Raw genomic sequence first — 72,089 nt, 5'->3', positions numbered from 1 at the left:
CTCATATCTCTCCCAAAACAGTTTACTTATGTGTCAAAACCAAACTTCTTTCTCATGTAAGTAGTCAGTGCCCCCAAAATGCATCATCCCTGTGGCATTCTGTGAGCACTGCAAGTCAAAATGCTTAGATGTTTTGTCACTATGGCAGAGACGTATAAAACCGAAGAAAAGGACTTTACAGTAAGAGCAGCCTCCAAAGTTTGACATCACACACACTGCACTCATATTGCCAAGGAAATTGTAACCATTTTTATTCACATATAGCCTACATAAAGTAACTCAAGATTATGTACTGTAAAAACAAAATGTATAGGCCTACAGTTCTCTGTACATGTACATGTATGAAATCCGCCTATTCCACCACGCATCCGCACTCCTCCTCCTCTTCTTCTTCTTCCTCCTCTTCCTCTTCCTTGAGCAGGGAGTTGCTCATGATAATTCTCTTGGCCAGGTACCTCCATGTTTATACAGCAAAAGGTACAGGCCCTAGCCAAGCTCTATATATACGCGTTTGGCAGCATTCACAATCATAGACAGCACCAGTCAGGTAGCTAAACAGCTGATTGATTGGTCATCTGAGATGTAGGAACTCCTCCTTCGTTAGTCAAGTTCTAATTTCACCTGACTGTCAATTACTGTCATGAATTTATGAAATGCTGCAAGAAATTCATATGGTTTTCATGGTATTAGCCTTCAGTATGTTGACTAATTTTGACAGTTGAACAGACTATTGTGCATATGATGATTTACACAGTGAAATCATGCTGACATGTTTTGGAGAGAGCAACCATTATGCCCTCTACACACTGTGCGATTTTAGCAGTCTTATAAGACTGTTGCATGACACACTATGCGACGTGGAATTTACAATCTTTGCTACGACGTCAAGTTTGACGTGTGCAGACTGTACGATGATCGTTCTACTGAATCGCAGGTCGCCCGCTCCCCCCCCCCTCCCTCCCTCCCTCTCTCCCTCTCTCCCTCTCTCCCTCTTCACACACAGACACAAGTCACCGGCACCAGTGGAGCAGTACCGCCAGTTGTCCGTTATTTAAAAATGAAATCACGGCCTGTACTAGAGAACATCACAGCAGTACCGTCACGTAATGAGAGCACATCTAAACGAGGAGTCACCTCTCCCGGCGTAAACATGTCAATATTCTCCGGTAGGCGACCGCTTCTCATCATAGTCCGCACATGGGTTTTTTTTGTTTTTTTTTTGGACAGAGTTTCACCATGAGTTTCACACACAACTTTTCTGATGGCTGTATGAGTCTGTCCATGTTCCTCCTCTTTCTGCGACAGTAAAAAGGAATAAACTACACCTCTCCAGACATGACAGGATAGGCTATTCGTTTTTTAATTTAATGACTATTTACTCGAAAATCAGTGCTCGTCCCTGTCACCTGCGCCACTGATAGACGTCCATCAGCTGATTAGTAGACGTAGGTCGTAGCAGTTTTCTGACACTGTCAGAATTTAATCGCAGGTCGTCTTTGGTCGCAAGACGCTGACAACGGCCGTCGTAGAGCCTGTCTCACTGTGCGACGTAAGACGGCCGATTTAGAGCTACGACCAAAGATTTCGCCACGATTCTCCTACGATCCGCCGTCTTTCGTCTGCGACGGCCAAAATCGCACAGTGTGTACAGGGCATTAGACTGAGAATCAACTAATCAGCTTAGATCAGCAAGATCTATTCATTTGGAAAATGTGCTAAATGTATGCTCATTGTGCTAACTCTAGGGTACTTGTACATAACCATTTGCAAAGATGCACTAAGACACTTGAGACATGTACTAAGACATTTGCAATTTGATGAAATCAATGAGAAATGCCATTCTGTTGTGAACATTTGCAAGGTGGTTTGGAGATTTGTCCATGTTATTTTGAGAATGTAATTTCTGTTTCAAGAATTGAGCCAAACCAATAGAGAAAAACTGTAAAGTCTGTCAGGTCTGCAGCTTCAGGTCTGGGTAAGCCATGCTTTGTTGGCAGTGTTTTGTGTGTATCTGTGCGTGTGTGTGTTTGTGTGTGTGCGTGGCAAATTAACTTCTGTCTCTCTCCATTTAGTCTGAGGCCTAAACACACATGACAGCCCCTCACTGTTGCTGCTGACCTCCACAGCCAGCAGCCTTCAGCCTTAAGCCCCCACCAGCAGGACGCCTCTTCTCAGCGCAGCAGGGAGGAGCAGCTACTGGAGCTGCAGTCACACACTTTTAATGGACAAACTGAGCTTGAAGGCCTGAAATTAGAAGTCTCTGTTGTCTTTTGCTCCAACTTTAGAACACAATGTGATCTAGTGTTTATGTGCCCAGAACAGGTGGAGCCGTCTGTCCTGATAAATGATGCAGATGACTGTCCTGACTGATCACAATTAGTAGAAGATTGTGCCCCAAATAACTGTTTTGCAATTGTATTTCAGATTTTTAAAAAAAACTCCACTTACACGCAGCCATCTCACACAAAGCACAAATTTATTTGTAGCTGTACACATCACTGAATCAATTTAACACATTTGCAAGCATTTAGTGTATTTTAACATCACCCAGATGTGTAGCATTGCAACACAATTGCACAGTAATTCAAATAAGAAATGGCTCTTTGTCCCTCTCATTAGAGGTGTTGCTTTGTGTGGAGTCTGTTATATTGTAGTTTAACCAGTGGTTTGGTGTTCGGTGTTTTTCATTATTGTAGTGTGACTGTATTTTAAATCACTAGTCCCGTCAATGTGTTCTCAAAGTTTTGTTTAAATTCAAACTTACAGTAATAACAGGATCCATATGAAAACACACACATAGATATAGTTATATGTACTCAGAGAGAGAGATAGATAGATAGATAGATAGATAGATAGATAGATAGATAGATAGATAGATAGATAGATAGATAGATAGATAGATAGATAGATAGATAGATAGATCTGTCCCCTTCTACTCTCCATATGGGTGCAATCATAGTGTATTGCCTAAAACTGTTCATAGCTGTTGAGGACTTGGATGAAGACTAAGCTGGCATCCATGGCTCATCTCCTGTGAGCAGTCCCCTGAAGACAATACAATGACAAACAGCCTAACAGAAGCACCACAAACAAACAGGTGTTACACATTACACTCTGTTAGCCAATGAGCCCCTTCAGAGCCGTGATGAAGTCAGACTGAATGGTTGGAGACGCTGCACAGGAGTAAATTTAGCTGCAGCTGAAGCATCAGAGACTTGTTATAAAGACAAAATGTGGACATAACATAGTGACCCACAATGAAAAAAAAACAGCTTGAGTCGTCCACTGTGATAGCTGTGTTGCTGTTGCAGCTTGCAGCCAGGTATGTGCACTTCAAATAGATTAAGCAGCATGATGGATGTTTCTAGACATAGTGGTTATGAGTTGCTCACAGGCAGTGAGCCTCCTGTGGACGGAGATATAAGTTAACAGCTCGCTGTCAAAAACCGGACAACAGGGAACTGAAAACTTAGGTATTCATAAAGCTGCTCAGAACAGCTGATCTAATCACCACTCATGTCATTCAAACAGTCACTGCAGGATGTCGATGTTCATCATCATCATCATCCTGCACACATTCAGACAGGCCTGAAAATGTAACAGTTAATCCTGTTAAACACTGATATCATGATATTGGTCTTGACATGTTTAGCAGCTAGCACACAGCTAAACATTGAGGAGAATTTAGCAACTTCCAGTGAGAGCCAAATGCTTTCTTCAGGAGATGGTGGAGACCCGAAGAGAGCAAAAGGAAGATTGAAAGTTGAACTTAAAGGTACAGTATGTAAGAAATCTAAAGCAACTGGCCGTAAAATCCTCCTAATATGTCACAGAGACTCAGGAATAATGTTCATATAACATGATGAACTCACCAACAACAATAGTACAGCCAGAGTATTCGCATTAAAAATCTTTTTTTGCAGACTGCAAATCATGTTTATGTTTTGAATTTACATGTTTACATGTTGCGCCACCTAGCCCTCTCTCCCAGTCACGGCGGCGTCAGTGGCATTTCAGCCTACGGTCTGGTCCACTGAGCTGCTGCTACGGCTGGGAGAAAAAACCAGATCACTGTGTTTTGAATTTGACTGCAGTAACCGTTTTTGGCCACATTCTTACATACTATACCTTTAACATTCATCACATGGTCAAAGAGACTGCAAATGAAGGTTAATGGAACGATCATAGTGGTCATAGTAACATAACTCATTATTAAATCAGTGTTATTACAACTCGTGCACAAAGTGGCCAAAATCAGCAGGTTTACAGTACACCTATACTATAGACTAAATAACCTAATGTCCAAAATCTCATCATCATTTTAACTGTCCAACAGCTCTGACAGAAATAACAGTAAACAATTGTTCACTTTGCTAGCTAATATACTATATTATGTTCGGTTGCTATTGATCTCATCGGGTCCATGCCTATGTTCCCACAGCCTTATGTTCCCACAGCCCTATGTTCCCACAGTTCTAAGATTTTTCTCAAAATTAGGCCCTATGTTCCCACTGGACTCTCTCTACCTATCTGGACTCTATCTATCTGGCCTGTTTAGCCTCTACCAGGTCTTTTTACTAAACTTAACCAACTCTTTTCTTCATTGCCTAAACCTAACCAATGGTGGGACCAAAGGGCTGTGGGAACATAGGGCCTAATTTTCAGTGACAACAAAAGTTAGAAATGTGGGAACATAAGGCTGTGGGAACATAGGAATGACCATGATCTCATCAGCAGGTTGAGTTTTTTTACTGTGATACCAGCTCAGTCTTCATTTGTGGAATGAAATTAGCTGACCACATAACTTTTTCTGCAGTTATAGTTGAAGAGCAGTGAGCACTCTTTCACTTTTCAACTCATTTCATGCACTCAAAGCTGAATACCATAGACGACACCACATCTTATGTTGCAAAATGAGATTTAGAGACTACGATGGTGGTAGAAGTTCATAATGCTCTCGTACAGATAAAATCCCTCTGTAAACATTCTCACTGGAGGTCATGTGCTATTGAAGGCGGGCCAAGGTCAAGTAAACACGCTAGCTGGATTGCTTCGGCTCCCCAAGTAGTCGTTGGCCACCTGCCGCTCGACTGCGCGGCTACTGGGCCTCTGGAACCATAATAGTGTTTCTGTTACTGACACTATGTAGGCAAAACACAATTAATTCCCACCACCCTGCTTACAATAAAGTGTTAAACATCATGCATGTGCCAACATATCATTTGTTAAATGCATTTGTGGCTGTTTGTTGCCTTTAAACTGTACATCTTTAGTATAAGGCAAGTTGCTCAGAGATGTCTCCCAATGGACACTATGGTACACGTGGTACTTACCTTTCCCACACTTATATACTCACACTCTCTCACACACACACACAGTCTCTCCAGCCTGGGCAGACACATCCATTAGACGGCACCGGAGCTGCTGCCTCTGAAAAGGGAGATTCCCAAAGTACAGTGTGAAATTAAAGCAGGTAATGTCAAAGGAATGTTTTACCATAACACGAGGCCTGTGGAAGGAGGTGATGACTCAGTGTGTATATTTCCCACAATGCACTGAGCCATTAAGATAGCCGAGTAACTTGACAGTGATGGACAAATTAAGGCATTAGTAGTTAAATGGGGAACATAGGCTCCATTGCACTGTAATTTGTCAAATATACAATTTTTGAAGCACTGAGACATTTTAGTTCTTCAGTTGAACCCCCTCAGACAAATTTATTTGAAATGCATCCTGTTGTTTAGTGATTTAGAGGCGGTGATGTTCCAGTCTTACGAGCCCAAGCACTTTGCCTGCCAGTTCTTAGAGATAAAAGGGAATCTTGTTCCCAGATCAATGAACCCTGACTATCTCTAACTTTTTGCCAGGGTCAAGGTGGTTGGCAGTCTGGACTCCCACACACAGCCAGCACACACACACACACACACACAGTTATTTGTGCTGGACACTCATAAAAGGGAAATCCTGGTATTTTCCAACCTTGGTCTTAAAAGCCATGCCAGCATTTGTAGATCCACAAACAGACACAACTTTTTTTTTTTTTTTTTTTTGCATTGCTTTACTTTAGCCTGCAAACGAGGTGAATAATAAAATTGGTGACATTTCGCATACAATAGCTTGAGAGTCCAAAATGATGAGAGCTTTTTTGGCTCTAACAAGCTTGTAAACTGACAGTTAGCAATGTTAGCTTGCATAGTTATAGCCCCATTTACAACCACTCTTTATTTAACGAAATAATGTATAATCCCATAAGACAAAATACACCATAACAATAGTGAGCTGTTGTCACTGGCCAACATTACAACAACTTTAATGTTGTTAGCAGTTACTATTATAGTTCCCCAGTTAGTCCTGTTTGTTTGAATCACCATGAGTCCAAATAAAGATGAGTGGGCTCTAACTCATTACGCACCAGTCAGCTAAACAAACTAGCTTCTTATCATGAGCATGTCTAGATTTTTCTAGTCAGTCATCAATGAGTCACGCTCTTTACAGGAAAGTTTTCTACCTCCGGTGATTGTGTGGACCAAAGGCAGCAGGAACACCATCTCCTCTACTGCTGCTCTGCTACCTTCTCCTCCATAGCTCCTGGTGTAGCCTGCAGCTCAAATAAAACCATTAAAGTGAAAAGCCTCAACATCAAAGTCACAATAATCCACTGTTTCCCCATTGCTACTGTAGCAGGTAGGCTACACACCTCAGTCAAACTTGCTGTATTCAGGTGACCAGGTACTGTAGCTGTTACCTTGACCTGGCCACAATAAAGTGAAAGAAATTCTGTTTAAAAGATACTGGGATTTATTTTTCAAAACTGCTGTAAACTGCAGGATTTGAGATTCAAAGTATTTCATTCAAGGCAATTCAGAGGCTCAACAGGTCATTGTCTGAATAGAGATCTCTGTGTGAGAGACTAGATTCTTGCTTACATATGATATATGGTCCATATCGTCCTATAAGTAGCCTCCTACTCAAGAGATCTTAAGGAATGGGCTCTGAAAGCCACAAGTATAAATAACTGTCTGAAGGCAGAACCCACAGACAGTCCTTTTTACACTATTCTCTACAGTATAAACAGCTTTTTTTTCATCCATGGGATGTGCCGGAGTAGCAGTTACACCTTTGCTTTTCTTGATAATTAAAAGTGGTGAAGGTTGAAACACTGGTGTGCTGTTCTCTAACACACAGCCCCTCAGACTTCAATGTTGAAAACGGTGTGTTGAGGGCACTATTCATTCAGTACTTTTCATGTTTTTCCTTTCCATGAACTATCAGCTCTACGTTTCTCTCCATCCTGTTGGCTGCTGCTTTCTGTATGCTGTCAGAGCCGTGGGCGTTGAGGACGGTGGACCAGCGTATGAATGCTGGGCTTTGTATGCTGGCACCTCTAGTGTTACCATTTAGGTGGAGGCATGAGAGGGGAAAAACATAGGGCTCTCCTCTCTACTCCCATATAAAACCCTTACTTTTAATAAGGAATTCCAGTCTGGTGCTTATGATTTTAAAAACCTAAATTAATTTTGTTGAGCTCATTCACATGAAAGCGCACAGGGGAGCTGGGAAAGTTATATTTTAAATAAAAAAGTAAGTTGTTATTTGAGGTACAAGCAGTAGCAGCAATTACATCTCGTTGGGCAAAGCCTCTTGCTTGGAGGGAAAATTTGCAGGAAGGCAGGCAGGGGAGGGTGGAGACCACTGAAAAGTCTTATTGGCAGTTCTATGAGGACCAATAACCAACTTTGCCACTAATCTTCAGTGTGCATATTCAGGTGGCAGTATCTGTTTCAGCTAAACAACCCACCTGGGCCATTTTTAAGTGAGGGTGAACTCCCGCGTGCCTCGCCAGATCAATACACGTCAGCTGGGACAAAGAGCGCCTTTTAGAAAACAAAAATTCCAAGTAGCGGGAATCCAAAAGCGAAACAGAGGTAGTGTGGTGTTTGCTTTGGATGAGGTTTCACTACTACACTGCTGCCTCTGCAGCTGAACCTGCTGCTAAAGGCAATGGGAGGTGTAGGTGGTGGTTTATAGGATGGTGTAGTCCTGCAAACACAAACATGCACACATAGAAAGAACCAACACTTTTAAACATACTTTTCTCTCCCTTTTTCATTCTTTCTCTTCCACACTTACTTACACCCACATAAAGAGGGGCTTTCTTCACTCAAGACTTTTGCTTTTTTAACTCTTACTCTCATTAAAGCTCCTGCTGCTGCTGCCTCTGTTGCCCAGCTCCCTGCTACGTCTCAGGTTGGTCCCAGTGCAGTCAAGCACACATTTGGCCCCAGAGGACCCTTAATTCTCGAGGCTGGACATGTCCTTCTAGGGAGTTTGTAGGAAAGACCAGCAGGGGTCTGAGATCGTTGCTGAGATCGCTTCAGATTAAATTTTGACATTTTAAAATGGGATTATACCAGATTATTTCACTTTTGTGACATTTTTGTAAGAGGATCATCTCTGTGAAATGTTTATTGATACAGTGAAGACTGTGTATTGTATGACATTAAAGGGATAGTTCACCCAAAATTCAAATTTCACTCATTATTTACTCACCCTCATGTCGACTAAGAGCTGTGAGAATTTAGTCCTCCGTGCCTTCTCTGAGTTACGGGGGGGTCCGCATAGCAGTATTTGTCCATTTAATGGTTGCCAATGGATACCAACTTTCTTCGTCCAAAAAGACACACCAAAAACATCCACATACCTCCATACTGCTCGTCTGTAATGTCCCTCTTGTATTGAAGCCCCAACATGAGAAATTGTTCCACCGGTCAGTGCAAATCACGCGAGATTTGCACTGACACAGGAAGAGCAGTGAACTGAGACACTGGGAGCTTCCGCTACAAACAAGCTTAAAATATAGACTTATTTAATTCTTTTCGGAACAATATCTCATGTCGGGGCTTCAATACAAGAGGGACATTACAGCCGACTATGGAGGTATTTGGATGTTTTTTTGTGTGTCTTTTTGGACGAAGAAAATTGGTATCCATTGACAACCATTATATGGACAAATACTGCTGCGCGGACCCCCCCCGTAAGTCAGAGAAGGCACGGAGGACTCTGAAACTTCTCACAGCTCTTAGTTGAGGGTGAGTAGATAATGAGTGAAATTTGAATTTTGGGTGAACTATCACTTTAACTCTTTTTTTTTTCTTTTTCTCTTTTCTTTCAGCTACTGTAGCCATAACAACAACCATATTCTTCAAATTACCACTTGTTGCTGTTAGAAACATGAAACATATGACTTCCTGTGGAGATTTCTCCTGTGAGGGACCTTCCTCACACCACATTTTTATTGTGAAAATGTTTTCATGAACTGGATATAGGTAGAATCCCAACTGTGTTGTTTAAAAGTGTCACATATATCCATTTATTAATAATTAGTTAGAATTTAGAGGTTTTTGTTGTCACTTGCAGTGGACTGACTCAGCACTCTTGACCTTCTTCTCTGACCCGGGGCTGTGCAGAGGTTGCTGCCCTCTGCTCACAGTCACTTCTGGGAGACAGATGTTCATCATCTGGTTGAGGAACAAGCTCTTGGTCTGTGCCATCCTCATACAGTGTCAGACTAATGCAAAGTTTGGAGACAGGGGATAACAAGCCTTCTCTCTCTTTTCTTGTTCAGCAGTACGCAAACATTTGACCTTCCATCTCCATTTTTCTGTGCAACACACAAAGCACAAATAAGCACCCGGCCTTTGGTTAGTAGCGTGCAGTGTAAATGTCAGAACAGACTGTTATTCAGCCAAGATCAAGCTGTTGTTCTGAGTTCAGACTTGTGTTTTCCCAGGAGTACCAGCCTCTGAGTAAAAGTTCAAATGAAGGGCTGTTGTGCTGAAAAAGCACCAAAATGGATCAAGTAAGCAGAGTACAGATAAAAAGACTGCTTAGTTTCAAACAACAGTCAGGCTTAGGGTTTTTCTTTTCCCATGGGAGAGCAATGTAACGACAAAACAGCCACCGCAAGATGTGTTCAATTGCTGCAGACATGTGGTAAACATTAAGCAGCAAGGGGAACATTTATAAATGGAGAAATTGTGCAAATCCTTTGTTTTAATTTACCTACTCTAAACATGTGTGTTACAGTGTTGAACTTCTGGTTTTCTGGTTTAGGTTCAGGGTTGAAACGAGTGATGGACCCTCACGCTTCTCTTCCTTTCAGTCTTCGTGTGTCTGTTTCTCTCTCCCCATCTGGCGTCCCCTGCAGATACGGTGAGAAAATGACTTTTACAGCTCAGTTACAGAGCACACTGAAATTACAAACAAAACCTGTTAAGGTTATTTTACTGAATATAAAAGTGGTGTTGAAGTTTAACTTGGTAGTGGTTTCTACATTTACTAGACTATTACTGAGCATGTCTGCAGGGTACACAACTCCAGAAGGTCTAGTGCTCCGTAATGAGTCTATCTGTATATATATCTAATTGCACGTGCATATGTGTGTGTGGCAAAGGCCCCAGCGCATGAACCCCTGCGGTTCCTAATTCATTCTACCTCACATCCCCATAAACATCCTGCTGCAACTCCCTCGTGGTTTGTTTATGAGCCGAGCTTCTTCAAACAAAGCCCACACAGGAGGTCGCTTCCATCTCGTATGACGACATGGGGATTCACAACAAAAAGTAACACATCATTCACACAGTGGGCCGTCACTGGCACCGATTAAGCAGTTTACAAATGAAAGAAGCAAAACACATAAGCAGTTATCTGAGCAAGAAGAATAGGGCTCAAAGAGAGCCTTCACAGAATATGCAGAATTGCTGCTTTCACAGAGACATGAGGCACTCAGGGGTAAATTGGTAGCTTACACCCTGTGTACATTTTCCATTTGCACTGCATGATTTCCCTAATAATGATAATGATAATTCTGTGGCCTCTATTGTGCCAGGACAATATGAAAGAATTTGGAAAGTGGTCTAATGCACATTGAATGGCAGCCTTGTGCTGTGTAAAATGAAATTTTCAGAGATTGAACCAGTCATCTTCTTCCTCATCCTCCTCACGGATAAGACCATTATCCTCACAAGAACAGTGCAAATGCTATGACTTCTTGGACAAACATCCGTGATGATAAGGGCTGGAGGATAATGACTATAATGATAGAGAAATTGTTTCCCCTTCGTCCCACCCAGCGACACTGGGACACCAGTTTCACCGGAGCAGAATAGATAGAAAGAGCCAAGACCCTGTCTGGGTATTTATTTCCACATGTGATAGTGATGAGACATTATCTTGAGAAAACAAACTGAAGCGTGCCTGTGAGGGTTGGACGGTATCACGTTTGACAGGGTTTTGAAAGCGAAGTACAACAATGACTCTTTTCTTGAGTTTAATGGGTTTGTAAGATGTAAAATTTGCAATGTGTTTTAAAGCTCATAATTGAATATAATACTGTCTTATAATAATAATCAGTCAGTTGACTACGTGTAGTGCGACTGCCTCTTTAGTTCCCTCAGCTTTACAGAGCTCTTCAGCATCATTAAGCTCATTGTTTTTCTTTTATGACCCACAACTTTACCGTTTTGGTGGAGTTTTACTGCTCTCATTGGCGCTGTTTCCAGTCGCTACACACATCTGCTACCAGCAACAACAACAACAACAACAAAACTCTGATAAACCCTCTGCATGCTACCTGTTCTGGAGCAACACGCAGAGATAGCTATTAGCTGATGAATATAATTAATTACTGAAATTAAAACCAACCGTAATGAAAGGTTGCCAAGTAAGAACAGTTTAAAAACATCTCCCTTTTGATTAGAATGCTCGAAAAATGGCATAACATTAATTATTAGTTTACGTTAACCTTAGCTGTTAGCCTACATTGCGGCACGGTGGCACAGTGGTTAGCACTGTTGCCTCACAGCAAGAAGGTCCTGGGTTCGAATCCCGGGCCGCCCAGGGCCTTTCTGTGTGGAGTTTGCATGTTCTCCCCGTGTCTGCGTGGGTTTCCTCCGGGTGCTCCGGTTTCCCCCACCACTAAAAACATGCCAGCTAGCCTGATCCTCCAGTCAGTGCCCCTGACCAAAGGCACTGGCTCATAATCTGGAGTTGGTCTCAGGGCGCTGCACCGCGGCTTTTGATGTTCATCAAACTTTGCTGTTGTAGTAGCCCATTATTAAAGCAGAAGTGAGTGATATATTTGTGTTAATATAAGTCTTAAATAGTTATATCTTCCGACAGCAATCACTTACATAGAGTGTTTGGTCTGAAACACGGGTCTGTCAGTCACTCTGCTCTGCTCTGAGCCGAAGAGAAAACATTTATCGTATCCTACAGTTTTTATCCAATGAGGAGAGAGAACGGCATGCAGGGCTGTGTGTGCAGCCAAGGAACGCCGTGAATGTGGTGACGTAGCGACGAGGACTGTTATGGTGCGTTCAAGGAAACTCGTATTTTTCCGACCGTGAAGTGGTACCAGTTCGATCTGGTACGAGTTCACCGGTCGGAAGTGACGAGTGGCCGTTATAGTGACTTTCACCGGTAAAACAGGTCGGAAAAACACGAGTGGGTTGCCTGGAACGCTACAAAGTCGTAAGTTGTGACTTGAAGCTGTAATTTACGATTTCAAAAGCCTGCCTGGAACGCAGCATTAGCGAAAACGACCGGATCACTCACTTCTGCTTTAACCTAATCAATGTTCTTACCCTAAGCAGCACGCCAAGGGGCGTTTGTGTCATATTTCTCAACTATTTCTTCAGGTTTAAATCCTCTTAGTTGTCGCTCTCGATGTACAGAAGAAACAGAGTTGACAGTATCTGCTGTGCCACTGTCCTCATCCAGTTGCGCAACCGCTGTATCGCTGAGAATGTGCGCTCACACAGGTGTCCAGAGGTAGGCCGGTGACTAGAGGAGGGAGGCAGCAGGTGTCCGGGCGGTCGGGGCTGCTGTCTGGACGTAACTTAGGCCAGTGACTGGAGGAGGGTGTGCGCGGCTGTCCGGAGGTAGACCGGTGACTCGCGGGCAGTGGCCGGTATCCGGGGGGGGCGGGGGGGGGGGGGGGGGGGGGGGGGGGGGGGGGGTGTTAGTTCTTTGTACTAACAACACACTCTAAATATGCAACACAGCAGGAGCTACTGTAGTTTGAATGGTGTGACAACATGGCTAGTAAAAAGCAGTATATTCTTCCAATGGGTCCATGCCTATGTTCCCACAGCCCTATGTTCCCACAGTTCTAAGATTTTTCTCAAAATTAGGCCCTATGTTCCCACTGGACTTTTTTTTTCAGTGACAACAAAAGTTAGAAATGTGGGAACATAAGGCTGTGGGAACATAGGAATGACCCCCTTCCGATTGTGCAGAGATTAGGCTGTGTTACTGTGGCCTCAGCAGCCAGAGACACCTAGCCTATCCCTCAAATGGAGAAACAGATCAAATCAAATCAAACACCGGTTAACCCCCAAAAATGAGACTGCGTGTGCACCACACTTTCATATGGGGAGCATACGTCAGTCCGACCGCTGATTTCTCCGACTACCCATTAATCCGAGTTATTCTACAGTGTTACGGTTAGGTTTAGGGTTAGGGTTACTTAAAGCTATAGTGTGTAACTTCTATGTGTCTGTAAATATCCGTTTCACCCAAGCCACTACAAGAGGAGATGATACAACGCTGTTTAAGCCGTTCGGCTCCTCTAACACCTCGCAGTATTTTTCAGTATTTGTTCTTTTTGAATTTGGTGACATTGGCGACATTCCCGCGTTGGCACACAGGAAATAACGCATTCTACTCGGTTTTACCTGTCAACGAGTAGGGAGGGGGAGAGCGCTGCTCGAAGCAACATGGCGGAGAACCCGAAGAAGCGACCAAGAGGTTCAGAAGTGGATCCTACTAAAAAGAAAAAGCCTTCCCGTTCGGCAGAAGGTCTTTTGGCGAAGAGAGTGACAAACGGTAGCGGAGGGGAGGGGAGGGGAGAGGAGGGTTACACCGGGCCATACGCCATATTGAGGTGCCGGCCGTATCGTTGTAATAACGCATAAATCCTTTAGGGGGCGATAGAAGTTACGCAGCTTTAAGTTGGAGAAATGGGAAGTCGGATAAATAGAAAGTCGAAGAAATAGGTAGTCGGACAGACGTCATGCACCCCTTTCATATAGCAATAGAAGCAACACAATAGACACTATGGACACAGCACTGGGACTTCAACATAGAGGATAGGGAGTTGCGCTTTTCACAATGCATTATGGGTTACTCAGTCCACTATCCAGGCCAGGTAATAATTATTATCACCATATGTTTTGACAGCACTATAAAATAGCAAACTCCTGAGGTGGAGTATACACTATAGAGTGAGTAATTTCTGACACAGCCAGTCTCATGACAGCACATGGTTTCTGCCAGAAAGAGCCACCAGCGTTATGGCCTATGATGCTGTAGCCTGAGTCTGACTCTGTGTTATGATCTTGCTACACTTTGAAAAGTCCCAAAGCTCTGAGCCAAGTAAGACAGGTTGTAAGAACAGTGGTACTTACTTGTAAATGGTGGTAATGTGATTTAACACTGAGGGTAAATCTCCATTTGTTTGTGTTACCACAAAATGTCTGACCACCGCAGCTGCATACTGCAGGATTACAGAAATGAAACACTGCATTCATCATCCTAATCGAGCTGTAATACTTTGATCATGGTCCAAGAACATAGCTCACATTATGAATTGCTAATGTGGGATATAAGTCATGCTCCCATTATCCCACATGTCCCGGCATCATAAAGAATTCCCGTCAGAGGTGAAACAGTGGAGTCCCGGCGTTTCTCATAACAAAGGTTTTTGAACTTGTGTTCTGTGAGGCAAGGTCACTACAAGATTGAATGTATTTACATTACTTCTTGTGGAATATGAACAGGCCATTGCTAATTGTTGCCTACCAAACTGAGGCTTTTGACTCCAAATGACACAGTTTTTTTCTTTCTTTCTTGAGACTAAGTCCAGATATGTTTCAGAAACACTGGCTCCTGCTGTGTGTGTAATGTCTGAGAAAACATGAAGGCACTTTGTGTGTAAGGGACCTGCAGTTTGCTTAGGACTACTGTATGTTTGCTGCACACACACCACAGTGTGACGTATGCTCTCTCAGGAAGTACATGTGGTCTGGGCACCTAAATCCTCCAAAGGAAAAAAAAAATGTCAGTGAGTTGATGGAGACCTAACAGAAATACACTCATAAGACACCTCCCCCGAGGCTCCGCTCTTTTTGGTGCAGTCAAGCACAGCACACCAGCAGAGGCATTTTAAAGGTTCCTCTAAAGTGCGAAATAACAACTGGGGGTCTCCCATAATAGTTAAAGCAAACAAAACACCCTGACCTGCACAAATGTGAAATGCAGGCCAATCCTTGAAGAATGTCAACATGGCAGCCACAAAGCATTGGAAACATGCACCGGTCACACACCACACACACAAAGTCAAGATAAAGCGCTGGAGGAAGCAGTGGGAGTAGATAGAAAAGAAATGGGGTACAATAGGAACAATAGAAAGGCGAAGAATACAAGTTTTCAAAGCACAGACCAGTTCAGAATTCAGACTTCAGTATAGGCTACCATCTGTTTATAGACATTGTGCCCATATCAACATATATTGTATGTTGCTACGACAGAAAACCTTGTTTGTTTTGTTGTGTATTGCCTAATCCTGCCTATTTATAATGGCAGTGATACAGTGGTCCCCCCGCAGGAATGTTAATCTGCCCAAGGGCTTTGGTCAAGAGTCCAGTGGCCCAGCCAGCGAACGCCACACAGTTGACAGGGTCGATCCAAGTACATCTCAATGCAAACTGGCTCTTTAAGGAAGATGCAATTAATCTAAAGCCACAGGAAAGGAAAGAAATGCTATCCAGTTGCATTTTTTACAGATAGTCTCATGGTGCAACCACACAGAATGAAAAAAAGTGCCAGAGATTCCAGTGAAATAAAGCTAAATGTGAGGGAGGGAAGCAGAAGACTCATCAGTGAGTTTCTCCCATGAAGCATTCGCAGGAGAAAATAAAAGTGAACAGCACATAAAGTGAAATAAACAGCCTGTCACGCTGTCAAACGGTGTGGAGCAGGGGCTCTGGGGTATCTTTACCATCAATTTTATCACTGTTTAGGGACTAGAGTAAGGTCAAACTGCTTGGACCCTTGTGTTATTTATTTTGTTATATGTCTTATTTTTATTGGCATGCAAGTATAAACTGAACAGAAATCAACTGCATTTGCAACTTGGTAAATTCAAGGTGCCCAGAGGATTCATACAGTACCAATTGATGATCCCCTGATGTTTCCTGAGGTTGACATGTGATTCTGAATGAAAACTCCTTACAAATGTTTGATATATTGTCAAACATATACAGGCTCCCTTCAGGATGAACTCAAACACACCTGTGACCCTTTAACTCTTTGTCTTGTGCCATCGTCAGCTTCAAAGTTTACGAGTTAGTTTAAACCACCGCTGTGGCCAAGTACAAGGGCATCACAGTGCAGACACACAGTCACTCAGCAAGACACAATCACTGGAGTTGCACGCATAAATGGCAGGAGAGGAAAATAGACTCGAAGGATAAAAATATATTTTGTATTCAGCACCAGTAATACTCAGCCTCTATAGTCAGCTGATATTGATTAAAATACGTAGAATTACTTCTGTTCCATCAGATGCACATTAGATGAATGAGTGACAAATGCAGCTGTGGTCCCATTAGCTGTGCAACACACTGACACATTTGACAAATCAGAGCTCCAGCCACCATGCAAGCAATCTTGTTTTATGGTCATTATCTATCTTCCTCTTTCATGTAAAAGGAATTGACATTAATCCAGAATCTTACATGACTGGGAAATACAAGTTGGAGGAACTTATGTTTATTTGAAATGTGTCGTAGATACCGTTAAAACCTGATGATTTCGCAAATTCCAAGTAATTTCCACATGGGATACTGGCAATGTTACAGATCAATCTTGGCAAACTCAGTCTTCAGAGGAGGAAGTAATTTCGAGAAAGAATTTGGCTGAAATTGAACAGGGTGTGACCGTGTCTATGCATATCTGCCCAGATTCGTTGCTCTTCTTTAAGATTTATCATTAACAAAGAGATAATGGTAATTTGTTCGTTTGATACAGGAGGAACGCCATCCTCCTTCAAAGCTCTCTCCGCTTCTTTCGGCTCACCCGTAGTCTGATTTGTCTCATATCTGGTTTGTGTCATGCATCACATGCTTCGTGAGGCCTCTCTCATTCATTCTCCGTCTTATCGCTGCCTTCCCTCCTGCCTGGCCAGCACTTCTCACTGACCACAGATCATTAGAAAGGTAGAGTAGCCAAGTTGTAGCCTCCAGCAACAGTTAATGAGCCATAAAAAAGTACAGTGAGTCTTCAATCACTAAACAGAGGTCACCACTCCTTAATCTCCATTATAGGCTCCAACTTCTGTTTGGCAAGCATGTTAATGCTTTGTTTTGCAAGGACCCAAAACGTTAGGAGGTTTGTATGCTCTATACTTTTGCCAGAACTGTCAGTTACATGAACTGTTTACTGATGGTGAGTTACCAGCTGAAGACAAATGGAGAAATCACAGAGCTTAATGTGTCACACTGTTCCTGCAGGTATTGTATATATTTAAAGGGACAATGAGGAGTTTTGGAAAAGCGAAGCGCTTTCACACTACATTTATGAGCCTCCGCGCGCACCGTGAAATTCTTTGACCGGCGCAAGACAGACTCATGTTTTCATTCATCAAGAATTAAAGTCAGAGGTTGGAAGACGATCACATACCGTCGTAGTTCCGACCATAAACGGTGATTCGGCGGCGTTATTCTCATGACTCGCCACGAAACCAAAAGTAAGGAAACTCTGGTCGGCTCGACCAGCATTTCCGCCACCACTAATCAGGGCCGTTGCTAGGAATTCTGGGCCCCCTTAAAGAATACTAAAGTGGGCCCCTCCCCCTAACTTTTCCACTTTGTTTTCTTAGACTACGTATGTATTATCATTTTTTATTTAGCCTACTTTGTTTTGATGCTAATGCAGCATTACTATGAGTATTAGTCAGGGTCTTATGCAGAATAATTCAGTCATACAAAGATTAGACTACTGGGGTTTTTTGTGGGGCCCACTGGGCTCTGGGCCCCTAGAATTATCATCACCCTTCTCCCCTATACAACGGCCCTGCCACTAATAATAACAAAATAACGATAGAGACAAAATTATATATCGAAAATGGGCCCATTAACAAGTGTGGGTAACGTAGATTCATCCACATTAATATGAGACTTTTTTATTGTCGCAGAATTTTTCGTTCTGCCGACGGAGAAAACTCCTCGTTGTCCCTTTAATGCCTGGTTGGTATGGATGATGCATGGGGTTAGATAGAAGGTACCAGGTGTCTGTTTTGCATCATGCTTGTACAAGTGGTGGCTGTATGTTTCCATTATGGGCTCATCCTCCTCAGTATGCCTGGCTACGCTCTCAGTAGGGAGTCGCAGTGTCTGTGACAGAGCAGCTGGGAGAGCTGATCTCATTAGTGGGCTGATGGGAGGACTGCAGAGCTGGGCATTCCTCTGTGGCAGCAGCAGTGGAAGAGATGCACAGCTTCCATTCAGTAAAAAATAATAATACTTGGAGAACAACAGAACTCTGGGGAAAATAAATAACCTCCCCCAAAAGTTCTCACAGAAGTTGCTCATTAGGAAAGCGAAAGTTTAGTCCTTATTTATGTTAACCGACATATCGGCAAAAATGACTGTCTCATTGTGTTGACAAAATGTGGTTTGTTATATTGTTTCTCATCCGCTCGCAATTAACTGTAATTATATTAAGTTGAAAGCAACATTCATTCCAGTACAGTATCTCTGACAGAACTGCTGAGATTGCACAGGGCTATTTTTAACTTTTTGGCATGTTCGCTAAATTTGGATACAGATAATGACGGGAAAGAGGTAGAACGGGAAATGAAGTGTGATGTAAATCATGGCATGGAGTCAGACTCCCTCTTGGCTGAGGCAGCACAACAGCATTAATCACACCTCGAGTATACGACCCCTTTATCCAACAGATACGGAGCTGCTACTATGTGCTGTGTGTGTGGAGTTTGCGTGTCTTTCCTTTTAGTTGGGCTGTTATATGTCATCCACTTCTCCAACTGAAATCTGCCTCGCTGATCAGAAGGGAAACATGGCAGACAGGATGACTGTGTTAAGGTTGACTGTGATTATGAAGAGGGCGGCAAGTTAACAAGCCATCACTGGACACTTGCACGCTCACTCACTCATCCATGTGCTGAATGTAATGAAGCTGTGGCTAAACCTGTCAGCTTGGCAGGATTTTAGTTTTCTCTCTATTTAATTATTAACAAATGCTAAACCCTGAATCTAAACCACATTCAAATATGAAAAACTTTTTTCTTAGTGACTTTTGTTTTAAAAGAAGAAGCAACATGTTTTTTAATGAAAAGTTGACTCAGTAGCAAGCAGTTAACTTTATTACACACTTGGTTTGGCCTGTCCAGTAGCTTATGTTGGCTAATGTTAGCTCACTTTAACCAACATAGACATGGCTTTACTGAGTCAGAGTATTTTATTTAGGCTACAGAACATTTTAGCTCAGTGAAGTTGGACTGTGACGATGCAGGCCAAGGCAAGCTGGTTATATGCTAGGTATAAGAAAAGATAGACATGTAAGTTAATAGCCTATTTGTGAAGCCTTCGCCACTGAAGATGCTGTAACATTATGTTTCTTCTAGACTGAAAAGTTAAAAGCTGTTAAAGCTGATTTATGTAGCAGTATAGAGACACTTAGACCGATAAACAGGGCTGGTTCCTGGCATAAATGCTACAGTATATGTGGTTCTTTAGGGCCACAGCCACTAGTGGGGGGCCACATGATTAGAAAAGTCCTGACCAGCGTTCAATTCAGTTCATTTAACACATAAACATGGGTGTGTGTGTGTGTGTGTGTGTGTGTGTGTGTGTGTGTGTGTGTGTGTGTGTGTGTGTGTGTGTGTGTGTGTGTGTGTCTGCCCATTCACTTGTACAGTAAGCAGGGTGTGTGATTTGGGGTTTGTGCTAGTACTTGGAGAGTTTTGGGGGCAACTTGTTTAGGACCACCAAAATCCTAGGGCCGGCCCTGCCTACAAATAAAGCATGTACTGTATATCAAGAATGTTTGAATATAGATATGTTCTACTTGGGTAGACACAATAAAACAAGTGTAATAATTTTGAGAGCCACCAATATGAGAAAAAATGACACTGATAGAAAGAAAGGCGTTGCCCAGCCGTAACCTATTCTACCATAATGTTAGGATCAGTATCAGATGAGAAAAATAAAATCCAGCCCCCTTCTATTCTAATGTTAAACATTTTTAAAGTAGTTTACTATGGAGCTTTTTTTTTTCTTTGGCATACTTTCGACATGAATGATAAATTGCTTTTGCAAGATCAATAATGTCTTTCAGTGGCAGAGAAACGGTTTCAGGTGAAAAGAATTGATGTGGGTTGGATCTTAACCTCTTGTGGGTAGAGAGAGGGAGGGGGGGGTCCATCCATATGTTCAGACTGAGAGAGAGAGAGAGAGAGAGAGAGAGAGAGAGAGAGAGAGAGAGAGAGAGAGAGAGAGAGAGAGAGACCCTGGGCTGGCATTGACGGCTCTTGGAGCTGTGACAGGAAACTTTCTTCCTGTTCCTCGGCTGTGGAGCAGCAGCAGCAGCAGCAGCAGCAGTCAGACCTCAGCGCTTCTCCAGGCGCAGATCTGAAATGCACTTGACTGGACGCTGCGGTGTTTGCGGGACTTCCTCCTCGGGCTGTGAACTCATGGACGTCCATCCTCACTGAGGACAGCCGCGCGGGGAGGAGAGACTGTCTGTCTGTGGGACAAACTTTTGGGACTAAGTGACATTTATTCCACTCTGAGCCACACTCGACTAGATGATGGGGACTTTATTTTACCTGCTCGCCGTCATGTTGACCCGGCTTTGCTCGGGTCTCGGATACGCGGAGTCCAGTACGGTTCAGAGCGGCCAGAGAGCGGCCAGCAGACACAGGTAGGACCAGGACCACCACCCAACAACACGTGCTGCTTAACCTGTGGCTGCTTCAGGCTGCACTGTTTTAGAACCAGGTTTTCTGCGGGTCTAGTTAATGGCTTAGTGGATCACCCTAATATAAGAGTAACCTATATAAAATGATTGATGCTTGACTTTTTTTTTTCTCTCAGTCTATATTACGGAAATATCTAATAGCCTATATAACCAGAATTTGATTGACGTAATTAATAATGATTCATCATAGAGGTAAGTAAACAAATCAAAGGTTTGCTAATGAAAATAGACAAATTATTTGATACACTGCTAAATTTGGTATTTTGATAAGATTCTTAACTAATTTAAGACTTTGGCAAATAAACAAGATCACTTCTTAGGATTGTTCTCCATACTTTGGTCCATTCTGTCAGGTCTTCTTTTTCCTTCATCCTTGCAGGTGTAAACATGTTGTATTTTGTATTTTCAGAGGAAATATCATATTTGTGAGTAGGTCTGTTACTCAGCGGGGGCCCCTCCCTGCATGGTGCTGGTGGTGGTGGGGGGTTATGTGGTTGTGATGATTCAGGGGGTCCAGAGTTGGACAGGGTTTACAAGGATTATAGATATTTACTGTTTCAGGGCCCCAAGTGTAAGGTCTTCGAGGGGCCCAGCATCTGAAGCAGCGCCCACAGTGTGAGCCTCTTTACTGGGGAATTTATCATCCATGCAGTCAGTCAGAGGTGAGCGAGCTACCGAGCTGCAGGGACAGTGAACTTTGTTTGGACATCACCTCTCCAGAAGACTGACACTGTATAAAAATAGATCCTTTTCCAATAAACTTCGTCTTGAAATTTCCCCTTGAGTGATTCAGATTTATCACCATCCTTCCTCCATTTATAGGACTGTGAGGAAATCATTTACATTTTAGCAACTGTTGATTAATAGTCTGTCATAAATCAGTGATGGTCGCCTGACTCATAAAGCTGTTAATATTGTAATCGAGCCAACACATGTATGTTTTTATTGTGCTGTTGCAGCCACATAGTGTGTTATTAGCATGTAATTGAGCTTTGCCCTGAGGGGCCCATATGTGGACGACCCCCTCACCTCTATGGACAGATGTGTGTGTGTGTTTGTGTGGCTTGTTTTTGGCAGTTTCAAAGAATATGTGTGTGCATATGTATGAATACAAGAAATCACAACAGAATGTCAGAGTGAATGAATGACAGAGCTCTCTCATATGGTGTGTGTGTGTCTGCCTGCATGTGTTTGTACTTAGTGTGTGTGTATGCAAGGCAGACCAGGCTTCTGGGAGTTGAGCCTCTGCAATATGAGCTTCGATTAAGTTTGCCTCCACATCACAGCACAGTCTGCTGCTGCTGCTGCTGCTGCTGCTGCTGTCTGAGTGATGAGACATGGGTGGCTGGCCTCTCTGTCAGTGGATGTTGAAGCTGAACTGTTGGCTACTGTGAATGTGAGGCATACAGAGAGGAGGACACAGCGGCGAAACGCAGAGAAGAAAAGAAAAATCTTCATTGATGTAGCGGAAGTGAGAGATAAGAAGTCCAGGGAGGGATAGATGAATAGAAGAGAGGGAAATAGATAAAGTAGGCTATCTGGTTGAGAGAGGGTAAGATAAGTTAAACCTAGATAAGACAAAAAAAAGGAAGGGAAAAGATGAGGAATACTGGCGAGAGAAGAAAAGAAGAGAGTAAAAGAAAGACGATCTGAAGAGAAGAGAGAAAACCTAAGCAAGCGAGACAAGAGGGGATGAAAGAGTGAGAAAAGACTGGAAGCAGTGACCCAACAAGAGAAAAGACAGTCTGTCAGGGCCTGGGTCCTTAAATGCCTCGCTCCTGCTGGAACCAGTAAGCTATGAAGGAGTCAGCATGGCTGTGCCTGTGGCATACACACACACACACACACAAACCACACACACACTCAAGAGTGACGCAACAGGGAGAAGAATGCGCTGGCCCAGTGTAGTGCGGTTTGCCCCTTTGACATCTGTTTGAACTCAATTGATCTGTTTTGACAGATGTGTGAAGTATTCCATAAGTGGTAAAGGCTGTTGAATGGACTGAAAACATCCAGCAGGGGTCTTAATGTTGGAGGTGATGGGGTGTTCAGGAGGACCGGGAGCTGTCCGACACATCCTCTGCCAAAACGTTAGAATCCCCTCTGCTCTAGACAGAGATGAGGGAAGGAGGAGGGAGCTGTGTGTGTGTGTGTGTGTGTGTGTGTGTGTTTGTTTGTGTTGGTGCATCCCTGTAGGTGCAGGTGAGCTGCTGGTATGTTGTGGCTCGTGTTCAGTTCAAATGACAAAACATTAGATCACCACTGGAGGGAAGCAAGGAGCAGACACCATCTCTGTGCCTGATCAATCTTACTTATCTTCCCTTGCACTTGGTTACATCAGGGCTCTGTCTGCAGGGGTCATAAATGTAGACAAATGTACTGTACTCTCTACCAGATGTTGTGTTGACATGAGCAGATGGTGACAAGGCTCTGAAGAATAAATGGCTTTCTGACAAACTTTATGGCCTGGGACTAGGGATGTCACGATTACTTGTTTTCACAATTAACCGCGGTATTAAACGCCACAATTAATTAATCGTAAAGATTCCTGAATACTGTCACTTTCCAAAATAGATTATGTTGGAACCATATCGGCAGATGTGTGCCAAAATAAAGGAAGATGCACAGATACTGGTCCATTTATAAGTAACATTGGGAATTTAAAGGGATAGTTCACCCAAAATTGAAATTTCACTCATTATCTACTCATCCTCATGTGGACTAAGGGCTGGGAGAAGTTTCAGTGTTATCCGTGGCTTCTCTGAGTTACAGGGGGTCTCGGCGTAGCAGTGCATGTCCATATAACGGTTGCAAATGGATACCAACTGTCTTTGTAACAAAAAGACACACCAAAAAACATCCAAATACCTCCATGCTGCTCGTATGTAATGTCTGTCTTGTATTGAAGCCCCGAAATGCGAAATTGTCCCGAAAAAAAATTCAATAAGTCTATATTTCAAGCTTGTTTTGTAGCGGAAGCTTCTTGAAGCTCGTCTTCCCGGTTCGTCAAATTTGGACGAACCGGGAAGAGGACGAGGAGCTTCCGCTACAAACAAGCTTGAAATATAGACTTATTGAATTTTTTTTGGGACAATTTCGCATTTCGGGGCTTCAATACAAGACGGACATTACATACGAGCAGCATGGAGGTATTTGGATGTTTTTTGGTGTGTCTTTTTGTTACGAAGACAGTTGGTTTCCATTTGCAACCGTTATATGGACATGCACTGCTACGCCGAGACCCCCTGTAACTCAGAGAAGCCACGGAGGACTCTGAAACTTCTCCCAGCACTTAGTCCACATGAGGGTGAGTAGATAATGAGTGAAATTTCAATTTTGGGTGAACTATCCCTTTAAATGTTAGCGTGTCATTTGTATTGTAAAAAATAAATGTAAATAAATTTAAACATTTGGTATAGATGACAATTAATGACTTAGATATTCCAAACACTTCCCCCTGGGGATTAATAAGGTCCTAATTACATTTTGACTATATTTGATTTTACACATTCATAGTGTTGTGAAATTTATTGATGCATAATAATTGTGATAATCGTAACACCGTGATTATTTCTCTGACAATAATCGTACCAAGAAAATCTATAATCCTGGGACACTGAGCAGAGTAATGCAAGTACACTATTTGGCTGAAAGTATAGTGGTATAGTGGGTATTCATACATTTGAATCATTTTTATTAACTCAGACAATAGTGTGTTTCTCTTATGGCCCTGTCCAGCTTCAGTGTGACAAAGTCTCCGTTGTCTGTGCAGACCGTTTTCCCGTTTTTGGGTGTGGAGGAACTTGCCAGAACCCAGCTCCACCCAGCGCCCTACAGTAAATCACTGCCAGACTACTACTCCTGACATTATACAGTATATATCATGGTATTTCATGGAGATCTGCTAGAACTTTTAAGCCACTGACTCATAACATTTATTGCAGCAAGAATGAGGAAAATACAAAATCACCAGATGGTAGAAAATCCTCTTGAGGGAATGTGAAGCTTGTTAAAGATGTCATCGGGTGATTGAGAAGTAATCAAACTAAGAAAGGAGAAAGGACTCTTATTATTAAACACAACACACACCATGTAAAGACCTTAAAGATGGTGCAGGGCCCTGACCAATCCCTGCCTTGTTCTGACCTTAATAGAACAGACTGTATCTGTATTTGCTGTCATATGATTTTTCTTACCTTACAGAGCCCACTTTAATTTTTTTCCAGCTTCAGACTTAGATTTGCCGTCATCTAGTGTGTTTACATTTTCAACATTGAACATACACAGGGTCCAAGTTCTATAAGTTATCCATGCAGGAATGTGATAGGTGATATATGGTCCTGGCTCAGGCCTGTGCCCTCCCTCCATAATGCTCCTGTGTAAATGGTGCAAATCCCTGCAGCCGGGTTTCAACATAGTGTGGAAAGCCTTCTTACAGCAGCAGATTAATGGCTGTGCTTTCAGAATGAGACAGTCAACACACAAATATGGTTTGAACTCACCGTCTGTGTCCATATACCTTTGGCCATTCGGTGTGAGTTGGCTACTATACATTTGGCTTCTGTGGCTCATCCAAAGGACAATCATGTTATGTTTTTTTGGATAGACGCTCCTTGATTTGAGCAGAAATTGAGGAGGATGAAAGTTGGACCCAACACTGCAGTGTATTTCTTATTCCTGTGGATAATGCAGATATCAATAGCAAATGCCCTATTTTGCTCTCAGTCCTTTTGAATTAAACAACAATTGCCTCCCTGTGCCGTTGCCATTTGGCACGAACATTTAAGAATCATGTGGAGAAATCAATCACAAAAGAAGCACAGATAACAGTTACCACATTTAGACCAAGATACAATGAACCCATGAGATGTTCTTGTCTCGATCATTCTCTCTCTGACTACACACAGTATAGAAACAATGGCTCTTAGTTAGTTTGTGCGTCTTCTGTTGTCCAAAGAAATTTGCAAGATCAAACTTCAACAATTCATATACTCTAATGGTGACAGAGTATCTAGGACTGGGATTGAAAGAAAATTAAAAAGAGTCAGTTTGGACGCAGAGAATAATTGTCAGTAATTTTGCCTCTTTTTAAATAATTGCTCCAGAGCACGTTACTGTAATAGCCCTCAGTGCCTCCAGTGCAGAAGAAGTGGACTGTGGTTGTGCTGTCTTCTGTCGTGGTTGCTCTGAGTTGTGTTTGCATGCAAAGTCTAATGTTGTTGAATTACAATTCATATATCCATCAGATGGAAAATAGTTGCATCTTACATTATCTGAAGACATAGATTGTATTGCCTACTGTATGTAGTAAGTCTACAAATGACTGTTATGAGCTTGTGATTTTTATACTTCATCCATTCATTCAGTCTCTTACTGTAAGATAAAAGAACATGCTGTGGAGTGGTCACTGAACTGACCATAATACAGTCCAAAAAGCATGAACACTGTGAGTGACTGGGTCCATCTGTACTTTAGGGCACTGATTTAATCTCAGCTCCACTGTGTGGCTTGTTTTGGCTCAAAATATCCAGACTGAACAACTGCTGGATGGACTTTTTTCCTTGAGGACCACCATGAAGCTGAAACGTGATGTTTTCAGCCATTTGTGGTTCAAACATTGATGATCCCATAATTCTTTGTGACGCCATGACCAGGTCAAAATTTTTGTTTGTCCAATTCTTTGGTTTATAACAAAGTATGTGCAACACTGATGACATTCCCATCAAGCTGTACTGTAGATGTTAGCATGCTTAGCTAAAGGGGTGATGATCGTTGGTAACATTATACCAAAGACGGGTTAGAAACCAAGATGCCCCATGATGGGCCAGTTTCCTGTATCTGTGTACCCCGCCCCTTTAGGAGACCAGCAGCAGGTCTTGAGTCTATTGACTCCAATGGGAAAAAATAACACAGATTATGGTCGATTCCTTCACCCCATAGTCACTGAAGTAAATATTGGACTCATTTTTCACAAGCCACTTATCTTCTGAACATTTTGACACAAAAATGGCAAATTGCAGATGGACCAATCAGGAGAAAATTAACTTTTTTTCAAGACCTGTCTCAACAACACACTCTCATGAGATTTGGCTCAGATCTCCAAGTTAATGTCAACTATTGTTTGCGAACGCCCACGCTAACAAATTTTCGTGACGTTAATATGACTGTTAGCTGTGTAAATATTACATGTTATGATAAGAAAATATAAATAGCTCACTTTCCTCTCCTGACTACTTTTATAAATCCACACATGTTCACTAGAAGGGGAGGGGGCACAGGTGACCACGCCCACTTAGGAGATAGGAAGTGTACCATTTCATATCATTGGAGCAGCTTGGAATGAGCCATCTTGTCATAGTAGAGGATCTTTGATTATACCTGCTAAACATCAGTGAGCATGTTGGCTTAATGACAGTTCAGCCTGATATGCTGCTAGCATGGCTAATGTGTCTAAGCATCTGAATCTTAATCTGCAACCACAGGGCACTTACGGAGAAGTTTGCATTTCCCACAATGCACTCAACGTAATGACCATGTTACTATAGTAACAGCATAGTTACCAAAACAGGGTACTGTAACAGGACTGTCCTCCTCTTGACCAACCTTTGGAAAGTCTCCAAATTCACTTTATCTGTGTGATTTTCTGCTTTCTGCTAATTGGGCCAGTAAACAAATCTCCTTACACATGGTAATTTAAATGTGGGAAAAGGGATCCTTTCCAGTCACAGCCATTGTAACCTAATTACCGTAGTTCCCAGCATGCATAGCATTTGGGAAGGCCTTAGAAAGGGTGAAGTTACGGAACAGTGATACATCCAATCTTACTACACATGCACAATTGAAACCATAAATCTTCTGTCAGAGAATAAATGGAACAACCTGACAAGACACTCAATTACTGAGCTTGTGCTGTGGAGCAGCTAATAAAGTTTTACCTGGGTAAATAGTCTGCACTATTTTTGGAAACTGCAATTGCTAGGCTTTGAGGAGGCTTATGTTTCAAACACGCACGCCTCCATAAATGGATAAAATTCAAGTGGGCCCTGAAAGCCCCCTGCACACCTCTGAGCACGGACGTATCTGAACAATGATGTTAAAGCAAATGGAGGTATCGTGAACATTCTCTGTATATCTTTGTGACCGCAAGGCTAAACAGTCAGAGAGAAGTTTACACAGTCACGTTGTCCCTCGATGTTGGAACAGGTCCAAAGGGAAATCTGTGCGAGTGACTGCGTGTGCGAGTAAAACCACATTTTAAGAGAGAACCGACAGACTGGAGGAATGTACGCGTCTGTCGTTATATGTGTTTGTCTGTCGCCGCCGCGATCTATCATGCGTGAGTGAGTGCACTCGAGTGTGTATGTTGTCGTCCGTGACAGTCTGTGTGCTTTTGGGAGTGTGTGCAGCGGGATACCTTTACAAGGACGTTGGAGGGGTGCTTGACCTCGGGGTCACAGTTCAAACACTGAGACACTCCCCTTTTCATCCACTCATTCAGGTTGCTGTCAAAGCGCTTCCCTTGAAGCTAAATGAAAGATCTGACAACAATAGGCCTCGCAAAGTGATTTCTTTGTTTAAGTATTAAACCTTCCTTTTTTTCTTCTTTTTTTCATTCTTTCTTCCGCCCTCTTAGCTATTTATGTCACTGTGTATTCCACTTTTACCCACAATCCTCCTGTGTAGGGCTCATGCAGGGGTGCTTTAGAATAAAATGAACGTGGTATGTGTGGGGTGAGATGTCAGACTGTGACTTCCTGCTCGCCTGTGAGGTGTCTGTCTGCTGTTTTATAAGGATGTGAAATTTACTGAGGAATAAAGAAATGCTGAGGCAGGTGCAAGAGTTCCTCTCATGCTGTTTTATGGCTCTGTAAATAAAATAGGATGTGTAGAATGGAGGTTTGACGGTGCTGTTTGTATGTGTCTGTCTGTAGGAGGACAATGCCTGTGTGCTAAATAACATGCATGTAAGTGTATAAAGGCTTGTTTCCTGCTCTTTGTGAATCTGTTAAGTATAATCACACTTCTTTTTGTCACTTGTTTGCATAGCAAAGGTGGAGTTCCTAGTGTTCTTCCTTGAATGAACAGTTTTCACCATATAGTTTACAGTTTTTGTGCCGAAACAAAGGAGAATTCTTGTTAGATTCTGTGGTTCATTAACAATAAACTGGGGAACTTTGAGCATTTGTGGGTAGCTACCTACTGTAACAAAGTCTGTGATAATATGTTAACTTTAAAGATGCTGTGATCAATATTTGTTTGATAGTAATAGATGTTACAGCGATTCTAAGCGTTTTACCATCGTCACATTGTTGGCCTGCAGCTCTGGCTTTACTTCTCAAGGAGAACAACGTCTGAAAACTCACTACACTACCTGCTCAGCAGCACATGGCAGAACAACAAAGGTGGCGACTATCTGGTGAATGTTGCGGAGCATTAGCAGCTAAAGAGCCTGATATTTTGCTCAGGGGAGAATGAATGAATAATGGATTTAGTGCATTTGCCAGGTGCACACATGCACAACTGTGAATGAATGCTAATGTTTCTCTGTGTGTTGGTTGTGTGAGGTAGCATTTTTTAAAAACGTTTGCCATTGCCATGAAAAACAAAACCCGTTTTAACCTGCTAACAATCGGCTTCTGACGGCAGTGGGAAAGGCTCGCATTAAACGACTCTGCAATCGACGCGGGTTGAAATCGGCTCGGCTCTGATCGGCTTGCAGTGGGAATGGCAGACCCATTGATTTACGTGACGTCACGCTGGTCACAACTCGTACAAGACGGCACAGTAGGCTACTGACAAGACAGCAGGTAGGAGAGCTTCTTCTGATCAGTGGGGAAGAGGAGGTTCAGCAGGGAATGGTAAAAAGCACTGACAGTATGTAGCGTTTGATGCTGTATAAACACATGATAGGTCATTGTTTTCATGTGCGTAGTGATGTGATAAGGAGATCAGATGTGAGGTTGATATTGCCCTTATGAAAATTTATTATTTGAAGTTTTTGTGGAGTTTGTGACTGTGATTAGCTTGTTTCAGCTCTTCTGCAATGTTAACTATGTATGCATGTATTTTTCCTCTTGGCTGCCTGCAACATTCAAATAAAAATATTTCCCAATTAGAAATTTCCATTAAAGAGAAAAACAGTGTGAATGTCTTGCACATTTCAAAGAGTTTACCAAGCTCCAGCAGCAGTTTGGTGATGAGGGAGTTAACTGGATGTGGATTTTGCCAAACCAACCTGTTCCCTTCACTGCGGAAACCAAAACACATTGTGAGAAAACACGTTCGATATAAATTATAACACCATGTTTTGGTTTTATAAGAGCCTATAAAGTTGAATGCTAACCAAAATGGTTCATGTCTGGTAAAGTTTTCCTCCTCTGCACGGTGCACAGCCACTCCTAATGGTCCTAGGGGATGCAGCTCATACTCATTACCCAAACCTTACCCCAAAATAAGCTGTAAACATTTGGTATATTTAGAAAATTTCGTAAGAATCACTTGACCTGAACAATAAGTGGCTTTACAGCAGGAGCCTGCAATAACCTCTCCACTAGAGGACGTCGAGGTTTGAAGGCTTGAAAAACTGGAACGTCATATGTGAAAATACATAGTGTATTATAAACATTACTAATATGTGCAGGAACTGGACTGTTTATGTGTAATGTTTCCCTATGTTGCTGATAATGTAAAGGAAACAAGGAGATTAGCTGATGAATACACCATTGAATGGAGACCAAGGACACACACACACACACACACACACACACACACACACACACACACACACACACACATACAGAGAGCCATGGGTCCACAAGTGTCCCACACAGGCAGACAAGGACACTCACAGGCAGTGAGACATGCTGACACACACGTAGACAGAAAACATCGCACATGCTTATTTTTCCACTTCACTACACAACACACCTTCATGCCCAATATAAACATTACAGTTTAAGTCTATGACTTTTGCCAGTCTATCCTTTCAACATGTGTGGAGAGGCTGTGTGTGTGTTTGTTTGTGTGTGCTGTGCTGTGCTTGTAATTGTGTTTTACACTTATGGAAAAGATGCCAAGTCTAGTTAGTGGACTTTCATCTCTGCAGCCATTTGGATTAATGGGATTTTATTGGATTACTGTTTGGAATGCTTAACTTCACGCTGGTTAGAGAGAGAGAGAGAGAGAGAGGGAGAAGAAAAGGCCACTGGCTTGGAGCTGAAATGTTATTTTGAAGGTGTTGCCCATTAAACAGTAAATGTCCTCATAAGAACACATACACGGTGCACTAGGGCTGCAAAATTCTGGGAATTTTCAAAGTTGGAAACTTTCCATGGGAATTAACAGGAATATATGGGAATTAGCGGAAATAAACGGGAATAAATCCCAAATTTGGCCCCTTAACAGGGAACTTGTGGGGGGGATGAGTAATATTTTACTCAACATTCATAGTGTTTTTGTTGTTCAGTAAAAGAATTGATTGTTCATACAAGAATTAAAACTTGTTAAAGTTCTACTCACAAATAAATCTGTTGAAACGTCATGTTTTTTAAGCCGCCCCTTTGCAACCCTACGGTGCACATAAACAAATTCACCACCCTTTCTTCGTGGCAGCACACACACACACACACACACACACACACACACACACACACACACACACACACACACACACACACACACACACACACACACACTTACTTAGTCATGCTCCTAATAATATAAAGACTCCTCTTATGTATTTCAGTGGAAGAGCCAGTGACGGAACGATGGAAAATGAACTGGTAGTGAGGGCGGTATGTACCGTACTACACAGCAAGAGTGGGTGTTTGGAAGCTGCAGAGAAGTTGTGGGAGTTGTGTGTTTGTATATGCATGCATACGTGTGCGTGCCGTGTGACTCCACATCTGTGTCTGCTCCAGAGTGAGAAAAGTTCGATGGTTGGGTTTATTTATATAAGCCCCAGCGTCTGGTCTCCATCAGAGGAGATAGGGTGTTAACGTTGCCAAATTTATTCTTTATCTGCTGTCAGTGGCCCTGAGCGCGAGTAAGTCAGGATAACAGATCAGCACGGCTGGTCCACTGAATCACAGTGACAAAAAAACAACACCACGGACCTACGGGGGGAAGAGACGGAGCTGTTTTGATTCATCACTGCTGTCTGATATCTGATGTTGCCGTTCATATCTGCACTGGTTCAGCTCCAGATGGAGATGTTGGATACCTCTGTTTCTCCAAAACCTTCTAGTTTAACATACACAGTGTAACAAACCACAGAACAAGATAACCGTGGAAACCCTTACATGGCATAATGCAATAAGGATCACTCTGACGAGCCTGAGGCTGGTGGAAACACACATGAGGGGGAAGCAGCTGTGTGTGGAGGCAGTGATGCTGGCTGACTTCACATGCATGTTGGCAGAGCTAATGCTCTGAATCACCAGCGCTCCGAGCTCTAATGGACATGTTAAATATAATGTATAACAAACTGCAGAATGGCAAAGCACAATGAAGTTGGATACGTAGCTTGAGGAGGAGGATTACAGTGAAGAACCGCAAAATCTGTGGAAAAACCACAGAGCAAAGTTACAGTTGTTTAGATGCATGAACGCTGTATAATTTCAGCCAAATGACTTTTGCTTATGCTCCTCTGGTGTGGACCCCAGGCTCATCTCAATCTCCCCAATCTTATGCAAAGCAACACGATCCGCTGTGAATATGCAAAACGCACAAATTTCGTTTTTTTTGCGTAAGGTCTGTAGCTGCAATCCATACTCTGGGAATCCAGCGAAAAAGCAGCCATCACTCACAGCACCCGCCTGCAGCACTGTCAAGATCATTAGTAACGAGATTCACGTACAGTGGGATAAAATGTTTAGAGCTTATGTGGTGAGAGATTTCTTTTTGTTCTTTATGAAGTGACAGCAGATGGAATTTGACTAATCTGAAACATATTTATTATGATAAGAATAAGATGTGGGTTTTTGATATCCCAATGTGACACTGTTTGACAGATGTATGACAAGACTCCAGACATATTCATATTAAGAAACACTGCAGTATGAAAATACTCACTTAGAAGATTGTGTAGCCTATTGTTGAACAAAACGGTATTTTATTCAGTTGATATTACTAAAGAATGGACATGTTAGGAATATGAAAATTCAAATTGTATGAATGCAAACTCTTAATCTGAACAGTATCATCTGATACAGTTGCAAATTATAAAATAAAAGCGTATTATACGTCATACTGTGACATCTTTTATGTAGCCTAGATTTGTCTGCTGATTCAGATCTGGAGACTGAGGAAGCTCACTGTTCGAGTCACCAGTGACCTGTTTTCAGGTTTTAAATGCATAAAAGTACCACATACATTATTTTATAGCATCGAGGCTTTTTGACTTCATCAGGAACCTCTATTTAAACAAAATAAAACTTTTTTTTCCACAAAATTCTAAAATGCTCTGGTTAAAATTATAACATTTGTGGTGTTAGGGTCAATTTGACACCGTTATAACGATAAGAACAATAATAAGAGTTAAAACTGAAATCATAAGTGCAAAATCAAACTTTTCATGGATGAGGAAGCCTAACAACATAACCAAGAGATGAGAAACAAATGGGATGATAAATAATTGTTTTAGTGCGTTTTACAGCTGATTTACACCATAGGTGGCAGCTGACACAAGACGAAGGTTAGTCATCAAATCAGTTGATTCTTAGCACAATACTCAAATTGAGTGAGTGTGAGATTCAGATTTTGATTGATTTAATGCTGTTTATACCAAATGCAGACCTTGTGCATGCCTGAGCAGAATTCCAGATTACTCAGACCAGGCCATGTTGGTGAGTGTGTGTGCCCACTGCTCCAGGGTGTTTGGGCTGTTGGCGAGTAGCAGGCTATATTTTTCTTTTAGCTGTCTTCTTAAATCACCACCAACTCAGCAGCACAGCATACACAACTTTATTTTTCCCTCTTGGCAGCACATGAGTTCTAGAAAACACTCTATAAATATTCATGTACAGTGACTGGTTAAATTAAAGGGATAGTTTAACATTTTGGCAAATTGGCCCATTGCCATAATCGCTATAGTCATAGCAGTAGGTTTGTTACCTTTAATTGTCGGTGCAAGCTATTTTTAGAACTGCGGAGCGGAGCGGCGAGCTGCTCAGGGCTATGCTATGGAGGCTAATGGGATTTCTTGGTTTCCCTCATCAAACTCATCAAATACACAATCCAACAACTCCAAAAGGCTGTCGTGGACAAGTTGTGAGCTGCACATTCACCATGCTATGTGATAATAACAGAACGTTACGAGACGGAGTTGTTTAAGAGGTAAATTTATGCAAAACTGCTGATGCGCGTTGCCTTCAGGGACAGTTTTTCAGCAAGCAGACTCTGTATTTACCCTGTATTTACCTCGAAAACGGCTCCATTTCGTAACGTTCCATTATTATCTCACAGCGTAGTGATGTGCAGGTCACAATTTGTCCACGAGAGCGTTTTGGAGTTTTGGGATTTTGTATTTGATGAGTTTGATGAGGGAAACCAAGAAATCCCTTTAGCCTCCATAGCGTACCTCTGAGCAGCCTGCCGCTCCGCTCCGCCGTTCTAAAAATAGCTTACACCGACAAATAAAGGTAACAAACCTACTGCTATGACTATAGGGATTATGGGCCAATTTGCCAAAATGTTGAACTATCCCTTTAAGATAAAAAAGATATTGTAGCACAATGTAAAATATGGTAGGCCATAATGCAATTTGGCATATGTGTACTGTAAGTCTATGTGGGCTGTAACATGTTCCTTTACAGTAGAATCTGACAGCTAATTAGTGAGTTTCACTTTCCCACGTACAGGACCTACAGGAGCAGCAGGTCATGTGGGGTAGGGGAGGATTGTAACATGATAAACTCTTTCTCAGCCAGACAAGCTCTGGAATGAAGGGGAGGATCATGGTCTTAGGGGGATCAGGGGAGAGGTGGGCAGAGCGAGGGACACGGGTAGGAGGGAGAAGGAGATAAACAGGGATGGGCAGGGAGAGACGCAGGTGGAGGGGGATGAAATGAAAGAAACAGGGGAAGCGACAAAGCGTGTGTGGGAGGAATGAGACAGATCTGTACAGACAAGAGTCGCCTAAAAAAAGAAAAACAAAATTAGTTACACGAGCAACAGCATTAAGAGTGGCAGACATGAGGACGGAGACAGAAAAAGAAAGAGACCTGAAGAGACAGACTGACAGACATGAAGCCTGAGAGACTAAAGCTGCTGACTGACTTACCATCATGAAGGAACCCCTTGTACCCTCCTACTTTTATCTGTAAACCCTTAGTTCTGTTCAAATGAATGTAAGAGTGACACTAATTGGCCATAATAACCACCAGGGAAATAGCAGGGGATGGGGATTCTGGGTAATATGAAAATGATGATAGAAAGTGACTGAAGGGCATCTGTGTCTTAAATCTATCTGCAGTTGTTATCCTGAGAGATATCTGAGGGTGAAGGGAGGTCAGGGGGGAGGACAAACTGAGAAGCATGAACACTGAGAGGGGGTGTTGGTATGTGGGAGTATGTCTGTTTCTTTCAAGCCACACTACTGTGGGTTTAGATACATGTTTTTGAGAATGTGTTGTTATCATTTTATCATTCTGTATTTTTAGAAGTAGATTTAGTAATCCAGAATTGTCTCCTGCACACCATCAGTCCATATGTAAAGAAACAACAACAAAAAAACTGTGTTCACACCACCCTTTCGTCTAAAAGCCAAATATTTGTCATGACTTCTCTGTAGTGGAAAAACCAAGGGGGCAGTTGTTGGTCTGGGAAGTGAAGCTCACTTCCGCGTTCAACAAACTGCAATTCTCTCGGCTTCCTCTGGGGGCTGGTGTCAGAGAGCAGCATTCTCCATAGACCTCCATGTTAAAATCGGCGACTTTACATCCTTAATAAACATGATCAAAGCCTGGTGTCATCACGTTTTTTGGTCTCAACCGATTTCTACCCCCGCAGACACTCTGAGGGGCCCTAATCTCGCCGATTAGGGCGCGGAAACGTTGATTGACAGGTGCTTCGAGGCCAGTGGGCGGGTTCTCAGCCGGTAAATCCAACATGGCGCTGTTCAGGTCGCCATATTTGAGTCACAAAAACGACTCCTCAAAACCAATGGGTGACGTCACGGATGCTACGTCCATTCTTTTTACAGTCTATGGGAGAAACCTGCTGAGTTGAGAATGTGTGGCAGCTGTTAACATTGATTTCAATAGGAGCCTATTTCTAATATCCATAGGTAACAAAGCACAGATGAATGTCAGTCTTAATATCTTCTTGAAACCAAGTTTTAAGTTATCATTCATCACCACTGGCCTGACCCGTTCTGAGGGTTATTGCTGTAAAATCTACCATCATTTCAGTCAAGTATGTTGAGCTTTCTGCTGTTTTGAGTGCAGAGCTGTTGATGACCTGTCTATTGTCATCCATATTTTTTTCATTTTATGACCTAATCTTAAGCCTAAAGCTAATGTTTGATCTTTTTTGCAACAGTTTAGTTTAAGGAGGAGGTGTGTGTTGTCAAGGTGGCCCCCTAAGGCACTGGGGGGGGGGACACTGTTGTTTTTAATGACCTTGTGTTGTGAACAGTCCATGGTGGTTGGCCGGTAAAATTTCATACTTTACCTGCCATTGGCAAGTTAATTTTGTACCCTGCCAGTCAGTACAGTATCTGTTTGCCTGCGCATTAGCCTTAGTAACATGATAAGATGTTACTGTGTTTCTTTTTTTGAGGTATTGACTTTTTTCACTGTGTTCACTTAGCTTTGTCTCTGTCTTTGTCTTCTCAACTTGAAAACATTGTTAACACTGGGGATTTTATTCATCCTGTTGCATTAAATAGGTGTTTTGTTCACAGCTAATGTACACAGACACATACCAGTGTATTTTATTGAGACAGGAAATCTCTGCTTTAACATACATATTTTTGCATTAACATCTTTCTACTCAAATCATCCATAGAGGAGCAAATACGTGCGTATCCAAAAAAAAAAAAAAAAAAACTTGAACCGTTCCTTTATCCCAGTGGCTCACTCTAGATACACTCCTAATGTGATTTCCTGTCCAAAGGTCTAAAATTGAATGAAATCATTTACATTCTCGAGGTATGAAATTTTATTATCAATATCATATGAATGTGGAATGAATGTAACCAATGGCACTTTCAACTTCAAGGGTATGTGTGTGTGTGTGTCTGTTAGTGTGTGTGCCTTTGTGTGGGTTGGTTGATGTGGAGTTGTGGAGACACACAATGGGAGCCATTGTTGAAGTCATGCAGCTATCCCGAACCGATCTGACATTCGCATCAGCGAACAATTTCTCTCCAATGTTGAACAGAATAATAATCAGTCCGGGGTTTGAGATATCGATCTTTAAACTCACTGGAGCCTCACATTCAACAACAGACCGTATTTGTGATTATTATTTATTTATTTATTATTATTATTTTTGTTTGCCCCCACAAAACAAAGGGCGGCAGCTGCGTGTAAGAGGACTGCTATGTTTGTGTCAACGCCTGACGGTAAAACGACCAGACACCGCTGACTTATTCATTTGTCATTTCCTTTCTGCTTGTGTGTGTGATTTCACAGGAACTGGTGTGCTTATGTGGTGACACGCACGGTTAGCTGTGTGATGGAGGACGGGGTGGAGACGTACATCAAGCCAGACTACCAGCGCTGTACCTGGGGCCAGTGTCCTCGAGTAGCGTGAGTATCTGTTACTCTCTTTTTTAGTGTCTCGTATCTCCCCGGCCCCGACTCACTCCCTCTGCCGCTGGAATCCATCTGCATTCAGCCCCTGCTCCTCCAGCTTCCTGTCGTCAGGTCCACAGGAGTTTGTGTCCTCTATCTGTGCATCATCACCCCACCCCTCCTTTTCCTCTCTGTGGATACCAATCTCTCTCTCAGCTCTTTTCATTCTCTGTCCGGAGAGTTTCAGCTGTTTGCTCAGGAAAGTATCTGTTTGTAGTCGTGTCTTTTTGAAGCCAAAACGTCACATAATTACAGCTCAGTATTTGGCTGCTTAATCTCAGTAATGATGTTCAAACAAACACACAGACATATCACTCTGGTGGAGCTCTCTGGATCTGGACCTGACCTGGGAATATCCAATAGTATGAATATTGGAGCAAATGTTTCTGTAGATATGATTGATTGAATCATTTTTCCAGATGTTGATTTTATATTAGGAGACAACATTCATCAAACGGCCCTTTGAAGTTTGACCATGTTGTTTGAGCCTGGCCTGGCTGCTTGATCCCCATGCCTGCCAGGGCCCTCAGCCTAAACCTGGACTATGCTAAGAATGAAGCCGACAGGGGTTCCAGGCACCACAGTCTAGTATCCCACCCCATAAAAGCAATCTCTTCTTCTCACTCTGTCTGCCTGTCTTTCATTTTTTATGACTCCTCCTTTACTGTTTCACTGACTCGACAAAAACCCCGCCTCCTTCCAACTCTCCGAGCCCTGTTTTTGTTTTCCCTCTGAGAGTACGTTGGATCCCTTTTTCTCACGCTCTCAGCGCAGGGAGCTGGAAGATGAAATCTTTTCTATGGCACAGAAACAGCTCGGCGATACCTACAGTGATGTTTGTGGGTTGGCATAAAGGAGAGCAACCTGCTGAACTCTCACAATCAGCCGCTTGTTAACGTGCGTGCGACGCTGCCATAAATCTTTATGGAGACTTCCGGCCAACTCTAAGGTCTATTTATTGCATTGTTACTGTAACAGGGACTCTCTTCAGTGGCAGAGCTGAATGACACATCGATGATAAAACCACAGAACCGCGTGCCAAATAAAACATCTATATTTCTCTCTCAGACGAGTCATCTATGAGCGAGATATTAAGATTTAGGGCTGGCTGGGTGCAGTTGATGTCTTTTGGAAAAAAAAGGACAGGAATAACATTTAAAGTTTACTAAGCGCTTTAATCTCATCCATCATCAGAAGATGATTTGTAGCTATTTTCCAGACATCTAAATGGCCCAGTGCACAATTATATGAGCAGAGTACAGCGCTTATATTCAGTACACGGTTTAGGTCTTGCCACGGTTATCAGGATCACTCTACAAATTTTAAATCTTTAAAATGTCGTGATCTGGCTCAAGTCCCGAGGTGATTTCAATTTTAAGACGCATATCAACAAGACTATGAGTCTCCAGACATTTACAGCAGCGCTTCGCTTCAAAATGAAAAGGCTAACATGCTGATGGTGCAATGTCTTCTACTGTATGTTAGGGTGTTTTCACACAGGCAGTGTTTAGGTCCATCCAGTTGAACTTTGGGCCCGAGTGCGGTGCGGGTGGGTCAGTGTGAACACAACAGATTCCCATCAATACGGCTGCACTGAGACCAGCCTAAAGGGCCTCAGTGCAGCTTCAGTCCAACTCTGGTGCAGTCCGTTTGTTGTGTGAACGCAGCCACACCTTGGTGGTCCACACCAACTGCCTGGTGTACCAGGCCACAAGTTTGAGCTGAAAAGGCTCCCATAGTTTGCTCCCGCAGCTGCGCTTCATTCTCAAAAACTAATATTTGCAGAGAGTGGTAAATACAAATGATATAAAAGGAAATGACCAGTGCTACAAATAATGGTCACTTCACAGCTGGCTTTCAATGCCAACCCATCTAATGCTCTTTGAGATATTTAGAACAGTGCCCTCCATCTAAAGCTCACGTGTCTAAACATCAGTACCATGTCCAAACAAACAACTAAAGTCCATGTCATTAGTGTTGAGTCTTAAAGGGATACTTGACCCAAAATCAATAATTCACCAGTTTTCTACTCACCGCCATGCCAAGGAAGGGTTCTGAGAACTGAGTTAAGCCGGGCATACACTGTACGATTTTAGCCCGATTTTGACATGATTTTTGAGTCGCACAACCTGGCGACAATTGGGCCCGATTTTCCTCTCGTCGTGCGTCTTTATTCGTACAGTGTACAGGGGGGGAGCGATGGCCGATTGTCGGCTCCCGAACCACAATCGGAAGGTCGGATGAATTTCTGACATGTCAGAAATTTTGGTCGTACGACGGAGGCATTCGCACAGTGGAAGCAGTGCCCCGACCCAACCGGAGCATTTCTCCCCCAGTGCATATGCGCAAAGTGTCATAAATAAACAGCGAATAAACACAAAACATCTAAACATGGGTGTTTGTGCAGACTAGCTCGCCTGAAAAGACACAAACAGATAAACCAGAGCGATTGATATAACAATCGCTCTGTGATAAACAAACACATTACTCCGGGGCGGATGTACTGCTATACTTTGTATCGACTCTGGCCGGGACTCCCTCCGCCCCCCACTATTGTTATTCTGACACGCTTTTGGAGTTCCAGGGGGGGTCTGGCTGGCAACGGATTTTCATATAATGGCTAACTTTTTCATGTGGTGGCTTCAGGACACTTGGGTCAGTAGAGACGAGCAGTATGGAGGTATCTGGATGTTTCATAGTGTGTGTTTTGGACCATTCAAAAGTGAACTCTATCCACCGCCATTATATGAAAATCTGTTTCCAGCCGGACCCCCCCTGGAACTCCTAAAGGGTTTTGTTCTTTTCTCCAAACCCTTCCTTGGCAAGACGGTGAGTAGAAAATTAATGAATTATCGATTTTAGGTGAAGTATCCCTTTAAGTCAATCTTCAGTGTTTCAGAATAGAGAAGCAGCATTTGTCGTGTCAAGTCAGAGCTAAGAAAAATCTAAGATAACATTTCTACAACTGTTTGATCCTCAGCTACCGGACCTACAGGAGGCCACGGTATAAGGTAGCTTACAAGATGGTGACAGAGATGGAGTGGAAGTGTTGCCATGGTTACTCGGGGGAAGACTGCCATAATGGCCCTCAAGTAACTGAGGGAACGCGACCTCGTGTCACACAGGCCGGCTACAACCCAGGAGGCGGGCAGAGAGGAGAGGGGACAGATGGTAAGAAGATGGAGCAAAATTCACACTGCTCCATGTGCTTTATTCATTTTGTGAAATATCATTCAAAAGGATGTGCGTATGTCCCCCAGTGGGTCCTTATATGTTATATTTCATTTTATTTACTCCTATTATTCTAATATTTTACACTATTTCTTCTGATTAGTTGTTGGCAATATCTGACAGGGTTGTCAGGAGGGATAGAGGGATTTATTTTGGGGTTTTCTTTCACTTAAATGCAGACGCTCTGATGTAATGTGTATCTGATGTCCTTTTCTGTGCTGTCTGCAAAAACCGAATAAAAAAATTGGAAAAAAAAGATGAATGAATTTATCTGACTTCTCAGGAAGTGGTATACAGTTACATGATGCATCACTTTAAAAGACAGCTGGAAATCTATTTTCCAAAATGTGTAATTGTATCCAAACTGATCCAACGTGCTGACTAAACATAACGCCCATGAAAAATCAGTTTCAACAACAATCAGAGTGAAAGTTCAGGAAATAACAAAGTTAGTTATTATTTATGCAGAGAGTGGAACAGTCAAAACGTCTAATCTGCCTCATCAGGTCTGTATGGGTGCGGTTTGATCAGATTTGGTAGACTGTGCTGGCAACATAAGCAGACAAACCACCAACTCATCAGATTTGGATGTTGCTAAACTGTGATTGGTTCACAGAAATGCATGACATCATCTTTTCCCAACTGAGCGACGCCTTATGAAAACAAGGAAGTGGTCAAAGTTTGGCAGAAAGTTTTGTATTCATGTCAGACCACATCGCTCATGTTAGGAAGCCAACTGAGGAAAAAGGTTTCATGGGGCTTTAACAAGGTTTAAATGTTCCATACTTTGTTGATCGTGCATGTGGCAAACTGAGTTTTATTTATTTTTTTAATACATTAACCTCTGCATTACTTCTTTCATATTTCTTTGTCCTAAGGTGACAGTGAGAAGATCAAACAGCTGGAGGAGACGATCCGCGGCCTGACCAGAGACCTCCACAACATCCAGACCACCCTTCATGGAATAAACCAGAAGCTGTATGTGGACACTGGTTTTAATACATAGTGCACATCGTTTCATTTCAAGTGCAAAACCCAGAAAACATCCTGCAATACTGTACACCGTTTCTTTACCACTCAGAATGCTCTAGTTTTTGCATGTGTGTGTATATATTTTCCTGTTTATTAATGTTTATTGCAGCAGGTCAGTTTACAGAGAGGGGATACACGTGTTTATTAGCATATATACTGAGAGATGGTAATTACTTTAGGAAGACATATTCTTCCTAAAGTAATTACCACATAGTAGACAGTACATATTCTCTAGAAGATGCATCCCGTGACTTCTGCCGCTCTTGTCAAAGCAGAATTAGCTAAATTTAGACTGAATCTTTCTTTTGCATGTTCTCATCCTCTCCACACACACATTCCTGAGTAATAATGTAAAGAATTTGTGGAAATTATTTTTACTCTATCTGTATGTAGGCCTGATCTGAATGGGGCGGTAGTCCCTGCTGACTCAGCTCAGCCACACATGAAAGAGACCATCAACACCATCCAGACCAAGCTGGATCACCTGTACAACAGGACGCAGGTAAGATACTGTACCTCTGTTTTTATGCCTGTCGACATATATTCAATGAAAAATGCATGAGTTAAAGGGATAGTTCACCCAAAATTCAAATTTCACTCATTATCTACTCACCCTCATGTCGACTAAGAGCTGTGAGAATTTTCAGAGTCCTCCGTTCCTTCTCTGAGTTACGGGGGGGTCCATGCAGCAGTATTTGTCCATATAATGGTTGTCAATGGATACCAACTTTCTTCGTCCAAAAAGACACAGCAAAAAACATCCAAATACCTCCACACAGCTCGTCTGTAATGTCCCTCTAGTATTGAAGCCCCGACATGAGAAATTGTTCAGAAAAAAATTAAATAAGTCTATATTTTAAGCTTGTTTGTAGCGGAAGCTCCCAGTGTCTCGGTTCACTGCTCTTCCTGAGTCAGTGCAAATCTCGCGTGATTTGCACTGACCGGCGGAACAAGTTCTCATGTCGGGGCTTCAATACAAGAGGGACATTACAGACGAGCAGTATGGAGGTATTTGGATGTTTTTTGGTGTGTCTTTTTGGACGAAGAAAGTTGGTATCCATTGACAACCATTACATGGACAAATACTGCTGCGCGGACCCCCCTGTAACTCAGAGAAGCCACAGAGGGCTCTGAAAATTCTCACAGCTCTTAGTCGACATGAGGGTGAGTAGATAATGAGTGAAATTTGGGTGAACTATCCCTTTAATGTAAGGATAGACCATGTAATCATTGATGTGAATATTTGGGTGTTGGCAGGTCCATGATCAGACCCTGCTCACCATCAACAACCACCTGGTGAACGGTGGGGGCAACGAACTGGATGGATCGGCCCGAGGAGGAGGAGGAGGAGGAGGAAATGGAGGGAACCAGCTGAACACTCTGAAGGAGGAAATTCTGACAGAGCTCGAGAGACGGGTGTCTTTGTCCTGTTCATCCTGCCAGGTGAAGCTCAAAAATGAGATCAAAGCAAAAACATAAAAAAATAAAAAAAAATTGGCAGAGCTGAATGACACATCGATGATAAAACGCAAGTTTAATATCTGTTTTTTTGCTGTTCAATTTTCATGCATCTACTTTGCTCCCAGTGGTGCTCTGGCAGTGATTTCTGCTGCCTGAAGCAGTAAAAACATAATGGCCACATACAGGCTGTAATACAATAAAACACAACTCCCATATGAACCACTGCACAAACAAATAATAAAACTTGGAAACTCAATCCTGCAAAATGTTGATAATCACACAGTGAAAGAACTTTTTTTTTTTCAAAGGAAAGTTGCAACAAACCATACCCCCAGCTGTTTGAAATTACTAGTGGTTAGCACTGAACATAAAACTTTTTTAAAAATAAATAAATTATTGTTTTATTTGTGTAATATGTATGTTAAAGTGCAAACAGGACCCCTCTTTCTTATGTCTCCACACCAGTCTACACCAACCAACAGCTGTGGTTGGGAGTATTATGTTTTTGTGTTGTCCGTCCCATTCTTGGGAACCTGATATCTCAGGAACGGCTTGAGGGACTTTCCATAAATATAGAACCAACATTCACTTGGATTCAAAGACAAAGTGATTCGATTATGAGGGCCAAAGGTCAAAGGTTAAGGTCACTGTGAGTTTGCATCTGTCCCATTTTTGTGAACCTAACATGCAGGAACAGCTGGAGGGAATTTTGTTTGATCTGGCACAAAGGTTCTTAGACTCAAAGATGAACGGGTTAGAAGTTGGTTGTCAAAGCATGTTTTTCCTCCAGAATTAAAATTTCTAGCCAGATACTGAACTAAATTGGTAATTATGTTGCTCTTATACATTTTCTGTGTTTCCAGGTTGAAAACTAATGTAAACATGTATAATATGAACCAAGGCAGTAAACTGACTGACTTGCTGGTCTAGGTGAATAACCATAAGGCAGTAATATTCATTTTTATGATGTAGTTGGTAAAATGCTGAGCTTCTGTATTTTGACCATATACTGTAGGAAATGAAGAGAGCCTGTTCCCAAACCTGGTGAATCATCTCTATACCTCTCATAAAAGAATACTGTAGCACAATAAAGGAAGTGCTATGGGAAAACTTTTTATGCCTTTTTCTATTTTCTAAAACAGAAACTGACAAAAAAAAAACATTTATAAAATCTTTTGTGGCTCCAGAGGGAGCTGCATGAAATCGAATTATCTGCCTCAAGTGATGTCACTTGAATCAGCATCGGTTTGAGCTACAGTAAAGGCTACAAGATTGAAAGAGTCAAACCTCTGAAGCCCACTCATCTTTTCTTGAGGAGTGTCCCTTGAGACACCATTTGCTGCTGCTAGCAAACTTCCAGTGGTGAAGTTGCATTGTGGATAATGTAGGTGTACCGTTTCCAGCACTTACTGTAGGACTCTGGGGCACTTTCAAATCCACTACGACACAAGATAGAGATTACTTTCAAGTCAGTCATAACTCAGAAAAACAGAAAACATAATTGCTTCAGGGCCACACGGCTAGAAACAGTGACAGTTGTTGTAATCCCTGTGTGTTTCAGGCTGGTGTGGAGGACCTGAGGCGCCAGCAGCAGGACGACCGGGACAGGATCAGGGCCCTGGAGAAGCTGATCAGCTCCATGGACCAGCACTTGAGGCAGAGCCTGGAAATCTCTCGCAGTGAGACTGAGCGTTCCCAGGCCTGCTGCAAAACAGTCACTGAGCTGGAGAAGAGGCTGTCTGATGTGGAGCTGCGAGTCACCTCCACCTCTAACAAGTGTGACACCATCAAAGGGCGTCTGGATAAGGAGCTGGCCGGGACCGGTGGTGGAAAGGGCAGAGTGACGGAGGACAGGCTCAATGGCAGAATGAGAGAATTAGAGAAGCGGATGAATAACACCATGAGGAAGACAGAGCAGAGGTGCACGAACTCGGGGAACAACATGAAGGACACCGTCCAGAGGGACGTCATACAGCTGCGCAACATGGTCCTCAGTCAGATGGACGACCACAGCTTCAAGATAGGAAAACTAGAGCTGGACGTGGCCGTCCTTGGAGACACAGTGACGGATCATAGTCGCCGTTTAAGTCAGCTGGAGAACATTACAACCTTCTTGGACAGGAGGCTAACGTCGACCACAAGAATGTGCAACGAGACCTGTGGGCCTAATGGTAAAGGCCAGAAGACTGATGACACTGTGAAAACCTTACAGTGGAGAGTTGTGTCCAATCAAGAGGAGATCCAGAAGTTTAATACCAAGTTAAATGATCTGTCCGTGTCCGGAGACTCACTGAGTGAGAAGGTGATCAACTTAACGGACGATATCAAAAAGATCATTGCTGTAACGGGGAAAGATGGTGAGAACTTCAACCGGATCGTGAATGAAGTGGATACGCTGGTACAGGACTTTGAGGACTGCTCCATTTGCAGCACCATGAAGGAGGACTTGCGCTTCCTCACCAACTCCACCCTCACCGGCATCAGCAGGTGCCAGACGGAGCTGACGGATCTGCGGAGAAAGGTGGACTCGGGAGAGTCTGCCTGCTCTCAGGTGTGCTCCAACCTTCAGGAGGAGGTTGGACGACTCAGGGAGGAAGTGGAGGAGTGCACCGGACAGTGTAAAATCAACATCAATGATCTCAAGACACGTCTGGACGGTCATACCGTCCACAATGGAAAATTAGGAGGGGATCTGAAGTCCATCCAGGGAGAGCTGGCTGGGGTCATGTTCACGTTCAACTCCATCAATAACACTCTGAAAGGCCTGGGAAGGACCGTCCATACACATGACAACATGATCACTGATCTGACCAACAACAAGGACGATATAGTTTCCGAGGTAAGACGCTGTCATGATGAACACAAAATCACTGCCACTGATACTGCAATTAAAAGGACACTTGTGTTGTTGTTGACTTTAAAGGGATAGTAGCATTTTTTTTAAAGTGGGGTTGTATGATCTACAAATAGCCCCTAAGTACTTTAATTGCAGTAGAAGACTTGCTGCACTCCTCTCGTTAGCAACGTCAGCCCATAGCCCTGCCCAGAGATTTACAACATACAGTGTTGTGAACAAAAATACACAGTTCCATTGTTCACTATAATATAATTTTTTCCAGCCCTTCAAAGTGCAGGAAAAACGCAGTTTTTATTTGGACCTAACCAACTGCTGATCAGCAGGCGCTAACCCTGGGCGGAGGGATACGTGAGTTGGTTAGGTCCAAATAAAAACTGCGTTTTTCCTGCACTTTGAAGGGCTGGAAAAAATTATATTATAGCGAACAATGGAACTGTGTATTTTTTTTTTTCAGGTAAAACCTCTTTTAGGCCGAAAATAGGCCGTTTCTTTGGGTCTGTTCACAACACTGTATGTTGTAAATCTCTGGGCAGGGCTATGGGCTGGCGTTGCTAACGGGAGGAGTGCAGAGAGTCTTCTACTGCAATTAAAGTACTTAGGGCTATTTGTAGATCATACAACCCCACTTAAAAAAAAATGCTACTATCCCTTTAACTGTAAGTGTATTCATGACCTTTACTATAGGTTGTCATTTTCTTATGAGTTGTGAGCACTTCAATCAAAGAGTGACTTTTCTTTGATTTTTCCGATGCTTTTCTGTGATTGTATAATTCAGATTGATTGTAGAGGCCTGAAGAGGTTAAACTATCCAGGATTTTACTGCAGTGACAGTAAGAATCTACAGCAGCTCTGTGATGCTGTGCTTACTATAAACACAGCTGTGCTTGGAGCTGAATCGTCTGCTAACATGCTCAATGACAATGCTAACATGTTGAAGTTTAGAGGGTGTAGTGTTCATAATCTTAGTATAGTGTGTCAGCATGCTAATGCTTACTAATTAGCGCTTAAATATCAGTGTTGCAGGTGTTCCATTAGGCTATTAGCTAAAGTGTTGCCCTATTTTGACTTGGCAGTGTTTCATGTTTACCCCATATCATGTCAATCCATCTAATAAATGTGGATGCATTTCACTGAGAAGCACGAGAGAAAGTCAGGATGGCAAGGGTTTAGGGCTCTCTAAGCAGCATTGACTCATTCAATGGTTGTCCAGATATTTTCCAACCGTATTTAAAGAGATAGTTCACCCAAAATTCAAATTTCACTCATTATCTACTCACCCTCATGCCGACTAAGAGCTGTGAGAATTTTCAGAGTCCTTCGTGCCTTCTCTGAGTTACAGGGGGGTCCGCGCAGCAGTATTTGTCCATATAATGGTTGTCAATGGATACCAACTTTCTTCATCCAAAAAGACACACCAAAAAACATCCAAATACCTCCATACTGCTCGTCTGTAATGTCCCCCTGGTATTGAAGCCCCGACATGAGAAATTGTTCCGCCGGTCAGTGCAAATCTCGCGTGATTTGCACTGACACAGGAAGAGCAGTGAACCGAGACACTGGGAGCTTCCGCTACAAACAAGCTTAAAATATAGACTTATTTAATTTTTTTCGGAACAGTTTCTCATGTCGGGGCTTCAATACAAGAGGGACATTACAGACGAGCAGTATGGAGGTATTTAGATGTTTTTTGGTGTGGCTTTTTGGACAAAGAAAGTTGGTATCCATTCACAACCATTATGGACAAATACTGCTGTGCCCATAACTCAGAGAAGGAATGGAGGACTCTGAAAATTCTCACAGCTCTTAGCTGACATGAGGGTGAGTAGATAATGAGTGAAATTTGAATTTTGGGTGAACTATCCCTTTAAAGCTATGCTGCTATTGGGGCTAAAAAAATTAGCAAAAATTTAGGATAATAATCAATATAAAATCCTACACAAAATAATATTTATTAATAGGTAAACACCATTGACCCACTTGGGGTTTCTCTTGCTCCCGTTTTGGAGCCACTGTAAACATTAAACTCATCCCTGAGAATTAGACAGAAAAGATCAAACTACCGTTATGATAATGCAGCTGGTAATTATGTGTATCCTTGTTATATTAAACTGCACACAGTGAAACACAAGTGTTCTTTATGTACTGTTAAAACAACTTGATGTCAATCATACAGGCCTGAAAGTTATCTTGGCAACAGTGTTTTCACATAATGTTGTTACAGTTATAAAAATATTTGAGCATATTACAAATATTTGAATCTTCTTGACAGACATGGCCTAGATGAGACGCTTACATACGTTTGTATGTACAAGATACCATAGGAAAATAAATCATGGCACCGATGGAAAAAACGTATATTTATAGAAGGACTTTGTCAAAGGAAACTCACCTAAAATACACACATTAACAAGTGTCTATGTTCTTTACAAGGTGAACAACTTGCAGAAGGAGCTGACAGAGCACGCCAAGGACTCGAGGAGCCGATTCGACGGCCTGGGCAAAGAGATCCAAATAATAAGGAGCAACTATGTGACAGAGGTCGGGGAGTGCCGGCGGTCCAGCGACGGTCTGGACCGGAGGCTCTCCAAGCTGGAGGGTGTGTGCGGACGCTTCGACTCCGTCTCAGACAGCCTGGAGAGGATCAAGGAGGGTCTGAGCCGACATGTGTCTGGCCTGTGGAGCTGCGTTAATGGACTCAACCTCACGGTAACATCTCACGGAGATCGCATCGACAATATCCAGAACGTACAGCTGGAGAACGTCCACACCAGGATACACAGGCTGAACTCCTCGCTGTTGGACTTGACCAAGGAGTTCCACAGTTTCATTGAACAGGACTTCATGGGTAAGTCAAGAGAGAGATGAAGGGCATGGGATTTGACTTTTCTTGGAGATGAGATAGCGCCCAGTTGAAGGGAGGCAAGGTCAGGGTGAGGGAAAAAATAGACCAAAGACAGAATCCAGTCTGTCATCCTTAGAGGCATTCACTTAAGAGTCCATAAGTCTGCAATCTGTCTGAAAGAGTAGCTTTAGTAAACATGGGGGTGAAAAGCACATCCTGAATCACACTGGGTTAAATGTCTTAGCGTTCTTGGCTTTACTCAACATGTTTTTCTCCTACAAGACCCTGTTTCTTTGAAAAAAAAAAAAAAAAAAATTCTGTCTCAGTTGTGCTGTCTCACCAAACATTCTGCTCCTCCAGGTCCGCCTGGCTTGCCGGGACCCCGTGGAGAGAAAGGCGAGCGGGGAGTCCCGGGTCCCCTAGGACCCCAAGGGAGGGTGGGATCCCAGGGCAGAGAGGGAGAGCGAGGACCAGTGGGACCGCCAGGTAAAGACAACAGCCTTTGTCTCTGTCTTTGTTTACTTAAATAACAAAGACTGTTTTCAAGTTTTTATCTTTGATCTCTCTTTCTGCCTATCTTACTGTAGATACAATGAGATAAGAATAAAAAATAAACACAGAGAGTGATATTGTTGGATGATTAACTCACGTTTTTTTTCTTCTTTATCTTTCATCTCGCAGGTCTCAGAGGTGAACAGGGTATGTGTTGTTCTTACTAAACAGCAGATGAAAGCAGTCATTACTCTTTGATCTGTGTTTCCCTCTAACTCCTGCTCTGTGTTTCCGCTCCATGATCAGGTCTCGCAGGGTCTGATGCCCACGTGCCACGCCTCTCCTTCTCCGCCGCGCTGACTCGTCCAATGAGAGGCGCAGGGACCATAGTGTTCAACGATGTGCTTGTCAATGAAGACAGTTCCTACAACCCCAAAACAGGTCCGTTTCAGTTCAGCTGTGGTTGTCTCTAGCCACTGACGTAACATACTCATCCCATTCCACAGAGATGAAAGAAAATGTGTTTGTTGTGTTCACAGCTTTGACTTTTTGATTAACTTCAATAATAATTTGTTTTCTTGATATTTCATCAAGTCGATGTGGAAAATATGTATATGTGTGTCAAAATCAGCCTAATTTGTTGAGTCATCCGTGTGGCTTGGTAGATAGCTACTGCAGCATTAGAGAAAGAAGGCAGCTGTATTCTTAGTCCAGTCTACAAAGCTCTGATTTGTCAGGTGTTTTATCCACAAGGAAAGCAGGTGCACATCAACATGTAATATCAACTGCACACAGGAAGCATACTGTAAATTAACATTTGCAAACATACACACACATACATACTGTACAGTAAATGCATATACTAACCACCATTAACCGAGAAATCAATAAAGAAAAGAAAAGAGTAATAACTAAAAAAAGAATATGGTGCATGAATCGTGACTAAAATAACAAGACAAAACACCTGCATATTTCATAGCTCCTTAACCCTAACCAACCCCATCTCCACAGATCTTTCTATAAATTTCACCACATGCTGGATATTTCAGATAAATACATAAAGATCCGTCAGGTATTACTTTAATCAGATAAAACATCCATTAATGTGCACATGTCCAGGCAGTATCCGTCTCAAAAATAAATAAACTGTCTGCACAGCTGGATACAGGAAAGTCAGAAAATAACTATATTTTTTCATAAGAACTGCCTCTTGAAATTGTGAAATTTAACTGTATTGAAAGTTACCTTATGAGTAAGAAAACTTGACCTAATAAAATAAGGAGGTCTGTGTTGTGTTTTTTTTTTTTACAGCAAAACCTTGATATCCTGTTCATTATTCCCTTTGATTCTGCAGGTTATTTCACAGCTCCGGTGAGAGGGAAGTACTTCTTCAGTGGCATTCTTACAGGCCACAAGAACATGAAGATCGAGGCCGTGTTGTCCAAGTCCAACAGTGGTGTGGCCCGAGTGGACTCAGCTGGGTATCAGCCAGAGGGTCTGGAGAAACCCATGGCAGAGGCCAAACAAATCCCCGGAGCTCTGGCTGTCTTCAACATCATCCTGCCCATGGAGGCAGGGGACACGGTCTGCATCGACCTCGTCACCGGCAAGCTGGCCTACTCCTCTGAACCTCTGACCATCTTCAGTGGGATGCTGTTGTACGAGACCATCTGATTGGATGCAGTTTCATTATGACCTGTCAGTCAAAGGGAAACTTCCAGCACGCGAGATCTAATTTGTCTGAACTCTTACAGTAAGAGACAGAGTGGTTGACTGAGGGGTCAAAAAGACTGAAATAACTGGACTGGATTTATTCAGCAAAGAGAAATATACTTTATATTTTACTTTATGTGCTTAGGAAGAAGGCAATTTCAACTTCACTGGTTTGTTTTTGTGTTTCACAGCTTTAAGGAAAACCTGTGCAAAGTAAAGCAAAGTGTTTTTTGCTGTTTTCCTCAGTAAAATCTCCTCCAGGTTTAATTTCATGCTGTGCTATAAACTTGAATTCTTCACTGATTAGACCGAGACAGCCTTTTAGTCTTCCTGGTGTCACTGAGAGGAAATATGGTAAGATGTTACAGTATTCAGGATGTAGCTGGGTTTTTTTTGTCTTTTGTGTTTTATCCACCCACAGCATATCAAATGTTCAGAGGTCATTACACATTCTTTTCCTGTTTCTAATGTAGTGGGGTTTTTCTTTGTATTGCTCCCTGTTTCATTTTGACCACAAGCAAATTCTCAGTAACATAATGCTGAATGCCAATTGTCTTAGAAAAAAAAACTGCAGAGTGATGTAGTTGGGGAGGGGACACAGTCCAAACCACTGTTCTTTAGAGGGAAGTGCACAAATGAAGTCAGTGACAGTTCAGACGAGAAACCACAGGATTTTATAAATCATACGACAGCAAAACAATAAGACCATTTTAGGACATTAGCTATGCCCAGAAACACAAGGGGAGGAGAATGGCCAGGGGGAAGAATGGGGATTTTTTTTCCTGTCTCCTAATAAGGGCCATCTAAACTTGGTGGAGGATCAAGTAGTTAAAGTTATGAAGCTGTTACTGTTAGTCCGTCTTTCAGTGGAATTTTTACGTAAAGCTAGCAATAACAAATGATAAAGCTACACATACCGTTGTTTCTATGCTGCAAATCTCTTTTCACAAATATAGGCTACATACACACACATTCTGCTTTTAGAAGTCTAGAACTAAAATGTCTCAAGAGAAAGTGCATGGCATCAAGTTTGTAGATATTCTTGAATGGATTTTTAAAGGAACATTGTACATTTTCTGCAGAGAGACACAGCAGATTGAGCCCCATGTTGCATTATATTTATATCATTGTTGAAGTAATACATCTGCATATCAGGGTCGGCTCACAATGTGTATTGTTTGACTTTTTTTTTTTTTTTTTCCATCAGTGTTCAGTGTGGAAATGTATTTCTATGCTTTGTATAACCGTGAAGGAATGTAAATATTTTTTTAGCGGTTTTGCCAATATGAGATTTTTTTTTTTTTATGAATTACCACTTCACCTTTGCCAGGTACTGTATATGTTTTATATGTCTTCGCCACGTGTGCCTCAAATACAGATACCCAGTTTTACACAGCCGATGTCAACAGTCTCTCTTTTATCTGGATTTTCTTCCTTTATTAAATGAACAGAAACGTGCCAGATTTTACACACTGTTTAGCCTGCATTTGGACTTCACTTATTTGATCTGGCACTTTTTTGGCTTTCACAAATACACACAGCTGGGTTAACTTTTGTTTCTGGCTCCTGCTTAAACCCCTCTCAATCTCTTTCTCTTGGCCCGAGGGATATTTATAGTTGAAGACTTTGATGAAAATTGAAAAGCCATTTCACATGCTGCACTGCAGTGACACCTTGTGTTTGCTTTGGTCACCGTCATTCTTGCAGATGGTTCTGCTGCTCATCCATGAAGACTGTCATGAGTAGGCTTTTCCTCCATCACATTCATTACTTATCAATGGGACTTTTCCTACACATCTCTTTCTGAGGCTCTCCACATTCAATAGCTGCCATTCCACTGTCACTCACACAAACAAAGTCATCCTCAAGACTAAGTTGATCTATGCACTACCGGTCAAGGCAAAAAAGAAGAGGTAATTCTACCCACACTAGGGATGTGAAGATGCATAGCCTATGAGATGTATGTGCTTGATTTATCAAGGGAAAGTTTGATAAATTATACATTATATAAGACTAGCTACTGGAGGCATGGTCCAAATGAAGATTTAGGAATAAACAATTAAAGTTGTCAAAAATGTTCAGATAAATCTAATAAATTGGATTACACAACACTGGTAGTTCTTGTATGACATCTGAAAGTGGATGAAATGTGACGTCGTTTAGGGGACAAACCGTACGGGTGTCAAATTGGCCACCATATATCATTATTAATGTTGTTTAGTGATTTCTAAATCGTAGTTGTCATATTCCCGAGCTCATCGCTGGCACTTGAAAGCAGCACCAGACTCTACCAAAGCTCAACAGCACGTCCTTCCTTCCCGGGATTTACCAACGCGTTCCGTTGCTATGGAGCTGAGTTTGTTTCCTTTCTCCGGCTCATACGAAGTGAAAGGTTGTGCTTTAAAGTAAGGACATAGTGAAGAAACTGGGAATAACCGCCTGTCCAGTCGTGCAGGTTATGTGGACAACATCATTTAGGGATTTGTGAAGTTTTCCTGCAAAGGTAAGGTGCGCGTGCCAAACAAGGAAACGCCAGGTAGCTAGCTAACAACACTGGATGTGATGATGACTGCAGTAGTGACAGTCTGCTTCTGCACTCACTGTTAATACAACTGACGCTACACTTCAAGAATAAAGCGCTTTTCAGACAAAATACTTTTTTTTCTCCCAACAAAGGGTCAGACCAGGTTAAATGGTCAGTAACAGTGACAATATATCAATGTATAACTAACATAGGATGTGAAAATCCGTCTAGAAATCTAGCTTACCTAAAATATGCTATACTTTTCCTCAGAGAAGAAAATGTGTGTCAAAGTGCCAATACAATGACGTGATGCAACCCAATGTCAAGTGGGTATTTTTTCATAAATAGAAAACAGAAAATAGGTCTGGACTGAAATGTGGAAATGTAATTCACTTTTGCAATGCAACAGTATTTTACAATATTTGTCACAGTTTATTTGGAAGAAAATCTGAAAAAAAATGTCCTGCCCAGTGTTGCTAAAATGCATTAAAATCAAATCATAGAAACACAACAAGAAATTTCAATTTAATGTTTTCAGAAAAATATATAATTTTTAAAAGTACACTTAAATCCAGTGTAGTTAGGCTAAACAAAATATTTGATATTGATATCTCTTTTGTGTTACACCACTTGACATTTTCAGGGGCATTCAGTCTTACTTTTGTGTAACAATGGGTAAAATGTCATTTTAAATTACATAAAACCAACACAAATTCAGAATGTACATTTTAACAAATCCTTTTTTGCTTATTAATTTTCATTTATTTAAAACTTTTTTTTTAAATCGATTCTCACTGACCCATACACAAAGGTCAGACTTGGTTAAAAATGGTAGAAATTTAAAATGGCTCACTACTGTATAATGGCTCCACAGACTGTTGTAACAAACCATACCTAACTGCTCTGTGATGTTAAGACTTTGGAGAGCGCTTTGACCAGTACAATGCCAAACTCACCATGGTAAAATTTTACCATTGTGATAGATACTGTAGATAGATAGATAGATAGATAGATAGATAGATAGATAGATAGATAGATAGATAGATAGATAGATAGATAGATAGATAATTTATTAGTACAGAATCTGAGTTATGAAAGCTACACAGTTGCTGCCACCTTAGTTCACATAGAGGTTATCCATCATGAATTTATTGGTCCTTCCTTTTACTTTCCACCAGCCTCTCTCCTCCTCTATGATGAGTGGCAGAGAAGCGGAGGGCCGCCTGCAGCTCCTCCAGGTCTACCGCCTCCTGCAGTGGGTCCATGAAGGGAACAAGGCGCAGATAGAGAAGATGGTGAACCTTGGGGTGAAAAACCTCATCAATCTCATTGAGCCACAGGAGGGCGTTGGGGCGCTTCACGTGGCAGTTTCAGCCAACAATCAGGGTGAGAGGCCTCCTCTTTGCTCCATCAGTTCACATTTAGTCAAGAGGTGCTACTGTATATGATTTGTTGTGGTTAACAGAAAGGTAACGGTTTGATATGCTTTAAGTTCAGTCATCACTAAAGCTTTGCTTCATACAGACACTGTGATTAACCTTAGTTTATAGCAGTTTATAGAAAATACTGCAAACCAGTCTGTTTGCTCTCCTGACAGTTTCTCTATTCTCATTGACTACTCACAGACCTCGTCAGCTTCCTTCTCTCTCATGGAGCACAACCCGACATCCAGGACAAGAAGGGCCGCACCCCAATCATGTTAGCTGCTGAGCTGGGCAATGAGGCCATAGTGGCATTGTTGGCAAAAAGCAATGCAAACCTGAAGCTCCAGGATGCCGAGGGCAAAGGTGAGCAGTAGTAGACATAACAGTATTGCTGTGAGACATATAGCATGTGCTGCTGGTGGGTTCTGGAGAGAAACAAGCAATATATCTTACTGAGAGTGATCAACAGGGAAACAGACAGCTGTCATGGTTATAAGGAAGCACAGCAACAAATTCTTCCAAATAAGGCTGCATTGTTGTCGATAGATACATAAACAGCAGACCTACTGTAGGAAAGAACAGGAGAAAAGGCACAGAAGTGTTGAGGGCGGCTAAATGTAAATATATATACAGTACATATAAATACAAAGCAGGGATTTGATGGAATATAATGCATTGACTTACAAACAAATAAGTTTGCATAAAGAGTCTAAACGATTAAAAGCTTCCAAAGCGACAATTAGACAATTAATCTTCACCTAACAACTAGTCAGTTGGCATGTGAGAAAAATTTCACAAAATGCAGTTGAAAACTGAAGTGACAGTTATTTTTATCACATATGTTTTACACAAAGTGTGAACATTCAGGCTCAGTTGACATTACATTAGGTTACCGGTAAAGCAGTTTTGATAATCAAAGGCTGAGTATCCAATTTAAAAACAAACTACAGCTTGATAAAATTTCCTCAGTAAGTTTGTATTTTTTAGATGAATTAAAGCAGAAGTGAGTGATCCGGTCGTTTTCGCTAATGCTGCGTTCCAGGCAGGCTTTTGAAATCATAAATTACAGCTTCAAGTCACAACTTACGACTTTGTAGCGTTCCAGGCAACCCACTCGTGTTTTTCCGACCTGTTTTACCGGTGAAAGTCACTATAACGGCCACTCGTAACTTCCGACCGGTGAACTTGTACCAGATCGAACTGGTACCACTTCACGGTCGGAAAAATACGAGTTTCCTTGAACGCACCATAACAGTCCTCGTCGCTACGTCACCACATTCACGGCGTTCCTTGGCTGCACACACAGCCCTGCATGCCGTTCTCTCTCCTCATTGGATAAAAACTGTAGGATACGATAAATGTTTTCTCCTCGACTCAGAGCAGAGCAGAGGGACTGACAGACCCGTGATTCAGACCAAACACTCTATGTAAGTGATTGCTGTCGGAAGATATAACTATTTAAGACTTATATTAACACAAATATATCACTCACTTCTGCTTTAATGACAGATTATATAGATAATAATATGTATCAAGTTACTGTACAGTTATTTCACCACCAGTTTTTTTTATGTAAACAAAAGGATTGCCCTACCTTTAAATATCAAAGCACAAGATTGTATTTCTGATTATGTTGGCGATGAAACTCTTACAGAGTACACAGGTCTGCACTATTATACAGTCAATAATTTAATCATGGGAAGTGCTGGCACAGCTTTGCTTCCACTTGCAGTGTGGCCATCTCAATAGAGGTGTTTTCCACCTCATGTTAGAGCAGCAGCTCTGTTCTGAATGCCCGGCCTTGTCTTACAACTCATGAAAATGCATGGTGCGTCTGTTTATATATTGATGAGGAGGCTGTATCCCAGACAACTCCAATCAGAGGGCCTAAAGTTCTTCTTCAGGACCTTTTTAAACCAATTGTGATAATTACCCCAATTACAGTGTGTCCGGAGAATCAATTACAGCAAATGGCACGCTCTTGAGAGTGAGTGAATGAGAGAGGGAGAGGAAGAGGGGGAGAGGGAGGCTGAGTTAGGCGTGTGTGCTTGTGGGCATGGGTGCACGCTTTTGTGTAATGTTCTGTATGCCGTATGTGTACAGTAGTATGCATGATTGTGTGTATCAGGCTGTGTGAGTACATCTAATTACAGATCAAACCCTAATGGTGATCCTCTCGTGCGAAACCGGCTGTGTAATCTGATATGGCCCTGTTCTCTCAGAGGACTGGTTTGGCCCAGCCACAACACTCACAGCCAGCCCTTTTCTCCAGTAGGAGCGGTGTCAGTAGTCACACACTTGTTTGTGTGATCCTTCAACATCACTGAAGCACCAGCTTAATTTATACACCAAGATAAGTCAGAGTTGGGAAAACCTTTGAAAACAGTACCACTTACATATGAACTACGTGAGTATGAGCAGGGCATTCCTGAAACAGAGTTTTTTCTCACAGCAAAACTTAGCTGGATAAATAAAGATTTAAAGAGAGATATCCAAATGTGAGCCTTCAGTGGCTTTGCTCTCTGGCCAATTGCAGATTCCTCAGCATGAGGACACACAGACAAGCCCCAGAATGTGTTGACTTCAGCTCCAGAGCCCAACTATCAGACCGTTAGAAGTTATTTTTCCATTGTACAGTCAACTTAAACACAAATAAATTCCCCTACTCCTCTTGTCTCTTTGTCGCATTGGTCTGCTCTAATCTGCCCAGAATTATTATGTTTTTTAGAATTATTATCACTTCTCTGTGTTCTTTTTTTTTTATAAAATTGAGCAGTTGCACAGTATTTGTTTACAGTATGAAAGTATATGTTCTGTGTTCTGAACTACTCTCATCCCAGGGCCTGGGCTCAACACTCCTTTTAGCTTTTGCTAAACAATTTTTCAACCCCGCTTTAGGTGTGCTGTTCTACTGCATCTACCCCACCAAGCGCCACATCCGCTGCCTGCAGGTGGCCCTGAAGAGACAGGCAGACGTCAACAACGTGTCGGCACAGGGGACGCATGTCTTCCAGCTGATGTGTGAAAAAGCCACGGAGTGCACCCCCATGTGTCTCGTCATGCTGGAGGGTGGGGCCGACTCCAATGCAACAAACAAGGTTCAGAATTAGATTAACACCGAGGGATTATGGAGCTGTAAAATGTAGAGTACAAGGAAATGATAGTGGATATCCATGAGCTCCTCTTCCTCCGTCTCCATAGGAAACTGGTGTCACAGCGGTGATGGAGGCAGCCAAGGCGGGCTCTGTGCAGCTTGTGAGAGCTCTTCTTCAGTCAGGGGGAAACCCCAATAGCCTGGACCGTAAACGTCTCACAGCGGTGCACTACGCTGCCAAGGGTGGCTTTTTTGAGGTGAATTAGCTGCTAACACACACACCAGCTCTTTTTTTATTTTTTTATTTTTACAAGAATAGTCCAGTAGTTAATGTTTGAATGTGAAGATATTGTTAGACAGCAATTTCCTTTAAAGGGATAGTTCAACATTTTGGCAAATTGGCCCATTGCCATAATCCCTATAGTCATAGCAGTAGGTTTGTTGCCTTTAATTGTCAGTGTAAACTATTTTTAGAACGGCGGAGCCGAGCTGCGAGATGCTCAGAGCTACGCTACGGAGGCTAATGGGATTTCTTGGTTTCCCTCATCAAACTCATCAAATACACAATCCAACAACTCCAAAACCATCTTGTGGACAAGTTGTGACCTGCACATTCACCACAACGTTACCAGACAGAGTTGTTTTTGAGGCAAATTCAGAGACTGCTTGCCGAAAAACTGATTCCCCGATGGGAACGCGCATCAGTGGCTTTGCATGAATTTACCTTATGTATTTGATGGGTTTGATGAGGGAAACGTAATCCCATTAGCCTCCGTAGCGTAGCTCTGAGCAGCTTGCTTGATAATTAAAGGTAATGAACCTACTCCTAAAACTATAGGGATTATGGCACTAAACTATCCCTTTAAATTACACATCACTGTAAAGCACAATGTTTCAAAATTATTTTCCTTATGTTTTTCTTCCATTTTTCTTTCCATTTTGCTAGTTCAGCCAGTCTCGATGTAGATTAAGGACTTTGCGATGTGTTAGCCTGGTTGGCACGACTTTCCAATGTTGATATTCAGCATTGGGTCTGGCCAAGACGTTAAGAGAATCCATTTCTCAAAGCGCATCCTTCAAACCTGGTTTACCCGCCCCCCTCAAATGCCTCAGTCTGCTATTGGTCGAAGCCAGAATAGGCGGTGTCGAAGCTTAAACCAATCACACCGCTCTTTCCTCTGTCCGCTGCTCCATGCTGCTGTTTACAATGAGGTTCCGGTCGCTGCTCACTTACTTGAACACGCCTCTACCCAGAGCCGTTGGAGAGGCTCGACGTTGATTGGCTCTCGAAAAAGAGGGTGGAGTTCCCGAAAATTCGGGAGACAGAAATCCAGTTAATAGCACGGTTGGCCAGACTAGAAGTCAGCAGCGCTTTTGCGAGGCGTGACGTCACTAGTGTGGGCGCGACCAGGCTAGCGATGTGTTTCTCTGTGATGGTTTGTGCCTTCAGGTGATCCAGGTGCTGTCTGCATACTCAGCAGACATGGGCGTGATAAACCTTGAGGACTGCACGGCCCTTCACTACGCTGCTGCCACGGGCGACGCTAACTGCTGCAAGTTCCTGGCACAGAGAGGTTTGAGAGAGCGTAGTAATCATAAGCATCATGATGTTAATGCAGTGATTTCAGCTTTTGGGGTTTTCAAAGATTTGGCAAAGACACAGTAGCTCTGTTGCTTTCACAAGATCAACACAGGCCCTCTGCTGGTCTCTTTATGTATTTGTATGTTGTAAACTCTGTCTCCTGAGCCAAGAAACTAACTGAAATTGCAGAACATGCAGCTGCAAACAGTCCAAAAGATTCAATTAGGTAATGCAACCTTGTGTTTATATTTTTCATGAAACTGTGCTCTGTCTTCAGGTTGTAACCCCAAACTAAAGAACCAGGAGGGTTTGCTGCCGCGCCAGATTGCCAAAGACGCTGGTCACAAAGCAGCAGCCAAGGAGCTGAAGAAAGCTGAGAAGCAACAGGGGAAAGGAAACAAATCCACAGACGTTGGCCCCATGTCAGATCCCTGGGCCTTGACCCTCCACGACTGGTCTTACGAGTTTGAGACCGAACTACGGGAAGCCTGTGGGGACAAACAGGACACAGTTACCACAGAGATGTTTATTTCGGTGTTAGAGAATCTAAAAGCTCCGGTTGAACTGGAGCAGCTCCACATGGTCATATCCGCACATGACAAGGAAAAAAAAGGAGGTATCAACATGAATGATTTCTTCAAAGGCGTCAAGTACATCAAGAAACCTTTTCTCATTTCCTCTTATATGCCCAAGAAGAAAAAGGGGGAGAAGGGTGGAAAGGGAGGTAAGAAGAAGAAAGGTAAATTGGAGATCCCATTGCCCATTTGCACCCTCACATCTGAGCTCATGCCCCGGCGACCTGATGGAGGACCGCCTAACTTCATGATCGAGACATACTACAACTGCCTGGACATCTGTCGGTTTGACCGTGATCACCCGCCAGATCATCCCATAATGAATGACTCGGGATGGTACATGGAGAGGCCGGCAAAGATCTACGTCAACATCAACTACTGTGTGAAAAGCGGCGATCTGGAGACTTTGGACCAAGCGTTCAGTCAGGGGGTCCCTGTGGACGTTCAGGATCAGTTTTATAAAACTCCACTGATGGCGGCCTGCTCCAGTGGCAACCACAAGGTGGTTCAGTACCTGCTAAGACGGGGGTGAGGAAACTTCTCTTTTTTCTGGGTTTAGTAACAGATTTCACACATTACAGATATTGTTGTTGCGTTTATAACTAGAATTGCCTCTTTCCAGTTGTCTGCCTCCGTCACTCAAATTTGTTTCAGGTTATCTAACTCTGTCTACACTGTCATGAAATATTAAAGGACCTATATGTAAAAAATGTATGGCAAGTAATCATAAAATCTCCCAATACGTCACCAGAGACTAAGAACTTACTTTGAAATACTGATCTGACTGACAACAATAGTGCAGCCAGAATATTCACATTTGAAAATTTTGTTTATGTTTTGATTTTGTGTTTTGGCCTGTTGCCCTCTCCCAATCACGAAGTCAGTAGCATTTTTCGCCATCCAGGTTGCCATTTACCACTGGGCTGCAGCTACAAGCGTTGTGGATTATGTCTGACGTTACTAACATTAAAAGACCTCGCTACAACTTTCAAAAACATATTGACAGAAGCAGAAACATAACAAGGATCTGTATGGGAGATGTAAATGGAGAAGGCTAAAAGCGCAGAAGAACTCGAGGACAGAGTTTTCTCCTGGACACACCTAGCTTTTTTGCACAATGATCGGTTTTCTCAATGCATGTATGCAGCTTCAAATTGTCGTGGTTGCAGTGGCGTAGAGACTGTGTGAGTAAGTCTCGGGGTACCGTAGCCACAAAGCTGGAGCACGGCAGAGGTCAGCGAGTGGCTATCTGGCAACCTATCTGGCAACCTCAAGTCTGGGGTGGGGGAGGAGGGCAAACACTGCACTGCAGTATTTTGAATTTGACTGCAGCAACAGTTTTGGCCACAGTCTTACATACAGCTCCTTTAATTATATTATTATATTGTATTATATTCATTAGTGAGGTCACCTTCACCTTTGACCTTTGACCATCAAAATGTAATCAGGTCGTCTAAATTGCACTAAATTTGAAGGTGTTAGGCGTTGCTGACTGTTTTTTAATGTGAAGCTGTGGCTGTGCAAAATGATGGCGTGAGGCTGATATTACTTCTCCACATTTTCGTGACAGGGCTGATGTAAATGCGTCTGACCAGTTCCTTTGGACGCCGCTCCACCACGCGGCTCACGCTGGTCAAGTGGAACTCATTGAACTTCTACTGGAGGCCGGGGCCGTTGTAGATGCTCGAGCACTCGGTGAAGGCACGCCCCTCATGAGGGCCATCGAGAGCTCTCGGCCCTCCTGCGTGGACGTGCTCATCAAGGCCGGTGCCAATGTTAATGCAGAGAATAAGAAAGGTTTGAGTTCCATGCCAAATATGTTTTAATGTGTGCACTCACGACAGATTAATATTAACACTTGGAAAAAAAGCCCTTTGTGTTTTATACTTAACACTGTGACCTCTGTTTTTAATTCCTCCTCAGAACAAACCTGCCTCGACATCGCCAGAGCATTTGCAGACTACAGGATTTATGAATTGGTCAAAGACAGGATGGAATCTCAGCCTAAACCCAAGGATGGGGCCAAGGGGAAGGGGGCCAAAGCTCAAAAACCTAAATCTGCCAAGGTATAAAAGAAACTCTCTTCCAATCTTTTCACCAGTCGGCATCAAAAAAAAAAAAAAAATTAAAGTAGTGTGGCTTTGAACTTTTCCTGTTTTCTTTGATTGCATACTGTTCTTTGTGCGCCATTTGCTGTCCACAAAACTACATCAGACTCATTTAATGGAAAAGAACCCATGGCTGCCACTGTGGCAATATTTAACTTTCATTTTCTCTGAAGTCAGAAATCTGAATATGAAAGTGAACGTTTTGCAGATGATTGGGGTCCCTACGATTCTGACCTCTGAATGACGCTGAACTGAAACTTAACCAACATCAGACTGAAGGCCTTCTCTCACCCTGGTTTTCAACTGTGCACCGTGGCCTCTTTTTACAGCATGAGAAACCCAAGCCTGTAAAGAGATCTGGTGACTGTAAGACACCGACTTGTAGAGCAAATTAGACCAGAAGTGTTATGTTACAACTAGACAGTTAGCATTTTCTATAACTCTGCACCCATTAGACAAAATGAATTGATTTTGTCATTAAGGCTGTGAAAGTAGCAGGTTGTGCTGGGGCATATAAAGTATTTGTCAGGGATATATTCGTAGTTCAATGTAGCTGCGAGCAGCACTTCTAGGGGGCAAGGCAAGAAAAAGTCTATCAGGCAGAATAAATTGCACACAGGTATAATATGGAGCATTCTACCCACCAAGCATTTATGATGTGTCTCTGTGCTTTTTCTTCTAGTAACAAATAATAATGGAATTTCACTAGAACAGCAGAACTTTTTAACTGATGTGAGAAAGTAATCAGCCTATTAAACTTCCATCAACTGTGACTCATGAGTCAGTCAGTCACTGTAAATAATACATGCACCCTCAAGTCAAACTACATGCTTTTCATATTAATGTTACACTCACTCCTGAGGAAACACACTGTGTATTTTGTGAGCAAATTACTTACTCGTGGTTGTGAACCTGCAATCCTGAGTTGCACACTTTTGTTATCACACTGAAGGACATGTATCAGATGTATCACTACAGAGCATGTTTCCAGGCATCAAATGTTCTATCTTGGTAAAAGACAAACAAACAAAAACACACCATGGAACTCTAAGATGTTAGCATAATTAAACCAAGGATTTCCCATAAAAGTAAAAAAAAAAAAAAAAAAAAAAAAGTTATATGTTAAAATGTGAGGTAAACTGTGAGGAGTGGAGAGAATAATTGTTGTACTGACATCTGAACCTTCATCTCATCTCATCTCTGTTATATTTCATTAAGAAATCAGTCGGTTCAGTGCTCTGCTTTAGACACCTACAGAGTGAAGACCTTATCACTGTAATCCAGATCACAGAGCTACTCAGCACTGCTGAGAGGCCTGGCTGTGAATGGATGTCTTTGGCTTCCAGTTGTGAGAACTGTGTGTGAAATGTATTGATTTTGAAGCAGGCTATGAAACAGGGAGACGGAGAGATTGAGGCAAAGCTCTTGAAACAAGGCCTAGGGACAGTCATCCAAGACCTACCAGGGACGAGATGAGAGTCACAGCAACAGCTGGTTAAGATGCAGGTGCAAAAACATCTGGATTTACAACATCGCAACTACAGTACAGGCAAGGAAAGTTATACTTACTGTCACAACTGTAGTCATTGAAGCTTCCATTTGTGTGTGTGTTTCTTATGTTCTTATGTTCTTATGTTTTTATTAAGCATCGTTGGCATCTAAAATGAGTTTGGTCTGTACTGTTCTCATAGTGTCCTAACCACACTAAGTGGAAAAGACCTATTGATTCATCTGTCACATATATTTAGAATAGTTTGCTCAGGGAAGGCTGACTTTTTCCCCCCAGTTGATTCCTATTGTTTACCATTATTACTATGGACCAAGATTGAATGTTGATTGAATCTGGGTTTGGATACTTTTCAAAGTTTTAGTCAATGGTACAGTGAAGGAGTTGGTTTCCTCTGTATAACAGGTGTGATTTTTTCTCACACCTCCCACCCTCCTCTCTATCCTGAACTAATATATGATTCATTGAAAAGTCAGAAGAATCTGACATCTCATCTGATGAATCTTGACAATTTTCATCCTCAAAGTGGCACGTTCTACACATTTTGTACAGTTTGTCCTATTACAGCTAAACCTATCCTATCCTCTCCTTTTCTCTCTCTCTCTCTCTCTCTCTCTCTCTCTCTCTCTGACCTGAATCTGACACTGACACAAAGTGCTTGAGGAAATATGGTGAATCTGAAAAACATGGTGTCCTCTACAGGGCGTTGCTGCAGAAGGTGCAGTGCACACAGAGACATCCATTTCAACAGGAGGGAGGACATCTCAGAAAAATCCAAACAGCATCGTCCTGCAGAACACCAGGATCGCCACAGGGAAAACCAACACTACAGACATCACCTTTGTGCCAAAGACAGTAAGCAACACCACTGGACTGTACCCTGTCTCTCTATACTGTAGCTTTACAGTTAGGCCTTCATTTTTTTTTTTTTTACATGTATTACACATCTTTGAAACTTTATCACCAATTCTTATTGCAAAGGATCAGCTCCTAAGATAAAGACGTTTGTAATAAGGAGAAGGTTTTACATTTTATATTCAATTTGAGCAGCCCACCTTACCTGCGAATGTGTACTGATAAGAAAAGCGTATTTGTAACACACAAATTTAAATTCCCCATCACTGCACATCAAATCATTACAGGATCCTTACTAACTGTCACTTGTCTGTCCGTCTGCCTCAGATTTGGGGGAAGCCGCCCACCACCAGCCAGCTGATGTCAAAGATAGAGGGACGGAAGGAGCCTTTAACCCTGGAGGTGGACTTTGACGACTTCATGACGCCTTTCAGCCAGAGCATCCAGAGGACGACGTGAGAGCTTGCAAAGACCACAGACTAGACTGGAAGTAGGTTAGACAGAGAGACACTCATACAACTGTTACCTGAGCTCAGGTCACCTTCCTCAGTTATGGACATTGATTTATTTTGGATTCATCTATTTCCATTACAGACACTTTAAACAACACAGTTGGACAGCATCTTACTGAACCTCTTATTTCTTGATCTCTTTATTGAATTTGAAATACCATGACATCTGAGTCTTTAGTAGAATCTGTCTTGATTAATAATGAGATAACAAACTGATCAGTATGATAAAAATATATATATATATTTTCTTTATGTACACACCAGTCAATACTGTATAGCCAAGCTGAGCAGGGATATTTTTGTGTCTCTTGGCAACTGTCAAACAGCAAAAACTCAACAGATTCATCAATACAGTGGAACGTAATGTTTACTAAATATAAAGATTTTGCACATTCACACAGAATTGATGGCTACTGTACTCTTTTTGGAGCCTTATTTAAATCCAGAACCATTTTTCTCTCTGAAATAACGCAGCCATGGAAGTTAAATACCCCGATAGGGAAACTGCATTAAGACATTAATCACATTACACTGGCTCAACATAACTTAGTCATACGATCCCAGGTTTTAATAGGTGGTTAGATGGATGTTGATTAAGTAGGCAGAAAAGAAGAGTTTAAGTCTGACAGACTGTGAGTGGAGTACAGGGGTAAAACTGTAGTGTACATACTGCAGTTGGGAAGTTGGTTGATATCCTCCCCTGACTCTGCAGTGTCTGGAGCTGCAGTGAGAGACATGAGGAGTCTGACAGGGAGGGTGGGGGGGCGAGGAGCGGAGGAGACAGGAGAGTGGTGGCATATTTAATGAATTCACAAATTAGCTGCTTTTCACCCTGCTTCATCTGTTTTGTTGTTTTATTCTTTCTTCCGTTGTGTCCCTCTTTCCTGGAAGACCTCTATAAGTCTGTGAAACACGCATTCCACCTGTATCATATCCAGTTTTTAACTCATCCTGTACAAACACGGTCACTGACTATGAGGCACTGTGCCTCGTTAATGCTGTGATATTTGATTTCACCATGAACCCTCCATGTTGCTGCTATCACCTGCAAGACTATGGCAGCTCAGGCCAGCTGCAGTTCCGTTGTAAAGCCAGCGAATGGCGCTGTTTGGCAAATTTAGCAATGCAGGGGTTCGGTTGTTTATGAAGCTGGGAGGACAGAAAACTTGGAGGGAGCTCTTGTGTTTCTAGCACAGAAAGACATCAAAATGGCAGCCATGTGTATTTACTGTCTTCAGATTAGTAGCTCAGACCGCTGTGAAACTTGAAGTGGTGTTTGACGTCGTCGGAAGATGGTCGAGAATTGACTTCTCTCTCTGTTTCTATGATGTGACTTCATCATAGGCTTCGGGGAGAGGGGGAGGGGGGTCTGGCTGTGACGCTGCCGGTGTTTGGGTCATACTTTAGTTGTTGATGTACATATCAGCAATCATCTGATGAGATACACGTCCTTTTCTGTGTTAAATGTCGCATCGATGCTCACTGCCATCATCACCACCACCATCACCAGATAAAATTAGATTGCAGTGTCCTCAAGGTCCATGGGGACTCAGTTATATAATCAAATATACAGGCAGAAGTGGGGGCGGGGGGATAGCGGCTTTGAGGTTCATAGCACAGGGCCTGGGTTGTTTAAATATACATAGTCATAATACCATTGATGACAAGGATGTGAGAGAAAGAGGCAGTGGATGAGAGCGATGACAGTGAGGCGGCGGAGGAGAAGAGAGGAATGAAAGAAGGAGGAGGAGGCACATGTAATAATGATCTACAGAAAGAGAGAAGCAGAGACTAACAGCAAAGGAAGGGAAGGCAAAAGGGACGAGAGGAGAGGAGAGGAGAGGAGGTTAAGAGGAGGGGGGGTGGAGAGAGAGCAGAGGACGGGGAGGGAGCACGACGAAGGATGAGAGGGGGAGCGGAGGAGTGGGCGGGAGGAGAAGACGAGGGCTTTTCTAGCACAATCAGTGGCACACAGGTTAGAGGGAGTAAACAAGGCTGCTGGCTCTGATTGCCGGCCATGACGCAGTGTGTCTGTCAGGGCGTGGGCTCAGGCTTATATGGTCATGCAGTATGTGTGTGTGTGTGCGTGTATGTGCATGTGAGTGTGGTTAGGTGCATTTCTGTTGTACAAGGATGTGTGTATGTAAAAGTATATGGCTATTTTGCATAATGTCATTTAACATAGAGAGATATTAGTTTCCTATGTGGATAGGTGTATGTGTGTAGATAAATGTTTGGTAACACTTTACAATAAGGGTCCCTTAATTAACATTAGTAAGTACATTATTAAGCATTAATTAACTGTTTACAGATATATGAACAATTATTATTATGTATTACTTAGGATTAGGAAACACATTAATGAATGTAGCCTATTAGTAAGCAGTTAATTAATGTTTACTACTCAAAGTTAGTTAATAAATTATTAAGTAATAACACATTAGTTTATATACTAATGCTTAATAATGTACTAACTAACGTTAATTAAGGGACCCTTATTGTAAAGTGTTACCAAGTGTGTGTGTGTGTGTGTGTGTGTGTGTGTGTGTGTGTGTGTGTGTGTGTGTCTTGTGTGTGAGTGATCTTGTGCTTCACTATGTGTGGAAGTTGATGTTATTCCAGTGAACTCAACATCTCAGATCTTGTTATATTTGTCTGCATGAGTGGGAGTGTGTGTGTGTGTGTGTGTGTGTGTGTGTGTGTGTGTGTGTGTGTGTGTGTGTGTGTGTGTGTGTGTGTGTGTGTGTGTTGTGTTGGGCTAGGATGTGAGTGCACATACATGCTATTAGCTCATGTCCATGGTAGTTTTTTTTTCTTTTAAGAGCTTCCTCTCCTCTGTCCTCCTCCTCATCCTCTCCTCCTCCTCCCCCCTCTGCTGAATATCAGTCTGAGCTCAAATCAGTGTGTGTTGCTGCCAGCAGCACTGCAGTCTCCCAGCTCTGGTCCTGCACCGCTTACTCAGCACTCAGGACTCCAACCCTTCACTTCCCAAAACAACCCACTGAGACACACAAACACACATACACAGTCACAGATCATGTTATTGCTGTTTACCAGAGTATTGTTTGGTATTAATACCATGTATTATAGCATTACTTACATTAAGTATGCATGTACACAGTAACAGATGCGCTCAGACATGCATATGATCCAATAATTGCATACTTTATCCAGGCAAGCATACACATGCAAACTGGACACCACACACACACATGCACACACATACGCCGAGATACACACAGATGCGGTGTCAGTGCTGTCTCACTCTGCCTGCAGCCTCCTCCAGCAAACATAAACAACATGAATACAAGCAGACTGAGGCTGCAAGGAATGGTTATTTTCATTAATGATTGATCTGCCAATTATTTTCTCAATTAATTGTCCTGTCTGTAAAATGTCAATGACAAAAAGAAATTTCATTTTGTTCATCCACCAGTCACACTTCCATATGTTTTTTTTTAAGTATACTGTATGTGACAAAGCAAAGCAGCAAATCTTTGTGTTTAAAAAGCTGCAGCAAGATTTATTTTCTTGAATAGACAGAAAGGATTTATCTTTAATCAATATCCTTGCCAATGACTTTTCTGGTGAGCAACACAGATTCACCTCTAATGTGGACAGACATAGCACATCTCCTGTAATCACAATACACTGAACATAATCCTTGATTGTAGTATTTTTAAGTGGAATTGTGATGTTCACATTGACTGATTTTGCTTCTTTTTTTTAATGAAAGTAAGTTAATTAATGATATTAAATACAGTGCAAGCCCATAGGTGAAAAAGTCAGCTGATTAAATATATTCAGCATTTCAGGGTTAAAGTGAATCTATTGTTTGTAATTTCATGCCAGGATGGATTCAGAGCTCAGTCGAGTGTCTCTGTGTTTTTGTTTTTTTTTTACCAAAGAGCCGATAATTGTAAACACAGTAGCAGTGGTATGGAAACGCTGTGTCTAGTGAAACAATGGCAACTTTGTACGGATCCTGGTTTGCATCCATTATTGATGAGGGAGTCGTGTTTCACACTCGCCTGACTGTGCTGTGTGTGTGTGACACAACAGGACAACATGTGTGTGTGGTGTTTGGTGTGTGTGTGTGTGTGTGTGTGTAAGCACTTTTTTATCCATGAAAGTTTGGTACCTGTGCAGGTTTACTGAGTGGGCAACAGTGTTGCAGTGATTCATCATTCATTAGCGCAGCCTTGGCAGTGCCATGGATCTCTTTAGCTTTCCAAGCTATAGATTCCAATTTGCTGCAGGCCTGGGACTTTTATTATGAGGATATTGATTTGAATTTCATAGTGAGACCAATAATGCTGGGTGGTGAACAGAGGACTGGCTGAGATAAACAGGCTGGTTCCTGACCCAAAACAGATACAATAAATATCCCACTAGACAGATTACAGCTGCAGCATTTTACTGACTATATTTCCTTCATAAAAAGGTCATTTCAGAAGGTCTTAATTGACAAAGATCAGTAAATACATCACCATTGATCTCCGTCTTTTCTGCCATCAATTTTCTACAACAGTGGGTCACAAGATCAAAATGATCAATGAAGTGGCTTGAAAACAGATTCCAGCATCTTGAAAACACTAGCAAGTCATTTCATGTTGTCATCCATTCTGCCTTTTCTGTAGAAAGATATTTAATCTTAACTGTGCTTTTCTTAACCTGCGTACTTCTAGTAGTAGAAACAGAAGTTTCCTCTGCTCTAAAACAGCTCATTAGTTTTGCTGGCAGTGATCATGGAAACCAGGGGGGTGCCATTAGTCTGAAGCCACAGTTGTTTCTGCCTCATTTTCAGTGATACATTCAAATGGGAAGAAAAAATAAGTAGAGTGGAAGCCCAGCTAATGCAAACAGGGTTTTAGAGGAGAAACGCAAAAAGTGTAACTTCCAAGATATCGTTTAAAACAGTAGAGATAAAACAAGAAACAAGTTGCTGATATCTGATATGGAGAGTCAACACAAAACTTCTCCCATAAGAGGTGGTCAGCGGTTATATTTACTGTCTGTGCTATTTCAGGCTGCACTAATCAATATATTTAAACTTTGTTATTATATAAATGGAAAAGCTCTTCTCAGCATTAATCAAAGTGATGGTTTTAAATTTGTGCCATAGAATTTTCATTTAAACACATAAACTTTAAGTTTACTTTAAAAGTTACTTAGCCAAATCTCCTTTATGCGTAACTTAATCAATTTCCTGAGGAAATATTTTCACATTGTTTACATTCATATAGCTTGCAGTTGTCAGCAGACAAAGTAGGTAAAGAAACAGATATTGGTGGAGACCAAAAACAGAGAGAGTGAATATTGAAATGACATTCACCACATGAACAAAAGACGACTGGAAATAAATGGTAATAATTTTAAAAAAAAGTAAATTAATTCAGATGTATCAATTATTTTTACGATCTCCTAATCTCCTAGGTAATTAACCTGAGCAGAAATAAAGTATTATATATTTATTTGATGGGTTTTACTATTATTATCAAATGAACAGAGCACTTTGATCTATTAATTATGATGTTACATTATTGACTGTGTGTTGAGATACTCCTACAGGCTGCTGCACGTCCACTGTCTGAGAAAAGTTTCTAATCTGTTGTTATGTCTGTGCATTTGGCTCCGTTCAACACTGCAGTATCATCTGCACCCTCCCCAAACTGTCTCCTTCAGTCCTCAAGAAAAAAAGGAAAGAGGAGATGGGCTCAGCCTCTCTCTCTCTCTCTCTCTCTCTCTCTCTCTCTCTCTCTCTCTCTCTCTCTCTCTCTCTCTCTCTCTCTCTCTCTCGCTCACACACCCATTTACAGTATGAATACACACTCCCTGTTGATTAAGGCCTCCTCAGTGGCCAATTGCTCAGCAGCAGTTGGAATCCACTGCAAGAAGGGCATTTTAATCAAACTTCAAGCAGGAAACATAGTCATAAAATATGAATGTTATATAAGGAATTGTCAGCAGGGTTTTCTGATAAGCCTATAAATAATACAGATGAATGTTATGTAAAAGGGTGACGAGAGGGGAGAGCAACTTTGAGAAATCCTGCCACTCATGCATCAGCACATGACTTGCACCTTTTTCAGTATAATTCCCCAGATTTATGTTAATCTCTGGAGAGTTTTACTGTCACATCAGCATTCATTTTATTCTACTAGCGTGTAAAAACGTGTAATTATGAATGTATTATTTTAGAGACAATCACTTCGGCCTTTTCCGTCTGTGATGCATTTATCTTGTAAAATATCGTTGGGCCTAATGAGGAGTCTGAGGAGTTTTTTGTCACTTGTGATTATGTTTCTCATTAGCATTATTTCCCTCAAAGCTCTGCACATCACATTCATCATTCCCACATTTTTCTGTCGCTGCATGGTAATGATGCTGCATCCAGCTTGCCGCTTCCGGAAGAGCG

The 72,089-nt window shown here is 42.2% G+C and overlaps 2 protein-coding genes across 2 annotated transcripts; both read left to right on the top strand.

Annotated features, from left to right (window-relative positions):
* The first annotated feature begins 20,701 nt into the window (after positions 1 to 20,701).
* Positions 20,702 to 53,233, top strand: emilin1a (elastin microfibril interfacer 1a). The gene is made up of 12 exons (XM_084001155.1): positions 20,702 to 21,006; positions 37,701 to 37,817; positions 40,843 to 41,033; positions 41,972 to 42,071; positions 42,519 to 42,627; positions 43,383 to 43,568; positions 45,148 to 46,425; positions 48,874 to 49,288; positions 49,646 to 49,771; positions 49,967 to 49,984; positions 50,084 to 50,218; positions 51,132 to 53,233. The coding sequence occupies exons 1-12, from the start codon at positions 20,891 to 20,893 to the stop codon at positions 51,449 to 51,451; spliced, it is 3,111 nt and encodes a 1,036-aa protein (XP_083857281.1). The 5' UTR covers positions 20,702 to 20,890; the 3' UTR covers positions 51,452 to 53,233.
* A 1,974-nt stretch (positions 53,234 to 55,207) lies between these two features.
* ankef1a (ankyrin repeat and EF-hand domain containing 1a) lies at positions 55,208 to 65,618 on the top strand (the record flags this gene model as incomplete). The annotated part of the gene is made up of 10 exons (XM_084000798.1): positions 55,208 to 55,400; positions 55,640 to 55,801; positions 58,337 to 58,536; positions 58,640 to 58,789; positions 59,983 to 60,106; positions 60,392 to 61,217; positions 62,260 to 62,486; positions 62,613 to 62,755; positions 65,007 to 65,159; positions 65,487 to 65,618. 10 exons carry the CDS (start codon positions 55,208 to 55,210, stop codon positions 65,616 to 65,618), a joined length of 2,310 nt encoding a protein of 769 aa, XP_083856924.1.
* Positions 65,619 to 72,089: the final 6,471 nt, after the last annotated feature.

The sequence above is a fragment of the Trachurus trachurus genome (genome assembly GCF_905171665.1).
Source record: "Trachurus trachurus genome assembly, chromosome: 24".
NCBI classification, from domain to species: Eukaryota; Metazoa; Chordata; class Actinopteri; order Carangiformes; family Carangidae; genus Trachurus; species Trachurus trachurus.
The sequence above is the reverse complement of the archived record's forward strand: the minus strand, read 5'-3'. Positions and strand labels throughout refer to the sequence as shown.

Coding starts and splice junctions, on each gene's coding strand:
- emilin1a (XM_084001155.1), top strand. CDS start 20,891: ATGATGGGGACTTTATTTTACCTGCTCGCCGTCATGTTGACCCGGCTT. Junction 43,569..45,147: donor TGTCCTGTTCATCCTGCCAG/GTGAAGCTCAAA, acceptor TGTGTGTTTCAG/GCTGGTGTGGAGGACCTGAG. Junction 46,426..48,873: donor AGGACGATATAGTTTCCGAG/GTAAGACGCTGT, acceptor GTTCTTTACAAG/GTGAACAACTTGCAGAAGGA.